At 43.0% G+C, this 72,089-nt stretch overlaps 2 protein-coding genes across 2 annotated transcripts; both read left to right on the forward strand.

Moving 5' to 3' along the window:
- Positions 1-24,262: 24,262 nt before the first annotated feature.
- On the forward strand, positions 24,263-24,841 carry LOC306711348 (gamma-crystallin M2-like; the record flags this gene model as incomplete). The annotated part of the gene is made up of 1 exon (XM_079180234.1): positions 24,263-24,841. One exon carries the CDS (start codon positions 24,263-24,265, stop codon positions 24,839-24,841), a length of 579 nt encoding a protein of 192 aa, XP_079036360.1.
- A 16,421-nt stretch (positions 24,842-41,262) lies between these two features.
- marcksa (myristoylated alanine-rich protein kinase C substrate a) lies at positions 41,263-43,917 on the forward strand. The gene is made up of 2 exons (XM_079180917.1): positions 41,263-41,704; positions 42,774-43,917. Exons 1-2 carry the CDS (start codon positions 41,600-41,602, stop codon positions 43,476-43,478), a joined length of 810 nt encoding a protein of 269 aa, XP_079037043.1. The 5' UTR covers positions 41,263-41,599; the 3' UTR covers positions 43,479-43,917.
- Positions 43,918-72,089: the final 28,172 nt, after the last annotated feature.

Consider the following 72,089-nt stretch of genomic DNA (forward strand, 5'->3'; position numbering starts at 1 on the left):
CTGGAGGTGTTGAGTTAGAAAGACCTCAGTTGCCCACTGCTCATCTCTGCAGTGCAGGCCACTAGCATATGGAGCCATTCGCATGTAGCGTCTAAAAAACGTGTGGAAAACGCGGGTCGTGCCGCTTTCATCCTTTCTTTCATGGTGCTTTGGGAGATTACCCTCCCTCCGTTAGTAAGCAATCAATGGATTTGGGAACACAAAATATACGGCATGTGTCGGGGCCCTAACGCAAACCTCTGACTAAACTGTTTGCGGTTGAGTTGCAATATGGGTAATGTAGGCGCCAGCTTTTGACAAGGAAGAAGAATGCATGGATTAACAAAGACAATATCTCTGGCTCTGCAATATTTCACCGAGTTATGGAAGCGCAGAACTAAACATGTCTGAGGGCAAAAGGTGAAAAACCTTCTGAAACGGAGAGGGCCGAAGAGAGAAGCGAGACACGTCAGTTGAAGCACTCTGATGCCTTTTTATCAAATGCTCCAATCACCTTTTGGCTTTGTGGTAGCCAAGGCCTAAATCCATGGGCTCCAGGCAGCCTCATCCCTAAGAAGCAACACTAAACCTCCGTTGTGTGGACTCACCACTTGAGAAGGAGCAGAGGTCGGTTGTTCTGGCAATCAGGCAGCAGGTGACGGAGCCGGCCTTTGCATTCGGAACCCTGGCTGCAGAAACAAGTTCTAGGGACGTGAAGTCGAATTCTACAGGGTGTTTTTAACACTTGAGTTTGAAAGATTTACGTTCAGGATAATGATTCTACTTTTTCCAAAGCAGTGGAGCACAGGAAAACACAAGCTGGGGAGAAAAAGAAAAGATGAGATGAGAGCGGCAGTGGTGGCGGCCAGGAAACCGCATGATCCGTTTACCGGTTGTGGAATTTCCATTGCAAAGTTTGAAAGGGCACTGCAGCTTTTTGTCAGCCTCAGGTCCTCGTCAAAGGGAGCAAATCTCTCCAAATATTGCAAAGACTGGGAAAGTAAGAATTAAGGGAAAACAATTCATGAGAGATATGCTTCTTTATGAAAAGCTGGACTGGGATGCTTTGTGGTTTGATGCTGACTTGATGTGACTTTTATACGTAGGAACCATGTGATCAGATACTCATTCTTACTACTTTGTCATGCAACATTCAGAAGTCTGGTGTTTTTGGAGCCCTTCAAAAGCTGCCACTGAGAAGACTGTATTTAAAGATACAGTGCATTACACAACTTTTTACCTGGGGGCAGGAAGTGTTGGGAGGTGGCGTTCCCTCCCCTCTCTTGGTCAGGTTTCCACCCCGACATGTGTCATTCATGTTGACGAGCTGTCACCTCGGAGGTAACCAGTGTTCACAGGGTTTGCAGAAGCAGACTAGAGCTACAAACTAAACTGTCGCGTTTGTCACTTGTGCTTTTGAAATGGTCCCATCCATCACGCAGCTTTGATGTTTTTCCTTTTGTTCGTGCTTCCTGTATCTCACCAACACCTGCTGGCTATAATTGAATGCACTGCTGACCACAACTGCAGCAAATGGCACAGCACATGCTCTGCAAGGTACCAGAGCAGAGCAGAGAGTGGCATAGCTAAACTCAGCTGTGTGTGTCCTCCTGAAGTAGGTGATGGTGACATAGCGGCCACTTGTGCAGTCAATTGGAAAGCTGGTAACACGTTAGCACTTGACAGCCACAATGGCTCAACGAGCTGGCTGACATTGGGTGCTTTTCAATATGTCCTCGATTCCTTTCCTCGCCGAGGAGAGAGGACTCGAGGCATCAAGGCATTGCACAAAATGAGACATCCTTGCCCCGGAGCAGTCCTATTAAGAGACATCATTTGATTCTATTCTTAGAGCGCTTTTTAACATTTGGTTATGGACAACCAACTACAATTTGCCTTCTTGGCTACTCTGGCTACTTTTGCAGGTTTTTCTTTTGTTGATCAATGTGAATTTTCCTCGTCAAATAAAATAATAAAATAAATAAAAATGAAATTGTGCACCATCTACTTACTGTCTCACTACTGTAGCAAACAATAGCCTGTTTCCATTCATTTATTTTTTTTACATTACAAAAGCTGTATGGAAACGATACAATTTCATAAAAAGGTGGTTTTCGCCTTTGTCGGAAAAGAGTTGTCCCGCCAAATGGGATATGGGAAAACGCCTTTGCAGGATACGAACATTTAACTCAAGTGATCGGATGTTTCCACTCTTTCCGTATTCCCGGGTATGTATTAGTCTTTGTCTAGGCAAGAAACGTGGCCAATACTAGCCGACATGAAAGAACAATTCAAGTTCTTCTTCTTCTACTGTTTACTGGCGGCTTACAGCCACGCATAGCCTATACGGCCAACTTTCGACAAAAACAATACTGTAGCCTGGTTTATTCGCATTTCAAAAACATACATTTCAAAAGTTCACTTCAAATTAGCTTGACAGTTTATTGAAAACATGACTAAAGTCTTCATCGTGGAGCAGCTGGGGCTCCGGCAGGGCGGGATTATATTACATTGAATGGTGCGATTCAGCCAATGTGATATTTTCTCCAATTCACCAACTTGGCAAGATTTGTACCAGCGTTGGAAAGCGTTCATGATTTCCATTGCCTCCACCTGCCAATCCGTTGATCGTGAGATTCTATTGATCTGGGATGAATTAAATTACAAATATCACTGTAATGAATTCTAATTTTACAAGTATATTCCTACAGTATAAGTCAAACGCTTACTTCTGTCAGAAACAATCGGAACGAGAACAATGGTTACTGTAGAGATGGAGGCTGAGGTGGATAGAGAGAGAGAGAGAGAGAGAGAGAGAGAGAGAGAGAGAGGATCTCAGGGCTGAGAGAGAACATGCGGCGCGTGATGATTTATTCTCTCTAAGCTTTCTCATGTGGGTGTAACCACACATGTTTATAGTGACCAAGCATGAAATAATGTCAAACCCTGCTTTGCTTATGGACACAATTAAGTCAACTCCCCGAGAGCATTTCATCTCATAAAACTGTTTCTGACGTGATTAAGACCTAAACCACGTAAATATCGCTGGAGTAGCTCTTAGGCAATAAATACTGGATCATGTGTGCTTTTTTGGCATCTTGATGTGATCATAGAAAAGAAAACATTTAGAGTTACTGCTGCGAAAAAATGCAGAAAACAGCTTTCTCTTGTTATGCACGCAAACTATGAAGTTGTTGATGTCTCACTTGATTCCACGATAAAAACTAAATCCTCTATCTCCATCCTCCCATTAGTTCTGCAAATGATGATATCGTGATAGAATGTGTGCATCCACGACACGCGCAATGGGATTAAATGCCTTTAATGAAAAGCAATGCAGCACTTAGCTGTTGTCATGACAGTTTGTATGATCAGTATCTATTTCAAAGTCATAATATATGAATGTATTTTCCTTTTGCTCCACCGTGACTGTTGGATCAAACATGATACTGAGTTAACCCGATCGCAGCACTGCGAAAGCATCTACATGAATGGATTTGCTGTTTTAGGTGAAGACAGTTGAGCATTTGCTATGAAATAGGGAATTGCATATTTTATATACTGTATGTGGCAACAGCAGGAGTTTGTCTCCAACGACCAACTCTAAAGGGTGATTTCACCCCAAAACTTCAAAATGCCTCAAACAAACAGGACCAGGAGACCACTGTTGGTGTCCGGGGTTCAATTGAAAGTCAAGTCCCACTTATTGTCATTTAGGTTTGTAGCTTAATAATGGAACAAAACCTAAACCCAACCAAGTAGCTGTGTTGGCTAAACTTAACAAAATAGTTGTCTTGCATAAACCCAACCAAGTAGCTTTGATGCCTACATTTAACTCAGTACTTTTGTTGTTTAAACCTAACAAAGTAACTTTTTGTATTTACAAATAGTACAAACAAATAGAAATAACTGACTAAACCGCATGACAAAATAATGTGCATTAATCACTGTGGCGCTGTAGCACTCACTCATATTTTATTTCGGAATGTGAACAATGTCATAATAATCCCCCTGCGTGTCTATTGTATGTACTCTATGACATGCATGGGCTCTGTATGTGCAGTGGGAGGAAACAAAGTATAGCTGAGGATTCTCCTCCACATTCCGGAGGCATAAATGAGCCCATACAGTCCAGCTGGCGTCAACAACATGAATTATACACAAGCGCACAGTGCAGCCCCTCATTTCGGGACGAAGGCATGGCAACGTACAGTAGCGTGCACTGTACATGCAGAAGACAAAGAGCGTATCTGTTCGACACCTGTCACTTCTTTTGACTCGCATGTTCTTGTCTCCACTGACAGCGGGCTGATTAACATGTTTTGCTGGAAGCCGACCATCAAACAAGGACCGTTTTTTCCACATCTCATTCTGTACGAAGGGGTTAGGCAATATACAACAATACAAACATGAGACGATGTACTTTTCTACCATTTCGTGTTTAAGTGAGACAAAGCAGCTGTGCGTGTATACCTGCTCGGCAGGGAGGAGCTCTGCAGCTGTGGGGGATTGGGTTTCTATTGCACCGTTTGCTGTGGAAGTCCTCTTATTTCCCCTCGGAGCCACAGAGGGAAAGTGAAGAAGGCACCACCCCTGTGCTAATACAGTCAATGTGAGCTGATGAAAAACAAAACCCGCCCTGCTAAACTGTTTGCATGCACGTCTGAGCATATAGAGTGTCACTCCCTCCCACAGGGTCTTTTACAAACCAGCTCATTAATCACCCTGTGCGTGTTTGACAGTGAATTTTAGAGTCTCTTCAGAGTCCCTTTCTTAACATCCTTCATACAGGAGCTGTGGGCATTTTTAGAAATGGCAGCTCACCTGCACAGTTTGTGTCTTGTTTCGTTTTCGACCAGAAACAATCACTTCCACATTCCAATGATATCCCTGATCACATCTTAATAGGCAACACACTCAGGGCCCGGACACATGACGCGTCTTTTTGCGCCCTCAAATTCATTGTTGCCAACGTAGACGTGCAACTCAAAAGCGTGAGCGACGCCGTCGCGGCGCACAAGTGATCCCGATCCCAAATTTTCAGGGCCTGAGAAAAATAGTTCCACTTTTGGAACAACTCATCCCAGTCGGCTTTCTTACGTAAATATCAGTCTATGGTAAACATTATTATGAGGATTAGGAAGTTGATCATTTTAGTGCAGGAGTTCAATCTATCCCGCGGACATTAAAAGCTAAGTGAAGCTGCTAGATGGAGATGTTAGATGCTAATAATGGTGTTAGCTGACGCAACTGACCTCCGCACCCTTGAAAGGCTATTTTTAAAGCCTTTCCTGTACATCTAAAGTGGCCAAGATGGTCCTGAAGGTAGCACCTGAGGACAGCTTATGAAGAGTCACAATAGAGAGGCTTCATCCACAGGGGGAGCATGAAAGCACTGAGCAAGTTTCGTGCCAATCTGACAATCAAGATGTGTCCTCTGGATGAATATCCACAGCAAACGTCAGTTAAACTAGCCCTTACTTTCATCGATCAAAGTGTCGTTGAAGGGTGACATTTTTACATGTTGGTGGTATCTGTGCTACAAAGTGACACGTGTTGTTGTTGTTGTTCCTGTCTAGCGTAAATGAGCCGATCAATTATATGATAACGTGATATCTGATCAGTGCATAGACTCGCGTACTCACTGATACCTGATCCAGCATTTTAGGCCGTCGGTAGATACAACTACCAGACCCTATGCCCTGTGTGGATACCCTGGCCTAGATATTTAGATGATTAGAGGGAAACGGTAGCCTTTAAACCCTCCAAGTGTGGCTAATAGGAGTACAATCAACTACTGAAAGAACCTGAGACTACTTGCGACACACCACTGCACCCACTGACGGCAGAAGTCGGTTGTGTTAGAAGAACATCTTAACCTGCACAGCAACGCTCTGTCCTCGGCTTCAACCTCAACTCCTCCAGCTCCTCTGCCTCTTTATCTCAAGGCCACCACTGGAAGTCAGACAGCTTACAGTAAAACAATGTGTACTGTATTCACTATGAGCATTAGCCCTAATCTGAAATCTGAACAGGACAATGCTGCACACAGAGCAGCCAGATGTCTGTTAAAGCGCAGAGTTCCCCACGTCTGTCCTGGATTAGTCTGGTAGGAAAACAAACCCTGGCCCCTGTGGGAGCTGGAGCCCCCAGGTGCACGCACACACACACACACACACTTCCAGCCCAGCTTCCTATTCCCCTGACCACACTCCCCTCAGGACACACAGCGCCACGGCCACACAAGATTTAGGGAGCGTGGATGTGGGAAAAAACGGGAGATTTGGAAAGTGGTGGTGGAGAGCTTAACGACAAAGGACTGTGAGCTGGATTGGGGTCATTTTATGGGACTGAACCTGCTTGACGGTTTTAACTGGTCATCAGGAAATGTCAAGTAGTTTTAAGCTACCATTTCCATTCAGCTGCCACTTCACCAAATGGTCTTTTTACATTCTACGAAATATCCACCGACATTGTTTCTGACATCTTCTGATCTGCAGTCAAGTAACAAGTCGAACCATTTTCATGCATAGTATTCATTTTTTGAGCCAAGACAGTCTCATGCTCTATCCAAGGAAGACCACAATGGACCTTGTTTACGAGACAACAGGCAACAGGTTCATCTGTAGACTGGCTAACGTTTCCCCACATGTTTCTGTTGCTTTCTTGGATAGTAAGGAAAGGGAGCTGCGAGAGGAAACGACGTGCAGCAAAGGGCCACGGGTCGGATTCGGATCACCCAGAACTCACGCAATTAGCGTTAATTGACTGAAGCGGATACAATCTAGCAATGAGAAGCTCGCTAACAGCTTTCACAGTGCACTTGGTTTTATGGGGGACAACTGAGAGCTGGGAGGTCAGAGCGACATTTTACTGGCAACATAAAAAGAAGGCGTGAACATTACCGGTGTGACTTTTGGCAAGAAAAAACGTCGGTCTACGTGCGTATGAAGATGGATATCAACACCACAGCGTAAGGGGTGCCTTTGTTTATTTCTAATTGTCTCTCCATTGCTACAATAGTGTGTGATGAAGGCTGGCCAGCAGCCTGTTTGCTTCCTCATGTCCCACAAACCCCCTGCTGGTCTCCCAGGGATACGGATGGCATATTAGGAATGATGAGGCCGTGGCAGATGGGCACGCTCCCTCTCCATGCCCACTTGCCTTATTTGTGTCACGGGCTGGTGGGGCAGAGCGTCATTATCTGCTAAGTGGCTTCTTCTCCCGCCGTGTGCAGCCGGGTCTCTGCTCTGAGAGGGGGGGGGGGGGAGGAAAATACGGGCAGATCGAGAGATGGGAGGAGGGGGAGAACCTGTGGTTCAGGTAATCAGTTGGAGTGCAGCCCCGCGCCCTGCTGTCTGCACACTGTTGTCTTTTAGGCAGTCAAAGTGGCGCTGAATTAAAGGCCCGTGATTTATTTGAAGGGGTTCACCTCACGGCTCGACACTGGGAGCCTAAAAGGTAGCCGTTAATATCAAGGAGTCAATTACCCGAAATGGCTAATTAATAAACGTCTAAATTAATCAGAGGGAGGATGTGTTGCCGGAGTCGCATGTGAGCGCCATAATGGGCCTTCGTTCATCATCAACTCCAACTGTGACTAGTGCGGGGAAACGGCCGCCGTTGGCGCCGATGACGGCCCGGCCCGGCGCTAACGGCCGTGTCGCTTATCGCGGCTGCAGGTGTGCGATTGTCCAGATGGGATTCGGCTAACAAACGGCGATGGGCAGAACACATTCTGGGATAAAAAAAACAAAACCCTGCTGCAGGACAAATAAAATGAGACAATGTGCTGCAGCGTGCGTGCTATCATGAATTGGCCGGGATGTAATGTGGGAGCATAAAAACACACAGTGACCAGGGAGAGGACGCAGAATACACAAGACACTGTGATAAAAATATGCCACGTTCTGAGGAAGGCTGTAGCCAGGCAACAACACAGAGAGACGGCAGGGGACCGGAAAAACAAGCACAAATAAACCTAGCTATTTATCAATGCCCACTTCGACATCAACATCGGGACAGTCACACCCTTAACTGGCCTCAAGACTCCATTTATTTTTTATAATGTGGTGAGTCATTTCACATTTTGCACCTTCGGTTGTTATCAGCAGGTCAGAGTAAAGCAGGCAATACTGGCTGTTTGTAGACAAACCGGATCATCTGGACGACTCATCAGTGGAATGTGGCCAGAGGGAGACGAGCCTGTCATACATAAACAGCATAAGATTGCACGTGTCTTAGGTTAGATAAAGACACGGCATAAACACTATATGGAAATGGTAATGAAATTCCGCAGATGCTCAAACAATTGGTCCTCTCAAACTCAAATATGGCGTCTGTCAAAACTAAACTTGTTGATCAACTTTCTCTGCGATAGTAAGATGAGAACATCGATATCAACCCCATACCTGTGCGTTGAGTACAGAGCCGGGGCGGGGACATGGTTAGCCTAGCTTAGCATTGAGACTAGAAGCTGAAGGAAACGGCTAGCCAAAAGGTAAAAGAAAAAAACGAAAGATCACAGAGCAACGCGACTAAAGCTCACTAACTAACCAGCATTCTTACTCTCGATTAAAAACAACAATCGTTGCAACTATTTATTCCAATCTAATCTAAACACGTCCCAAACCTGAAGAAATAGTTCCAACATGATTGGATCAATATCAATCCGTTAGCTTATCTTACCGTACAGACCGGAGGCTGGGATAAGCAGCTGGCCTGGCTCTGGACAACGGAGCTTCAGAGATGTTGATATGAATATGTTTTCACATTAAATGAGCCATCTGTTTCCACCTGCTAACAGTCTTTGTGCTAAGCTATGCTAAACATGCCAGGAAAGGCAGCAAATATAACAGCATAACAGTTTAATACACAAAAAAAAAAATGTCTTAACATGTACATTCCTGAAGAACCTCCCAATAGAGTCAACTACTACGTTAGAGAATAAACGAGCGGTTTACGTTTAAATGTATTAAAATAATTGGAAACAGTAGCTATCAATTCAAGTTTGTTCAGATTTTTTGGCAAAAAAAACAAACTCTTTATTTGCGATACTTTGAAGGCTTCTGCAAACCTATTGTTCAAACTATAGTTAGTGAAGCCAGCTGTATCTGTTAGCTAGATACAAGCCACCGAGATGAGATTAAATATCCTACTAGTCTATTAGGAGCATGATATGATGTAATGACATCCACAATACAGTGGAAATATGCCCCATGATCAGTTTTACAGTCAGAACAAGTCTGGCTCACTAGAAGCAAATACTGATGTATGCAAATTTAAACCATCACAAATAGTATTTCAGGATTAAAACTGGTAGAAAATGAAGCGAGAGAAATAGAAAAATAGCGAAATGTACTGCCACAGCAACAATTGCCAACTGAAACTTCATGTTTTTAAGTCCAGTCAATCTTTGTTAGACATGTGAGAACAGCTATGTTCATAATAACTGCAAAGAATATTTTGCTTTTACTTGAATAAAACTTTTATTCACTGTATCTCCCTTCACATTGCCTTTAGGTTGAAGTCGTCCAAGTTGTTGAATTCACTTAGAATAAAGAGAACGTGTGCACGTCATTCGTCTTTGACGCATAATGTGATAAGTGATGTCCTTGCAAGCTTCCAAACCAAAAACCTTGAGCCTATGTTCAAATCTGGCCACGAGGACAGTGAAACTTAAGAGTTTCACTGGACCCAATACCGCAAAATGACCTGAGGGATGGAAGGAATTTTGGCATTTTTTTTCTCACTCTCATACAATGAACTTCAGCCCCTCTCTTTGCTCCTCTTGTATGTCATTACACTGTTTCTCTCCTTCCCCCTTCTTTCTGCCTGCTTGGCTGCCTGTGGAGATTTACTCTCACCAATGCGGTTCTATCACGAAAAAAGTTCACTTAAGGAGGCGACGATATCGGCCTGAGAGTTATTTCATCTGGATTTTTAGTCTTGAAATCTTAGGGAGGGGAGGAAAGCTGCTGACCTGGACTGGGGAGAATGATGAGTGGTGGAAAACTCCTGAACCCGACCAACACCTCCTCCATGTAGGACCCAGAGGTGGCTGAGGTAGCCAAAAAGCTCATCCAGGGGTGGATGGGATTTATACAATGTACGATGCGTAAAGCAAAGCCTATAGCGCCAACTTCCTTACAAAAGTATACGTAGACTAGTTCAATCACTCCTAACCAGATGATGGAACGCGGATAATCTGCACTTTTGACACATTTCAAAAGTTTGCTTAAAAATTGGTTTGACAGGTAAGTCATAGGAAACTATTGAAATATTGAATGACACAAACGGTTGGGCTGTTTGTCAACTATCCCTTAAAACTCAAATTGTGATTTTTCACATTTCTGTTCATGTGTTGGTGAATTTATTTTTGCAAGCCGTTTCCCCTGCTTCCAGTCTTTATGCTAAGCTAGGCTAAACACCAGATGACGCACAGACACAAAGATGCTATTGCTCTTTTCATCTCACTCTCAGAAAGTTTCCCAAAAGATGAACTTTTCAGGTGTGTTTAAAGTGCATTTCTATATCCAACCATTGCACAGAGAGTGTCTGTGTTTGTGCAGCTTACTGACTGGTCCCTAAACCAGAAAGTCAGGAAGTGTTGTTATTTCCCCCCCTCTGTGTATTGGTGAACTTGTAGAGATCCAGGATTAGCATCAACTCTTGGCTAAAGCGGAAACTTCTCAACTTCTTTTCCTCACTTTGTGCCATCCAGAGAGAAGTTGTGTCTTTCCACTTTTATGCAATTGGGCAACACACATTCACTCTGACAACACTGCTAAGCTATTTAAAAAAAAAAAAATACTTCATCAAAAACAAGTTCAGGGTTTAAAATGGAAAACATATTTCAGTATTTTACACTGTAGATATTGTTTTTCGTACAGAGCTGATGTACTTCTTCTAACCATACACATACTGCTCTTACATAATACCGATGGAAGTCTCTCACCAGCAGAGGTATAAGTGGCTTAACCTCCGGATCGGCCAAGTTTAATTTCAGTTGAGAGGTTAAGTGGCTGAAATTGGAGCTCAGCAGATAATCTGTTGAAAACGTATTCCTGTGAAGGGAAATGTAAGGCAGTGTTCTCCTCAGCCTGATCTCTGACCATCAAGGATCTGAAGACCGACACTCTCTCTGCTGGGACGCCACCGCCAGGCGTTTCAAATCTGATAAGAGGGGACTGAAAAAAGAAAGGAAGAAATTCTGGTGAGTTCATGTTGCCTGGATCATATAATGTAGCTGGAGGCAGAGCCTGATTTAGGGATATTGCTGCCATTCCATCATTTGTAACGATGTCTTTATGTCCTTGGAAAAAAGACACCAGTGACGGCGGAAAAAAAGATAAAAACGAAGCACTTCAATTATGAGAAAATGAAAAAGATGGAGGATAATTTCGCAAAGTGAGACTCCTCCACACCAGTGTCTGCGAACAATAACACCAGGGAATTCCTACCCATCTAAAATTCCTCCTTAAACGCCTCCATTAGGCCCCGAGGTATCGGAGCTGTGATCTAGGCTTTACTGCTATTCCTTTATGGCGATAGGTCGACCATCAGAGGTCAACGGTCCCGCTGCGAGTGTCACTTTCAAAGGCGGCGGGCCGAGACGACAGGGTGACAGCAGTGGCACGCCCCGAGGCAGTCACCCGCCTCGTTCATTAGCTTAATATCCGCGGACATCTGTTTAACAGGCGGGCTGATACTACATCTTACCTAATCAGAGTGCTCCTCTGGGAAATCATCCTGAGGAGTTAGAGACGCCATCAAACAGCAGCATCCCTGCCATTCACGGGCCGCTCCATCATCGCCGTAACTAGGATCTTGGTGAAATGGAGCATCGTACTGACAGCTTTCTTTATTGTTTGATTTTACGAGTGGGAGGGCGAAACACAGCTAATGTGATGCTCCTATATTTGTTTCATTTGAGGCTTTTAGTTGGTGCTCTTGTATCAAAATAAAAAAGGGCAAAGAAAGTCGGACAGTATCCCCAGAGGATGAACCCTTCTGACTTTGGTGAACCTCTGACTTTTCATTTAAAAGCAGGTCAGAATTTTCACCTAAAGTAAAATATCTCCACATCTCTCGAATGAACTGGCCCATAATTCATTTTTACAGATCCCTGGTGAATGATAATCCAAATGATATTGGTGATCCCCTGACTTTTTCTCAGGCATTTATTGGTTTTGAGTCAAATATCTCTGATGGATTGCCAACTACATTTTGGTGCGGATATCCAGCCCGGTCTCGCTCACAGGGCGTCAAATACCGACGCTGACGTGATGTCACATGCCGCTGCACACGTTAGGTCCTTAGCTTAAGTTAAAAGTGTATTTATTTTACGCTCACCAAGTAGTTTTGTTGCCTAACCCTATCTGCCACTCTTTCACAATGTTAACCATGTGTTACAACGTTAAACGTGACCGTTTCACAACGTTGACCACCAGCAAACCGTCTGCGTCAAGATACTATGCAAAAGGCCGCCCAAGCACGTTGGGACATCCATGTTCACCACCTAATGAATCGTTTTACCTTTGGGCAAATCTTGCCATTGTGAATTCTTGAAGGAACAGACTAGTCCTCACACACCCGAGCTCTTCAGAGTAATCACTAGCGATTGAATTGGACCAGCTTTCATACACAAGGGATGCTTTTGCTTGGGGTATTTTGCAAACTTAGGTGCGAATTATCAAAAATGATTGCGCTGCTTTTGCGGCCTCTAAATCTGCACAAAAAAGATAAAAAGAAACCAGGTTATTCTCAAAGCACTCAGTCGGTGCTCTTGTGTCAAAACAGTGAGACGAACCCCGAACTGTGCTGCCAAACAGAGAGTATCTTGTACTCACGTGCTACTTGCATGTATAGTAAATTAGGTAATATGTTCATGTTTAAGGTATGGCCCAGTCCCGGCCTTATCGATTCAGCTTTCTGGCTCCGGCTGACTCCTGCCCACCGACACACTGGCTTCAAGCGCATTAGTACTTTGAATGAATGAGAAAAAAAAATGTCAAATTGAACTCAGCTGCAAAACTCGATGGCCGTGTTTGCGCTGTAATATTATTAATCTTTAGTGAATCTCACCTTGAGACTGAGCCAATAGAGGTTACAATTAATGCCTGATTCATGGTCATATCAGCTGCCCCTTAGTGTGCACGTTCTTCAAATGAAGCAAAATGATTTATGTCCCTGCGAAGTTCAACACTATGAGCAGCATATTCATCCGACTGTGACGGTTTACTGCCGTCAAACTAGAGACCAAAGACTCGGATAAAATACAGTCAAAGGAAAGAAGCCGAGGCAGTCTGAGACTCTTTAGTGGACTGTAAAATGGAACGGGCTGGAATCATAATGGAAATCCACTTCATGACAATTCCAGGTGCCTGTAAATCTCCATAGACAGACTGCAAGTGGTAAATCCATTACCAGTCCATGTAGAGCTGGACAAAAAAAAAAAAGATATGTTTTGCATCCAGGTTTGTTTGGGCTGTTGGCAGTGAGACAGTTCAGTCCAGATGAATTTGGAATGTGTGTGAAGCAAAAAATGTGTGGTGAAACACATGCTGCACTGCAAAAGCAATGCAAAGAAGTGAGTTTTTCCAACATAAGGAACCCGGAGGTTATTAAAATCGAATGTAAAGTGGCTCCAACTCTCTTCCCTAACATGTGCTGGGATGGTTTTCATACATGTTATCCCACAGTATACTCCAGCCCCAGAGAGGCTTTAACAAGCCTCACATGGATTATACATTCTACAGAGCAGGTCAGGGCCGCCATCCAAGTAAAACGCTCCCAGCACACATGACGTGACAACTGATCTCCCTCCGGTTCGTGTGAAGATCACATGGTGAGATACACTAAAGGCGCTGAATCTAAGAGGCAAATCATGAGCTGTAAGCATGTTAAAGAAAATGATTCTTAAATGAAATCCACCCTTACCTGTCCCTTAATATCTAAAATGAGAACTTCTTTTTACAGTGTACCCATCCTGCGACGAGCAGACCCCGTCAGTCTCCAGCCCTGTTTAAATCGACAACTGCTGTCATGTTGGATCGAAGAGTCCAAACAAGACTGAAGCAGTTGTCTTTCACTTGCGTCCCCTTTAAAGAGTGGCGAGTTAATGACGGTATAAAATAGCCAATAAAATATTTTTTGAAAAGGTGGGAATCAATGAATCAAATGAGGTCCTTGAGAATATAGTCAGAAATGGGCACAAAAAAAGAATTTGCGTTGTAGAATATTGGCGAGATTAGCCGAGGACAGACAGACGATGCAAACATACAAGCGCACACAAACACAACAGAAAACATAATCTCCTGGCGGAGACAATGAGTTCAACAAGGTAAAAACAACGAAACATATGATTTAAATGAGGCGCCAAAGTTTAAAATTAATGTATCAGAATCAGTCTCCTGACCAAGAACGCTTTCCACAGTGAGACATCCAGTTTTGGGGGAGATCCAAAGCAATCCCCAGAGGAAATGAGTGTTTCTGCAGGCTTTTTATTAAAAGTAAGTGGATGATGGGAGTGAAACTGGAAAGTGCCATTTAACAGCTGTCCAATTAAAGCTGGCTGATCCACTTATCATTCCTCATTTTCACAAGGGGCATATCTTCCACTGGTGCAGCTGAGGAGGCAAAGGGTTTGAGAGATTTGTGTTGGGAGTCTGTGCTTCTTGGGGCTCGCCACAGTGACAGAGGAACGGTCCACCGCAATACAGGAAGTGAGTGTTTTCTGTGGGGATACGTGGAATGCCAGAAAGAAAAGAACAAACCTCTCACACCAAGACAACCCGCGGAAGAATTCAGAGCATCGGCCGAGCTCTCCAAGAGGAGGGTAAGAAGAGGACTAGTCTTTTGGGGCAACAGCCCCCCCCGTCCCCCCCGTCCCCCCTGCTCAACTGGAAAGGAATGTGCCCTTTCACAAGCTGAATCGAGGGCATGCCTGGCATGGAAATAATAGGGGAAGAAGTCACAACTTTCCAGATTCTGGGGATGGGGGTGGGGGTACTCCTCTCCAATGCGAGGAGAAGACATCTGTGCGCTACATATCTTCCACGTCATGTGAGAAAATGTTGGTTGCTCAGGCGTTTGGCTCTTCGGAGATGCATAAATCAGGACTTTTAGTGTTTTCGTACCGTTAAAGGATTCTGGTCATGTCACCAAACCACGCACGTCCGTGTGTTGCTTTGCACACGGGGGGGTTTATGCTCTTGTCAGGGCCGTGCGCATGCATTTTAAAAAGATGTTATTAAATCAATCTGTTCAAACTAGGGATGTACCATATATTTTTTTTCCGTTGATTACCTGCTTCTCATGGCTGATTCGATGACCAGTGATTTCACATTTTTGTAATTTAGCCACTTACCATTCAGCCTCTTTTCTTTATTAGAGGTGTAGGGCTGAGGGGGGGGGGTGTTCAGAGGTAGATAAAAGGTCACTAGTATACACCACACAGTGACACTGTGTAAGTTCTTATAGTCATAAATCATAATTCATAATTAACTAGAAAGGTGCACAGAGTAGAGTGCAGATGAATGAATACAGCCGGTGCTGTAAAGCGTCACCAAACAGACTTCATTCAAACTCAAAAACAAGCAGCGACGTAACGTTATACAAGCAATGGACTCGAAATCGTCGTAGAATACACTTTAACACAACGGTGAACTCGCCAAGCTGTCTGCCCGCTGGCTGCCCCTCCGTGTATGAAGGCCTTCACAATACTGATTTTTCACCAATATCAATATGAGCAAGGTAGCATTATTTATTGTGTGATGCGTCACATCGATCACATTGTGTTTTGGCATTCAAAGTCCGTTAATATTGAATTTCTATGTAGTATCTACGATTTTACAGATTCAAATTATTGTTTCATTATTATTATTTGAATAACTGATAAACGGTCTCAAGACTTGATAGTTACGAGCCACTAAAAACAAAGTGGTTTCTGCACAGAGCAAGGTCTGTGGACTTTGTCCCCCACTGGAATTCACTTAGCAATGGATCCCTTCAGGGCCAGTGAAGAGAGGAGGGAAACTCAAAGTGACCACTAACTCTGTCAAAACACACATATGGGCATGCGAGTATTGTTTTAAGACAAACTTCAGATAATACGACACTTTGCTTGAAACTTTTAGACACGTCCTGCTAAGTTCAATGTATTCCGTCTTTGCCAGAGTGATTGTGGAGCCTGGGAAGATTAAACCCACGTCTGCATTGCTGTGGTTTTATCTGACTGTGCCACACATGGCCCTGTAAGTCCCCTTCTGGAAACACTGGAGGTGCTCGGCATTCTTTGTGGCCGATTCCACACTAAATTGGCTGGTTTTCCAACACACAGAAAACGTGTCGACCACATACAGTGATAACAGAGCCAGATATTCTCTGTCTAAAAAAAACCCCTCTGTTTTCAGTGACGTTGAGCTTCACCAATGAGGTCTTGTTGCCGATTCAAGTTATGAGCTCATCCAGTTCTATTCTTTATTCAATCATAAGGCAACACGTGGGAGGAAACTTGAATATTACCTCTGCAATTACCGAGGAAGTTGTCCTCTACAAATAGACAAAAAGTACGCTTAATCATAGTATTATATCCTCTTTTCCAACCACCGTTTGGCTACTTTTTGTGCCACATAGACAGCATTTGCCATTTGCAAGTCAGCAAACAATTAGTTTTAAATAGCTGAAAAGCTATTCCAGGTTTGGAAAGGCTGTGATGTAAGTAGAGATGTTCTGATGCCATCTTTTCCTTCCCGATACCGATTCTGTTACCCGAACTTGTGTCTAGGCCAATGCCGAGTACTGATCCGATACCAGTGCGTTAAAAACTAAAAAAAACTAAATAAATCAAGCAGAGTAGAGTAGTTGCATCTTCTCTCACAAACTCCAGAATCTAAAGTAAGTCCAGACAAAGTCCAACATTTTTTACTTGCTCCAGTTGACCTGTCACTTTGTTCTGGTTGTAGAGAAAGTGTCACACGGGAGAGGCATCTCGGTCCTAAAGGTTGGCAGCATGAGGTGCACCAGGAGCTGTGGCGGACACTTCCTGCACACTCAGCATCTTGGGTGAATGGCTGTTCCTCCTGCTCTCTGCACAGCCTATTAATAAAAGCTCTTGGTGCATATCTGCTTCACATCAGGATGTGGGGATGTAATTACAGTTACCAAGTGAAGGATGGCGAACAGCGGAGGAACACCACAGTTTTCTTTCCACTGCCACCCCCTCTGTGCCAGCATGGAACCGCTGTGTTGCCAGATTTTGCCATCGGAAAATTCGGCAAGTTCTATGCTGTACTTACTCCAAAGAGCTCCAGCTCATGTCCCTCCAGCGCTCAACAGTGTTTTTTAGGAAAGACAGGGCTGCCCGCCCTTAGCGGACTTCGTAGCTCTTTATAGTGCGTCCAATGCTCTGAGTGTCTTTTGTGCACTGTACATTTTGAATTGAAACATCTCATTACAGTTAAAAAACGAATTAAAAATGTTCCCACGTTCGAACAAAAGTTTGAATTTCAACCTAAAAGTGGCATCCCCATTCCAGAATGTGCACCATCCTTACACTAAAAATGTAATGGACAGGGCATCCGGTTGGACGGTAGGACCTACAAATAGCAGTTGTTTGACACCGGAGACCAGTTGTTGTGTCCATGTTTGCTTTAGGTTACTAAAACACTAAGATCTGTTGTATTGCAAAGTGAACTCTACTCTACTTCAAACTCTGGCCCGGAATCCTTGCACTCGACATAAATCTTGAGCTGCAGAACTGTCCAACACGACTGTAATTCCAAGGGATACAGGGATGAATATGTTTCTACTTCTTTCTGGAGCTTCCTATTCCCTTTGAACATACTCAAAAAGGATGCATCCTCTGGGGAGCATGAATAGCTACAGCTTATAGATACTTTTTGAGATACGTTACCTCCGTGCCAAGTACTAGGCATCATCCTGTCACCATAATATACATAAAGAATTGTCATGGCGTTCCGGCTCTTGACCAAGTGTCAGACAGTCCAAGTTACCGACTGACTGATGTCACCATCCAGCCTTCTTCACAAGGGGAAAACAGTGTCGTGAACCACAACACAGCAAGCCCACACTGGTGGACATGCGATCCATTGTACATACTATATATGTGCTTGTGTGCATAGGCATACCCATGCAAACAATACCTCTAGTGTAATGAGCTGTGCCAGTTGAAGGGGGGTGGTGGTCACACAAGCACAGTAGATGCTTATCTTATCTTATGAGCTGAAGCTGTGTCAGGAACATGACACATAGATAGCTGAATCCACTGAAAGTTCCCTGTGTTCAAGGCTCTGCTATTCCCATTTAGTTTTACTGGATGATTGAAAAACACTAAGATTAAGATAATGTAACTTCTTGAATGAAAAATGACAAAAACTCAGTGACGAAACATCACGTGACTTAACATTGTCAATAAAAATAACTCAACTTTTGGTTTCACACGGGACACAAAACACCACTGGGCCTCTAAAGTCTGTATTGTATCATTTATTATCCCCCAGAGATGATGTCAAGCCTTTGTGCAACATTTGCTTATATTTAAAATATGAATTATATCATTTTCATATTTGATTTCATGTATTCGTCTGTGGGAGCGAGTCTCCATGCTGTGTAGCGAGGCGAGCCTCTTGAATTTGCATCCAAAATGGCGTCAAAACTTTCCTTTCTAATTCCAAACGCAGCCTCCATAATAAGAAAGCAAAAAAAAGTGCAAAACAAATAAACGCAAATCACTTATATTATCACATCACATCTGTGTTTGGTGAAATATGTAAGTAGTTTGCAGTCTACTTGACGAATTATGGACATATGGACAGATTTGCATGGGATTAAGATCACAGACGACCTCCGCAATTATTACAAATTGCTTGAGGTCCCAAGGAAATACTAGACCTGTGTGAACTGGGCAAATTAAGCACAATCACTATTCTGATTGCATAAGGCTGGGTGGAAAAAAAATCACCAACAGCTCCTTTATTTTAGCCACATATACTTAAACTATTCATCCCCAAAAAACACAAGAGTGATAAAAGCTTCATGATGTTCAGCCAGTGTGTACAGATGCAATGAGCCTCAGAATCAAAGTCAAACATTTTAATTTGTATTCTTTTCACTGAAAAAGCGATGAAAACTTTCTCTTTCAGTGAAGTACTTCCGGACAGGCCTTCCCTCACACTTTAGAGGCAACACGTGCTGACCTGTGACATCATAGTGCAACTCTTCCCCTGACCCCCGAGGGGTCAACCTGCATTTGCGACACAATGCGACTGTCAACACTCATTCCCCCGGGACTGACGAGAGGAGTGCCGCATAATCAGTGCAGACGTCACCAAGCGCCCTCGTTAGGAACGGCTGGCTGAGCTTCTATGGACGAGCCAACACTGAGCACATGAGCGCCCCGGCTGCCGCTGATGCTCTGAGACCTCTGCGAACGCCGCGCCCCGGGAGTTCTAAACCTGCTATAGGGCTCGACTGTGCGCTGCCCCGCTGGCTGGACCTTTTTGTTCTGTAGCGGCGAGCCATCTCACTGCACCTTTGTATCAAAGACTCAAGATATATGAGATGTGACGAGCTGAACTCAACTTTTCTTTAGATTACATTCAGGGTTGTAATTTCTCTCTATGCCAGACTAAACGTATAAATGTGCAATCTCATAGAACCTTTTTGTGCCGACGTCATGGTTCCATCCCAGCGTTAGTTGGAGGAAAAAAACACTTACACTCCTTTCAGTTTTTTTACACTTGAACGTTTTTTTAGGCCATCCACTCCAACTGATCGTTAAATGTCCTTTTAACACACTGACATTTCGACTACTGACAGCTGTTTCACATGAACTGATTCAGAAATGACGTGAAACTTCAAACCCTTGTAGGACTTCCACTCTAACGGTCATTTTAGGATAATTAAACTAAATGTTTTTAGCAGCAAACACATACTTTTTCTTCTGATAATGCAGACTAGGCCAGGTACAGCATGGTTGAGCCAAAGATGCCTAATGCAATCACATGTAGTAGTATCTGAGTGGGTCTAGTCAACAAAAACACTTCCACTTTTTACTCACAAATCAAATCCAAATTTTGAAACAGCCCAAAAACAAAAGGAATGGCGACAGGACTTAGTTTTTGAATGATGCCAATCAAAGTGAAAAGAGACATCTCCTTTTAGTGTTTATGTCCTTTCAGTACTTCCTACCTCAACTCTACTGTTTTCAGCGCTTACACTTCAGCCGACACTTCAACTGGTTCCGCTTGTTCTGCAGTGCAGCATAACAAAATTGCCAAAGGGGGGAAAAAAAGTATATATATACAGTATGTACATCATAATTTAAAAACTTTTGTACCTCAAAGTGAAGGGCGTGTCAACCACTTTCAGTACTTGTACTTGTTGTAATACTTAACTTCTTTAACAAAATACAGATACTTGAACTGCTTTCAATGCTCACACTTCAAACGACGTCTTTAAGTTTTTACACTTTTCACCTTCACTACTTTCAGGACGTCCACTTCAACCGACACTTCCAGCTCCTTTTGTCGCTTCCACTTCTACCGACATTTCAACCTTCTTTTCTGTGATGCTTCAACTCATTTTGGCCCTTTCATTTCAATCGATACTTCAACTTCATTCGGCATTAACACTTAACCTGAGACTGAACTTCTATTTTAATAAAACAGTCTTAACTCGAGGGCCAGTTGCTTGATTTGTTTTGTTTTTAGCTTTTATCTGCAGACTGAGGTGAAGTTGCAGTTGAAGAAAAATATATTTTTGATCAACACCTAAGAGAGGCTAATTATTGTTGAAATATTAAATTAGCCCTGGAGCATCTTGTTAAAGAAAAGAAACCTTTAGCTACACAATACTTCATAAAAGGATGACATGTACAATGAAACTTTTCACTTTCATGTTTGGCTAAATTGATTCTGAAACGAAACAAATGAGCATTTAGAGGAAGTGCTTTCACTGCATCCAAGTTCCTTTCTGATTGTACAACATGATGAGAAGTCAAGAAATTTGAAGACAACTCTCAGTAACATAACTACTCAGCTCTCAACCTCCCCCCTTCCTTTTAAGCTCTATACAACCACAAATACACATGCAAAACAAACATGAACACAAGCACTCATTTTTGCTTTCCGTACGTCACTCAAATGTAGGATTTGAAGTTTCAACAATAAAACAGCTGTTCCCTGAACTGTTGGAGATGGAGTTCCTGGTTTTGCTGCTTAAAGAGCAGCAGCTAGATTGTAGGGGCAGGCCGGGCTGGTCTCCAGCTGTGTGCAGCGTAATAAGCAGCAATTACTCTGTATGACAAGTTAACATTAAGTCCCCCTGCTGCTGCTGCTGCTGCACTGTGTCGGTTGGCCCTGAGAAGGCAGCATGAGAGTCGGGGCTCTCGACACACTGAGCCGGACACTTGTTATCAGAGCTCAGTTAATCAGTGAACCGATCCTGTATCAACAGCTGTGCCGCTCAACCTTGTTGGCTCCCGGCCCTTTAAACACACACACTGGGATTTTAGTTTCAACATGCGAGCTTGTTCACTTGGTCGATTCCCAAGATTGCAAGTATGTGTCCTTTTCAAGTGGTATTGTGTCTTTCCAGAAATATTTGGCGGGGAAACAGTCTTGTCACTATTATGACAATGATCCTACTTAGAATGTCCTGAGAATGTTTCAGCTGGAAGATGAGTTTCGAAGGATTTTTTTCAGGAAGAAGATATTTTGTCCTCTCGACCTCTCCTGTCACATCTGTTTCCCCGACGTCAGATGCTGTTTGTAAAATTAGGAAAACGCAACAGGCCGACCTGAAGGCGTCGATGAACTGAAGGATGACGCATTCCAATATGGGTCAACTTTCGAGGGCCCATCTCCTGAATGGTTTGTCATTCTGTTTAATCAAACCAAGTGTTCAAACACTCTCTTGGAGGTTAACAGAGCCCATAGTACAGACCTTATACAGGGACGTGAGGAGTCGAGGCACATTCCCCAAAGCACAGGAATTCCTCCTCTGCTCAGTCTCTTCCACACCCTGTACTTTCTGTGGACAAACACCACAGGAGAATATTTTGTGCTGACTTTTGCGGTTTGCTCAACTTGGAACAGCAGCCAGAGACGCCATTACTCAGTTTAACTACCGTGTTGAGTTTAATGGGGTGGCCACACAGCAAAAATGTTTTTTGGCAGTATGATAACATCCACTTGTTATGGTTCAGTCAGCTGATTGCAACACAACCCCCGTCCCCCGACATAAAGCCGAGCCGCGTTATGGGCTTCGGGGAGTCTTCATCTTTAGTGAAACTTTTTTTTTGTTATTTATTATTATTCTTTTCAAACACGATCTGCCTCATTTGCTCCAAGTCCTGCGTGGACGAGGGGTGTAAATGCTTTCATCCTCACTGTCGTGGCCGAGGGTGGAAAACATCTGAGCCGCAAAGCTCGGGAGAAACGGAGCGGTATGCTGAGCGAAGCAATACTGCAACCAACAAGAAGTGAAAGTGATCCGGTCACAGTTTGCATGAAACTGGAGTCTGTTATTGTCACCCACTTCTGTGGTAATGGCAGCCTTTCTGCATTTGGAGTTATGCCTAGTATGTTAAGTTGGCTTCTCTACACTGGCTGCCCCAATGATTTTCAATATTTGTGTGTGTTGTTATCCGAGCTTCTCCTTGCTTTGTTGAGAGCAATGAGAGGGGTTGCCAGCGCTGAACCCAGCTGACATTGGGCCAGTTGCGGGGTACAACCTGGACAACCTGGACACCAGTCAATCACAGGGCTGACACATCGAGACAGGGCTTAAGGTGGTTTATGGCTCCAGCCTTGAACTTCACACATCCCCCTCGCCGGGACCTTGCTGCTTCCCGTGGCCTTGGACTAAGTGCTCCCTGTGCCCTCTCTCCCTGCAGGGAGGGACGTGGGCCCCGGCTCTCCGTGCGACCGTCAACCGGACGGACTGTCCTTAGTGTGGGCAGACCCGTCTTGAAACACGGACCCTGTCTCGTTTACCATGCTTTGTGCGTGTGACTCCTTGCTGTGCCATCTGCATTCATATCAATAGCCTAAAACCACCTGTGGAAAACACTGGTGTTCGCGTGATTATTTACAAGCACGCCTGCCCTGCTAGAATATAAATATATAATGTAATGCTCACTGACTGACACAAAAAACAACGGCTCAGCTTGAAATTCTTAATCGACTCTCCGGGGGCCGCCTTATTATTTTCCTCCATTCAATATTATAATTTTCTGTAACTTAACTTATCATTGATAACCTTGTTTTAGAACTCCAATGTGATAAGTGTTAGAGACAAAGCACAGAGAGAGTAAAAAGAGGAAGTGTGAGACAGTAAGTGGACAGAGAGCGTTTTGGGCTTTATCATTTTGGCCTATGTAACAGTCCAGTTAAGTCACTGTCAAATAGTCAGTGCACAACAATCCCTGGTATACTGGTTTTCCACCTACTTCCTTTTGTTCCCGTGAAGCTACCACATGCCTCCTCTGCCTCGTTAATGAAAACCAAGCAAACGGTTCAACAAAGGGGGCTTAATCAGGCATGCAGACCTCCATCCTCAATCTAAGAATCAACTAGTAGCGACACTTGTAGTTACCAAGACACCAGACTCAAACACCAGCCGATGTAACTGAATGTTTTATCATCTAGGACACACTGTTAACCTCATTTTACTTTCAAAGACTAAGACATATCTTGACACTTACATACTATTACTTTAATTAACAATGTGAGAAATTATTTTCAATCATTGTAATGAAATGATATGTCATGCTGTCAGCATGTAATCAAAACACATGTTGAAACAGTCACTTGATTAATAGAAAGCCTCAACACACGAATGTTCTTTGCAGCAGTTATTTTAGTGACTACACTGAAACATTCAATTAATGATCATATACAATGTGAGTTTGTGGGAATATTAACAGATGATGTGGCAAACACCTTTAGCTGCTAACTCCTACACAAAGCAAAATTCCAAAGCTAAGGATGGGTTTTGTGCAGTGCGGTGTTACAAAAGGTGTTATTGTTTTGCGCGTTAACCCTTTTGTCCGACAGGTCTTTTGGGGGAACCGCTGCAAATTTGGACAACCCTCAGTGCTCCATGGGCTTCTATGGCATGTTGCTGGGTCAGGCTGATTTCACAAAGGGGACCTCTGCTTGTCAGGTATAAAAAGGAAGGTTTTCCAACAGTTAGACTAGCAGTTCAGCTCCAAGTGCAGCAGCAACATCGCCTCTACTGACAACATCTGGCAAAGATGACCTCCGGCAACATGATGAACAAGATCGTCTTCTACGAGGACAGGAACTTCCAGGGCCGCTCCTACGAGTGCAGCAACGACTGCAACGACATGTCCTCCTACATGAGCCGCTGCCACTCCTGCAGGGTGGAGCGCGGCTGCTTCATGGTTTACGACCGCACCAACTTCATGGGGAACCAGTACTTCATGAGGAGGGGCGAGTACTCCGACTACATGAGCATGATGGGCATGAGCGACAGCATCAGGTCCTGCCGCATGATCCCCATGCACAGGGGCTCCTACAGGATGAGGATGTACGAGAGGGACAACTTCCAGGGTCAGATGCACGAGCTGATGGAGGACTGCGATAACGTCATGGACCGCCACAGCATGTCCAACTTCATGTCCTGCAACGTGATGGACGGCAACTGGCTGATGTACGAGCAGCCCCACTACAGAGGAAGGATGATGTACATGAGGCCCGGAGAGTACAGAAACTTCATGAACATGGGCGGCATGGGTGGCATGGGCGGCATGGGCGGCATGGGCAGCATGAGGTACATGAGCGTGAAGCGCATCATGGATTCCTGCTACTAGACGGTGGCGCATCACGGTGCAGCAAATTGTTTCCAAAGAAATTCTAGAAAATGAGTGACAAGGCAACTTCTTCGGAGCAATACACACTGGTTGTTGACTGCAGCAAATGAATGAGAACGATTGCTCACCAGTGAACTGCACACACAGATGTCTGTGACTGAGGGGTGGGTGATAAAGAAACCTAATAAAGTCTGCTTTGTTAAGAAAATCATGCTGGAAATATTTCATTTCTTTCCTCTTCCTAGTTTGTCAACCTTCCTACATACTCTCCAATACCCTCGGCCTATTGACGTAGGGAAATTATGTTTTTCATAAACAAATTGCTTACCTGGGGCTGTTGGTAATAAAATCAGGCACTTTAAAGATAACAAGTCATATGCTTCAGTTTAATGAAGTACTGAAAAATGGATTTTCCCTCGATGTCCCACGCATCGATTAGGACTCGGTGATATGACGACATTTATTGTCAGAATATCGGTTTCAAATGTTCATTATTTTTAAAACCGGCGGCCCAACGGGTGTTACAGCAATAGTTACGTCACTTGGACGCCGCTTTGCGTTCCTTGTACATGAGAGCAAAGCTGGAGTGAAGGGTGAGAGCAGGAGGAGCTCATACCTCAGTGGGGGCTACTTCTGTCGTATGGACGCGGTTTGGCTACAAAAAGATGCGGACCAGAAAACCTAATCTTCTGCAAGGTTTGCCACACGGCTTGCTTTACCATGTGGTTTAAATTATATGGACTATTTATTTGTTAAATTACCAGCCAATGTGATATATATATTGTATCAAGATACGAAAGAACCAAAGTCAGGATAGAAGACTTTGGCCATATCCACCAGCCCTATCGATACTTAAGCAGATAGTCTCGTCAGTGCCTCTCTAAAACTGCTTCTAATGATGTCATTACATCGATAAAAACCTTTATTTGAATTTCCGTTCCAGTTACACCAGGCATGGCTTTGGTTTTTGGTGAAACTAGCAGTCTTGCCTATTCTTTTCTCTGCTATACGAGTGCTTTAGGCCAGGGCTGGGATCAAATAGCAAACTATGAATAGACTAAAAATAAAGGCTTTTTGTAACAGTTTAGTCTGGTGGTTAGACTGACTTACTGTCAAAGAAATATAAAAGTCAATAAAGAAGTGAAAATATACATTTACAATATAGGTTTTTCTATCAAAAAGTACCAGTATTGGTACCAGTATTGTGGGACCAAAATGTACATATAAGCAGAGTCAAGATAAGTAAGTGTTTTGTTGATACATACCAAGAAGTGAATAGCTCTCTAACTGGCTGATAGTGCCAAACCATCAGCATCACCAATGATAGCCCATGATAGCACCATTGCATTAAATGACTCAGATGGACAACAAATACATTTTTAAGATGATTACATCTTCCCACCAATAGAAAGGGTATCATCCCCAATTAGGGCTTATATTCAGTTCAACAGATCACGCTGGAAAGCTCGCTGGCCACGCAGCTCTCTGCTTTAATCCTAGTAAAGTCCCTGTGTGTATGGGAAACAGGCTCCCATGTTGCAGGTCAAGGTGCGTCTGCTTTCATTGACCTTGTCTGCTCTTTTTCTCCCGTTAGCAGGTGGAAAAGCTCTCATCCCTCCCTGTCAGTCCTAATTAGAGTAACTCTGAACAAATAGTCAATAGTTTAGGCCGCCTCATACAGGCAGCTGGGATACAATAGAGCCAATGGCTCCTCGGGGGTACTGCCCAGTGTTTCATGGCAGTACCTTAACAGCATTAGCTAGATATTAGTAGACCACGTCCCAGTAACCGACTGGCTGATTTAACGTTCAATCAAAAATAGCCCTGCTAGCAGTGGTGTTATATGAGAGAAAAAGGTTACCAATATCATTGGGAGGCTTCTTGCATCTGGCAGACACCAGCCATCATCATCGTCATCATCATCGTCTGGGCCCTGATACAACACAGCAGACAGTCTGTCAGACATTGCACACTGTTGGGCCTTGTCTGTCCAACTGTCACTTGCAAGTTTTACAGTTTTGGCATTGTGCTCGTCAGCTAGTATCAGTGGTTGAGTCAGTATGTTGACCAGCATAACAGGCAGACATACACAATGAGCTGTCTGATTGGCTGTTTCTTCTTCTTTTGGTATATTTGTATATTCCCTTGTCTTCAACAACACCAATTAAAAGAAATGCAAAACTTAAAGATGCACAAATGAAATCAATCAAACATTGTTGTACTAACCCCAGATCAAGTTACCATGTGTAATGTGATGGGGTAACCCTGAGTGATGAACCCACAGAAAATGATCAGTCTGCCGTTGCCCTCAGCTCTACCGAGCTTTTTAGCCTCTAAACTCATTAGCTGCTATATACGACCAAGCAGAACGCTGGCAAACTTGTGCGTGCTGAGGACAGTTCTGTTTCTGTTTCAAGCCATAGCAGGAAGTTATTTTCAGCAAAAGAAATTGACAAACTCACTGTACTCCACCTGCTCAGCCGAAGACAAGACACAGCTAGACACTAGCTGGTGGAAATAGTGGAGCATTTAGCAGCTAAAGAGGGAGATATCTTTCTCAGGAGTAGGTGGAGACCAAAACAGAGCTAAAAAGAGAGACTATTGAACTTGCATACGTCTGATGGCCAAAAGCACACACATATATAGAGAGATATAGAGATATATATATAGATAGATATACAGTATATGACATGATAGATGTATAGAGATAGATATAGATATATAGATATAGATAGATATTGTTAGATCATTTCTTTTTTTAACTAGAATTCTGGCCAGATCTTACATAAAAAGCTGTGTGACAGCTCAGGTCAGAGATCATCCGTCTTCTCTTCCATTATGCTGCTCAATATTGACCTTGTCAAAGCTGAGACACCTTCAGTGGCTAAAGACAGCACAGTCCTGTTCACAGCCCACAGCAGGGGTTGAGGGACAAATAGGAGTTTCAGCACCAAAACACAAGTTTAGAGGACTTTCTAATGGGTCTTTTTGTGTCCCTTGCTTCCTTCTGTGCCTCTGGTGCCTTGTGGAGAGATCACAAGAAGGCAAAATATCCCCATTCACATCCTTTCATGAAGAGAAGGCAGCCATCTGCCAAATGCCTCTTCACATTAACTTTGCACCATTGAAGGCAGCGATGGTGCTAAACAATGCTGGAGCCATTACGGCTGCTCTCCAATCGATTGACTTCCCCCCTCTCACTTTTTCACGTGTCTCTCGAGAGAAGCTGTCCAGGAAAAGATTGTGTTTAGGGGAAAGCTACAAGCAGACAACAGCAAATGTTTTGTCTGAGATGAAAAAAAAAAGAGGAAGAAGTCGGACAGCTGCAGAAATAATTCATGGATTGTGCTGAAAATAACTCTGTTCAATGTTTTAATACTGCCTTCTGTGATCTTGGGCGGTGATCCAATGTGACAAGTTCCGGTTTGGTCAAAACCATCCATTTGGAAAAAGATGTGAGCAGGCTAATCTCAAACCAAACAATGAGCTCATCTTTAGGGATCCACTGTCCATCCAAGCAGTGACAGGTTCAACAGGTATACGAGTCTTCCTCTAAAAAGGGCACAACTTAGCAAAACAGAGAAGGCTGAGAGTTACCGAGCAGGCTTAACAAGACTGCGGGCCGCATTCTAGATTGTTTGGACGTCAAAAACCTGTTAAAATGAGAACAGTCCGGCCCAGGAGAGGAGCGCTATCCAAGCTGAGTCACATCAAGACAAGGCTCTGCCCGTTTTCACAAAGAGCACAGGAGAAGGAGGCCAAACAGCACTACCAGGGAAACCAAACCAGAGTAATGAACACGACTCCCAATTCCAGCATTAGCAACGAAAACTGCAATTGTATGAATGACGGTTTTCATTAGTGGTCATAGGAATATGTGGACAATGGTGGGAAAGGATTAGACACTTCAGGGGCTTCTGGGTGGTTCATTGTGCGAGGAAGCAGTGTGTTCGGCCCCCAGCCTGTGCTCACATCAACTCACACATCAGTCTGTGACCGTGGCACAGCTCGTACCCAACAGCTGGACTAGAATTGGCAAGTCTGGATTTATTGTAAGGCTTCGACGTTCTGGGAACTGGGGGCTGGAGGGGGGTGGGGTGGGGTTGGGAGATCAGTCTACCACCGAAAGTCCTCTCAAATATGCAGAGGAATGAATTAGAGGAGAAAAGGCTGGGGAAAGGGAAGGATGCTTCAAAGTAAGAGCTAGTCGGACCGCGGGGAGATCTCTGAAGCCTCCTCCAGTAGATAATGGTTTTGTTAATCATGTCTATTGGTTAGAATACTCACCAAGTTATTCGCTGTGATCAGATTTAGACAGTCTGGCCTGTGTACAAACTGTGTTTCCTTGTTGGCCTTTGTTGTAGAAATGTTGCCGTATTCCCAGATTTCATGCAAATACTTAAGTGAGCACATTGTTATCATGATCAAAGGCGCATGTAGGTGCAGCGACAGGTAGCTCTCGTGAACTTTTTTGTGTGAATGTTTTTGTCTTTTCTTATATATTCCAGGAGCACGTATGGCGTATGAAATAGAGATGCACTCATCTACATCGGGGAAGGAAGTGGAGGATTGGATAAAGTGCTTCTCGGATCAGGCTGTACTTGACGGGGCGCAGGAATCCGTGGCACGAGAGGAGGCAAATTAAAAATATGTACTACTGTTTTCATTTTTCTCATTTTTTGTGTGTGACATAAATGCGAGGACACAACTGCATTTTATGATCCTTGAATCTAGACAGGTCTAGTTTCAGCCATCATTCCTAAGTTGTAACAAACTGGAATTAACTGGTGAAAGATGTGTATCAGATGACCAAACTCTTACAGGACTTTGTTTGGGGCCTCGGGCTAAAATGTAGTCTTGAGGTTCAATTTCAGATATTGCACTCAAAATGGAGTAGGTACAACCTCCCTATTGGGTTTCTGACACAACTAAAGGCATTTAGTTGCATTCACTGGAGGGACATTTGTACTCCTCGCATTATATTTGGTGAAGTCTTTGTTTTGCAGACCTGTATTTCTCTGGTTGCCATGGAATAAGGCTGACAGACTGGAAAAGCTTGTTTAGGGCAGAGAAAGGTGGCTCAGATGGGATATCAGACCCATGACCCTAAAGGCCAAGCACAGGGTATGTGTGTGGGAGAGAAGGCGTGTGTGGTGGTGGTGGGGGTCTTTCATATTGACCAATTGTGATTTCCCGAGTAAATGTAAATGGGAAAAGAACAGGTGTGAACCGTTACAGGGATGAAAGAATTCAGTATTACAAGAGTGAGAAGAATCTTGTTTCACACGTTGACTGAAGCAAACAGCTGCACTTGTGTTCACAGCCGGTGCAAGCAGACTGCATCACATTAACAGCTCATTATTGCTGCAATATGTGGGTAAATATTTGAATCCATTCTGCCTTGAGCCACTGCATTTCTACCAAGGACACAATCTGGAGTTCATTTGAACTATAAAATTGAGGTTCGAACAAAAATTAGTTTCTGGACAAAAAACTATATTTCTTTGACACACGCAGGAATTTTACATAATAAACATACCTATTTTAACCTAAACAACGATCCTTTCCCAAGCCTAACAAACACCTAACCGCATAGTTTTGTTGCATAAATAAACCTAAAAACTAAGCTCTAAGACTAACCTCTATGGAAGGTGGGGTACCGAGAGTGTCCTAGTTTGAAGCGCAGGGCCCCTGATCAAGCTTCAGTATTTGACGACACCAAAACACTATTTTAGTGAATACAAAAACTTCCCCAGAATGTATTCTGGGAAAGAAGGAAATGAATAATCCACAACACACTAAGCTTGTGTTTGAAGTGGGCCAACAAACACATGTTTTACCCACAATTGACCCATTTAAAAAATAACTATGTCATTGTTCACACAAGACTTGGGTAGTTACACATACTTTAGGCGTGTAACGACCATTTATTGCTAAGTTTACAATGGAAATTCAACATAGTGTAGGCTGTGGATGATGTGGTAACTGTATTGTATTTGTTATCCTTGGTTCGTGTCTTTATGAAGTTATTGTAACAACTCGCATACATTCACATTAAATGCTCGTTCCTGCATGTATCTTGGTCAGACCATAGAGCTACCTGATCAGTGTATCAATATCGATGTATCAATATCTTGCAATTGCACCCAAGAATTAGTAGAGATGACCGACAAACCGCTTGTAAGTTGCCTCAAACCCTCATCTGTTATCCTGCTTCAGTTTGCAATGAACGTGACTGATGAAACCAGTTAAAGGAAAGCGGGATCCAACAATCACATAACCACAGTTTTCCACCTTGGATGTCTGCACATGTAGCATGTAGACTTGATTGTCAAAGCTATTTTTGTCCAGTAAACAACCGTTTCAATGGTTTACTGAATATTAGGGTGAACATCGAGACAGGGTGGGATCTGCCTGTCCTGGGAGTCTGCCTGGCAGTCACCGTGTGGCTATTAGCCATGTAACAAACTGCCCCAGCAGGTACCCACAGACGCACAGACAGAGCGTCGATTGTCACTGGTGTTATCTGAGCAGAGTGGTGGCAGTTGGCGGGGTAGGTTTCACCCAGCGTAAATGTGAAGTGACAGTGTGTTATTGTGATAAAATCGAGCGGGGCCAGTCGTATTCCAGGCGGTTCTGTTGGCAAGAGACAAGGACACTGATACGGGCCAACTTTGTAACGCGAGCCGAACCCAAACTGCCCGCTTGCCTTTGTGTGAGCGGTGGAAAACTGCTGTAGTGAGCGGCAAAACCTGTTACCGTCAATGTTCATTTCCAAATCCCTACCTCTGAATAAAGACCTGAATCAATTCCAGCGGAATATCAAACTAAACACTACGACCTGTTGTAATTTGTCATACTTCTGAGTGTGGTTTGGTGTGAATGTCAAAAGAATGATCAAGATGGAGAAAGGGAAAAGACCACTGACAGAGCAACTCAACACGTGGGGTGTGGCAGTGAATTATGGGAGCATATGGCACAGGATGGGAGGAGCAACGGGAGTCACCAGTGTGGCATAAAGGAGACGAGACAAATCCATCACTGGGAACTAAGAGTCTACCTCAAGACCAACACCAGGGAGACGTTACATCTTCATATGTGTGTTTGGTAATCCACTCATCAACATGCAGGGCAGTGCACGGGCAGTGAGAGTGAAGGGGGTTGAGGGGAAGTAAAACCAATATGGAAGGGGGAAGAGCCCCCCCTCCCCATTCGCGCCTCTGCAGGTCAGGGATCCCTACACTTCTCTCCCCATCGCCAGCCGCCACTGCATCGTCTGGGCATTGTGGAGCTGTTGCCATGGAGATATGGGTCAGAGCGCTGATGTGCAAGCGCAGCGTGGATTTGGCACTGGCAGCGGACTGCAAACAGCCCAGTGCTGGAGCCGGCAGGGAACTCAGGCTGAATCTAGGTCACGGGGATTCTCCAGAGCAGGAGCAGGCTGAGGCACAAGTTACTGAGGGGGGTACGGGGTGGTGGTGGTTGTGGGGGGGGGGGGGGGATCCTAGGGGATCCTTTGAGATTTTGAAATGTGATCTTACAGTTAGACATTTTAGACTTCTCTTGGGACTCATGTCACTTATAGTGTGCATGTCAGTTGAAAATGTTCCCGGCCACGTCTTCACCTCAAGACAAGTCATGTGGCGTTTTCAAATAAATAATTGAATGAATACAGATAAACAAATAAATACATTTAATTAATTAATTAATACAATTTGAAATATGATGAAACATATAATTACAAATTAAGTTAAACAATTATATTTTACTACACCTTTTAACCCCTGGGCCTATTTTTAGTCCTCTGCTCGAAAATTGTAACCCATACTAAAAAGACTATAATTTTGTAACTACAAGGTCTATTTTTAAAATGTTGATGGTTGAATAACACTAGGAATCGTGAGTTTATTTGTTGAGATGAGTAAATATTGTGTATATGTTACTGGTTAATAATAGCTAAAGACAGAACACAGCAAACAGGGAAAATTCCCAGGTTCGCCTGAAGAAAAAGCACTTTAATTATTTTTAATGAGGCCCTGGCTAGCCTAAAAACATTCCCAATTCATAGCAAAAACGGTGCAGGTGCCTCAGAAAAAGATTTGGTGTAAATAGAGTGAAGCGAACCCAAGTTATAGAAGTTTGTGTACAAAAAAACACGCCTTGTTTATCACTCATATTGTACAATATATCATAACAGAGCTGTTTGGCATCATTTTGAGCCATTTTGACCTCTCTGGGGGTCATCATATCTCTCCTCCATGCAATTTCCTCGTCTCTGTCTGTGTCTATGGAGCGCTTGCTAAGCCTATGGTGGGTGGATTTGAGCATGTGACATCTTGTTCGAACCGGGTGGTTATTTCGAACACACCAGTATGTTCCATGAATTTTCAGCCACTAAAAATCCCAAACTGTGCCGCACGCCCCCCCCCCCCAAGCCCCAAGCCCCTGTATGATTCGCTGGCCGGCAAAATCTCCCCCATTTCGTCTCAGATGAACGGAGAATCGCCATTTTAGATTTCAGACGCTCACAGTGAGCTAACGAACACATTTCTCATATGGAATAATTTCAGATTTCTCCGTTTTTGCCCTGAAAACCACCTAAAGGTATGGTGCTGTTCTAATGTGTTGGCAGTGTTGGCGTTGTGCTTTCTGTGGCTTGTTGGATGTAACTTCTGAACGCTTTCACGGAGAGAAATTTGGAAGATATGGTTGGATTCAGTGTGGAGTCCTCGTGCTCTTTGATATGCGGTGTGTCTGTGAGAGTTCCGTAGGTCGCGCATGGGATTGGTAACGGAGAACATAGCTCGCCTTCTCCTGGCGAAAAATAGGTGAAATTGTGGTAGTACTTGTAGTTTCTTGTAGTACTTTGTGTATGTTTTGAGTGATTAAAATGTACATGGTTACATGGTCCATTTTATCAGAATTTCTTCGTCATGTAGGTTTTTGAAATATCATAAAATATCATTTAATTTGTTCTCAGAAGTACGTTGTACTACATGTGTACACTCTGTCGCCCCCCCCTCTAAGACCAAATTGGGTCCCGTTCGGGACCCAAAGGTTAAATGTCTTATTGTCAGCCCACCACTGAAATGTCTCAACAAATATTTTGCCATGAAAATGATTTGTGGTCCCCAGAGGATGAATTCGGTGGGATGGATGAGCATAGAATTCCCATCAGGATGAATTGTACCAACTTTGGAGATCCTGACTTTTAATCTGGAGTCATCCTCAGGTGATGCTAGATTTTGGTTTATGACGAATACCTGCAGGACCAATGACTTTCTCATCAGCGTCAGCTGTGTTTAGAATGAATTAGTAATTGAAGTAAATGCATACTAACTAACATTTGAAAAAACAAAAAACAACGGGCAGTGTACTTAGTCAATTGCTTGTATAACAGTCCAATCATCTGGACCTAATATGTTTCTGTGGATGATTTTCTTCTTGGTTTTGAATTGAAACCAAGAAGACAAGCATTTCAAAGAGTTAATCCAAGACCAATTAAAATATATCCTCCGTGAAATGCAAAGACTGAGAAATCAGTTTCTTCCCTGGCAGCTGAATCAAAGTGAGCACCATGTTGTAATATTAACGCCCTATGTTCTGTAGAGTAAGGACTGTGGTCATAATTCACATTCTGTCTGAAGATGCAGACAGTGAAGTCCTCCCAACCACTCTGAGACACAACACAGATCTCCTGCAGGAGCACAAAAACAAAAACCCTGGTGAATCTCTGACAATGCAGGAAACAATCACTCTCATTCTTTCTCCAGCACAACAGATGGACAAAAGCCCCCGAGGAGAGATGGATCGCTATCCCTTCCTTTTTAACACCACCCGGTCAAAGGAAGATGCTAATGAGGTGCGGGAAGCAGTAGAACTGGCATTGTGGAGCAATTGTCGTTCTGATTCACTACCTTGACAGAGGAAATAACTGACTAACTTCTTTACTGGTAAGCAGGAGTACAATGGACTTTAACAGAGGTGCAACAATGCCGCCACTCTGGACTACAAAAGCCTTAAAGATACAGTGAGCACCAATTAGGGTGGGTGACTTTTAGTCACCCAAGCTGCTTTTTGGTGTTATGTTTTTAATGTTTAAGTAATGGAGCACCAGAGTAAAAAAGTGCGTCTTGTACGTCACAAACATTTTAATAATAAATTACAGGTTAATGGTTGTCGGTTATCAAACGCCCCACTCCTATCCATCATCAACAGTCTTAATGTGTGTCCCCGGCCTTTACCAGACTGGAACTCATGAATTCTGTTGGATTACTTGGTTCTGAATGTGAGAAAGAATTTGAGCTGACTGACTTTCTACAGTGTACAGATGTGGTTGCTTTCACTGCCAGATGTGGTGGCGGAGAGCTGGCTTGTTGACTTTGTTGTTGGTGAACCGCCCCAGCAGAGACGTATCTTGGCAAAACAGCCAAGTTTTTTTGTTCTCACATGTGGTGTATATGCCCGCCAAGCGGAGCATGAAGTCACTCACAGTGAAGTCACCGCTATAGCGTTGGCCCCAGCGTGGCGTTTGACATGCGGGGTGCCCGAGTGGCCATCTGCGCGTGGTACAGAGGCACACCCAAAACAGAAGGAGATATTCCCTGAACGCTTCCAGCCAGGGCGGGGGACCTGAGCAGGGGGAAGAAACAAAGCGACGGGAGCAGGAACCGGGGGCCAGATCCACAGTGGGGAGTGGAGACCTGCAATTATGCGAGCCAGCGGAAGTGCCTACCTCTCCCTCTCACACAGAACTAGGCTCTTGTGGAAAAAAAAAGACGATCACGTTTCCGTGCTCTTTTGTGTGGGCCCGAGTGTTTGGTTCCTATAGCTTTTGTATAGGCAGCACATAGACAAATCTCCAGTCTTAGCTGCAGGGTTGAGTCGGGCTATTCCCACAGGGCACAATGGGCCCAACTATTCCAGTAATGGCAGCAGAAAAGCTGTGGACAAACATATACGGTTGGCCAGATTGAGTTTTAAAGAGCCTCTTTTCTCCCCCCGTCCTTGTTCCATTCAGACTGGTCGGTGGGCTCCTCCCTGGTGTTTTGTGCGACGCCATTCACGGCGCTCCGTCACTCAGTGCCTCCGACTCTCTCCCCTGTCCTCTGCTCGCTCAGACAACACTGACCCTGAGCAAATGAACTCCGGCATTCCTCAGCAAGGAGAAGTGTTTAGGAGCTGGGCTTTCAGGGCAGTAAAAAAAAAAAATGGAGTAAACACTTCAAGGTACAAAGGGAAAGTTAAACTTTTTTTTTAAACTTTTTACGTCAACATTGTTGTGACCTCTTATTCAGAACTTTTCGCCGAAATGTTATGTTCACGTCTAACTAATTTGCAACTGTGTTTTGTAGGATACAATGTGGCCCAGATTATGTCTCTAATCCCCCAAAAATACGGGAGCATTTCTATCGATCAGCAATGGAAAATGTTTTTGTTTTCCTACAGCAGGGGTCGCAAAACCTTTTTGATTTTGGGCCATATTTAGAAAAATATAAGGAGAAATATAAATGTAAAGAATAGTGAAAGCGTAGTTTTCAACTTGTGACGCTGCAAGACAATACGTAGACCACAAAAACTCCAATGTAGCACACATGATGACAATTATGCATTGGTTTGCCCACACACAACAAAAAATATTTTTGTATCTGCTGCTGTTAGATTTAGATTTAGGTTCCTTTTATTTGTACCCGTAGGTAGACTTGGTTTGCAATAGAAGGCGATCATTTAATTTAATACTTTTAAACTCCGATACTCTAATACAGTGCAAGACCTACGTGCCCACTTAAAATATTACGATGCAAAAGTAAATGTAGGATGTAAATGTAAAAGTCAAATTTCCCTCAGATGTCACATAATTAGTTAAATAAAGTCCACCAAACAAATAAAGTTGTAATGCAAAAAAATGGGGAAAAAAACGCCAAGGGTGGTGAATACTTGCACCGTAGATAAGCACCAGGGAGGATTTGCCTATAGGGAAATTAATGCTGAAAGAAAGGTTTGGGGATTGGTTCTTGGGATCTTTATAGTACAGAGTCAGCACCAGTGTTGTTTTGTGTCATCAAAGCACACAGGGGTTGGGTCACCTCCTATTTCCTTCAATTTGAGGAGATAAGTTAGATCAGATTTCACAGGAGAACACACCCTGGGGCATGTGTCTCATCAAACAAGCTGACTTTTGTCAACATATCATGTGTTAGTGGTTACTTAGTATTTACTGTGTTCTGAACACACAGGACTTTTAAAATGAAGAGTTGTGTCAACTCCTGTGTCTCCTAGCCGACTCGTGATTTCCTTGAGAGACCTTTTCTAGAGACGACAACCCCCAACGAAGGCATGTTCACCAGATTGCTTCTATCTTGCGATTAACACGACCTAACTGCTGGGCATTTTGGTACATTGAAGCAACGACTCATTGAGGAATGTGTCCTCTTCTACAATGTATTACTCCCTGTTTGACGGTTGAATTCTAATGCAAAACGGAAAAGACACACTTGCTCTGTTATTCTGAGGTGCTTGACTTTTACCAATTATGTTTGAGAGACTTCTACATCCCACAATTTCCACAGTATACGTGTAAAATTGCCAAACCCATTGACTTTGAAATGAGGGAACCAGAAATGCAAATATTCTGACTCATTTCCCGGTTTTTGGATTCATTCCTGCAGCACTGTAATATATCAAGTCTTCTTTAAGGCAGAGTAATTTCTGTTATTCACCCAAAAGATAATATATCATACCTACTGCATCACTCGGGGTACCACTCGTGTTTTTAGGTTTAAAGTCATCTCAATACCCGATCATATAGAGTACGTTAATGGCCTTCATACATGTTTATAATGACAAAAATTGTGCTGAGAGCTGGTTATTGAATATCATTACAGTTTTGGTACAAACCAAAACTGCCAAGTATAAAACGATTGAATGTAATGCGTGGTCAAATCATATTCTGTATATAAGAAGTGGACGTAGTCACCGAGACATTAACCAACGGTTGGGATGCCTCTAGTTCTGCATTTTGTCTGTCGCCATCTTGGTTTTTGTCCGTCGCTGCCTTGGTTTTTTGACCTCTTGAGGTGGACGTTGTAAAAAAAAAGACTGTCATCATGTTAGTCAAGTTACAAGTTTGTAACCAATAGCCAGAGAAACACCTAAATAAACACTAAGGTCGGCTCTCTGCCCTCTTGGGTCATTTCTACCAGCTGGAGTTACTCTAGATAGGGCCATTCGTTTTTTTGGGGAGGCCACCGTAGTTCTCCTGCATGCCTGGTTTTCCGTTTCAGTTGGTCACTGAAAATAAATGCCAAGTATTTGCTGGTCTAATTGTGAAGATTTGCTTATTTTCTTCTGTCTTATGTGATGAATAATTGACCATCTTAAGGTTTTGCAATAGAAATGTTAAGATTATTGTTTACCAAAATGTGTATGATTAATTTTTCATACCTTCAATGATATTACGAGTTGGTGTAAGACGGGTGTAGTGTTATATCTATGGAATTGCACATGAAAGTCCATTCTTGACCTAGGAAACAGTAGTTTGACCAAAACGTAAAGCGAGTAGTTTGTTTTTGGTCAACCTGACGTAAACATGTTGGAATCACAGTTTGTTTCAAGCAAAAGGAAATTATGTAAAACCAGGGCTGATCAATTACGGCCGGAATAATAATCACGATAACTTTAATCAACACTGAGTTCACGTTTATTTATCCCGATGATCCACTGAGTTCAGGGACAAAACACTTTCACATTTGAATGAAGAGAGAATGGCTTCCACTTCCGTATACGTTCCCGCTAACGTACAAATCTTTGCATCAAAATAAGACTTAAAATAAAGTTCTACCTACTCTGAACTCAGTGCATTAAGTAATATACACTACATTACTCTTCTACTCTGAACGTGTTCGCGTTTTTAACCGGCTACCGCTGCAATCGTCCCCATGTGGCTGTTTGTTAGTTTAGGAGGCGCTCGATTTGATATGCGGCGGAGCGCACGTTGGAAACGTCAATATTGCATGTCGATCATGTTCATTCAATTGTGGGAAGCCAAGATCGTGATTTGCGATAAATATTCGATTAAAACAGGATGTTTTTTTTTTTTATTTCTTCAAGCATTCCGCTGAACTTCCCTTGTAGTCGTGTTTGTTGATATCGTCGGCACATATGTTCACATACATGCTGCAAATGTTCCTATTGTTACCTATCCCCATGGTTTTCCATCAACCCGTGTCTTGCCTGCTAGATATCTGGAATGTTCCTCGAGCGTTCGATCTGCGAGCCGACTTGCGTCTGATCTGTGGCTTTTTGTCGGGGAGCTCCAAAAAACTGTTGCCGAGTTGGAAAGTCAGGGCTAAAAAGTTGTGTAGCGCGAACTAGGCACGACAGCAACTGAAACGAGTGCCGTAGTTTGCATCCCGGGTGAGGGTGGCCTCCACGGGGCTGTTTTGCATTTAAAAAGCAGAAGACAGCCCACCTCAGTTTCTTCTGTGGAGGACAGTTGACTCCGCCTGTGTTTGTGTGACCGATTTGCATTGCAAATGTAGGCCGAGGGACCTGTTTGAACGCTCTGCAACCTTCCCCTCTGGGCACATCACATGGTCGTCAACACAGCCACACAGGGTACACGCCCACTCCCCCAGCCCCTCTGCTACCTCCACACACAGGTGGTGTTTTTTCGACAAGAGACAAGAAAGTGGCTGTGATGATTCCGATGTTTTATCTTTCCTCTCTCCGTGTTTCCGTCCCTGCTGTAAAGTTCTAATGATCCCATGTTGATGTATACTTTGGCCAACATCCCCAGGTGAATGCTTAGAGCAGCGCCATCACAAGTTAAGGTGACGTCATCAATTAGTCCAGGAAAACTATGGAAATATGACATTTGTTCAATTCAATCCAGAGAACGCGTTCAAATATATTTATCCTAAAGTTAGGGTTTGTGAAGCAGAACAACTGTGGCCAAAACAAGTTGACTCTCCAATCTTTGGTGCTGCATTCAAGGTACACTAAAGAAAATTGTACATACAAGTTCCGACTGGGAAGGATCATGGCAATTTTTCAGATGCAGACTGACTTCAAAATTATTCAGGATATGGCAACTTTATAGTGTCAAACCACAAAATTGGGATTTCATCACCCAGGCCATTTGGGTTTGTGATAATATGAACGACAGTATTCTTGTATACGTTACTTACCTGTAAAATATAGACTGTAGTCTAGAGCAGTGGTTCCCAAACCTTTTCACATCAAGGACCCCCATACTGACGCAAACTAGACCATGGACCTCTATTTAATACGATTTTGTCCCAGGGTCCCCCATCTGATAGGATTTTTGCTTTCAATGTTTTACTACAAAAGGTGTATGAAACCCATGGTAGTCATGGTGTCACTTGTGGATGGATTTACAGCGTGAATAAATGATTCCTCTTTTTTGCTAGGGACCCCCCTTCATGGGTTAATTTTCCTAAGAAACATCTCCAACCCAAGACCCGAGTCAGGTTAGGTCCAAATTACTGTGTATTCCGTCGAATTAGGATTGGGCAGGGTCCCAGTCTTTTGGCTTGGGTTGAAGCTCGCCATCAGCTATGATGATGCGATACGTGGTAGGATCTGATCGGGTCCACTGCATTACAAATCTGGTCTAATCATCCGAATATCTGATCTGACTGCCCTCAGGTCCCTTTTGGATCGGTTATGTTAGGGTTCTGGTAAGATTTTCGCCAGTCAGTTTTACAATTGGGTGCAAAAACGTAGAACCTGATCCAGAACCGACCTCTAGCTTATTTCTTAGACCACATATATTAAGTGTTCGCATTGTCCGCAGAACATTTCCATAGGGATGTGTCTGGAAATTAAGTTTGCATAACAATACTACCAAAAACAATCAACTTTTCCAAAGCTTTACAAATTATATACGTAGTATGAATGAAAAAAATAATAATTTCAGTTGATGAATTTCCATTTCACAGCCCCTGAAGCCCTGAAAAAGTATTGGTTAAATATAACTTATGTTTCATTAAAAAGTAATGATCTTTCACATATAGCTCCAGAAAACTATTAAGTGGACCTCCAGTTACCTATCATAGCATGACTTAATAGTGCAGAAAGAAGGTAGAATGTGCAAATGTTTAAAACTTCTATATTTTAACACTATGGTTGAGTAACTGCCATTCAAAAGCAAAACAAATCATCACGTGGTTTGGTATGGTGTCAGCCAGTTATTTAAAAAATGACCGATTCTGTTTTGTTTTTGTGAGTCATGATAACAAAGTACCGTGAACGCAGCGCTACAATCTATTGTTCACTCCCTTTCTCCCAAACCCCGCCCACGCTCCTTCGGCGGAGGCCGTGATTGGCTGAATCGGAGTGCGGTGCCGTCATCGCTCGGAGCGCCCATTCATCTCTTCACTTGGGCGTTGGACTCCGCATCTTAATAGCAACAAGGGAAATTTCTCCATTTTGCAGCCCGTCTGCAGCGGCACGGCCAACCGATCTGGGATTGTATTGCTCGTCCCCAACCTGTCGGCTTTTTCCTGCTGTTCTGAAAAACCCTCAGTCGCTCTCAACTGGACTTTGCTTTCGCGTTTCCCCCAGTGAACTTTTTCCCTCTTTGCGCAGAGAGAGAGAGAGAGTGAGAGAGGGGAGACAGCAGCGAAGAGCTTTGCGTTTCAACAAAGAGGCTTGTGGGGTCTTTGTTCGCTTCTTCTTTTTGTGTGTGTGTGCGTGTGTGGGGATCGGTTCAGTTTCTTTGTTGGAGCTAAAAGCATGGGAGCGCAATTGTCCAGGACAGCTGGAAAGGCTGAAACCGCGGTTGAAAAGCCCGGAGAGGCTGTTGCTGCTGCTGCTTCACCCACCAAGACCAACGGACAGGTAAATTATATTTTATCATCCAGCTTCCATCGCATCCATCCGGGCGGGGGGTGTGGGGGGGAGAGAATCTGGTCGGGCTGCGCTCTCGGGGCGCAAATCCGTGCGTAATCGTGGATAGATTGAATGGAGATCAGCGGTTGGAGTTTAAACTAAATGTTAAGGCTTGTTTTTAAAATCTGGAATAGATTGTAGTTCACGAGCAACAGATGAGCATTTGATACGTCTATTGTTTCATGGGAAACGGTGTATTGAACGGATATTTGGGGGAAACTACTTGATAAAACAAGAGTTTATTCATGAAGAAGCCAATTGTGGTTGGATCTAATGTTGATAAAACAAATAGAATTGTTGCATTTGAATGGAATCATGTGTATGGATGGTTTGTTGGCAGATGTGCTCCAAAAATAAATACATTTCAGCATGAGAAGGAACAGCTTCGCCACAATTCGCTGAATATTAGACGAGATGCGCGACGGCAACAATAGGGCTGTGTGCGCTCGGAGCGCCGCTCCTTTTGTTGCAGATGCTCGACTAGAAAGTGGAGATGGCAGCCTGCTGTCGCGCAGGAGGGGAGACTGGGAGACAGTGGTGCGCCCCGGAGAGGGGGAGAGGAGCTTGTGCTGATTTTAGTCGCTCCTTTTTTTCTTTTTTAAGAGTTTGGAAAATAAACAATTCAGAACTCCATTTGTATTTTAAACATTTTTAGGAAATGTTACCTGAACTCTACTCTCCCTGACCTGCTGACTAATGAGCATCTGCTGTTTTAATGAGCAGCTGCTTTGCTTTGGCACCAGACACCGACCCCTCGCTCAGGATGTCAGTGAAATCCTGGGGCAAAAAAAAAGAAAAGAGGAATTGCGTTGTGTTTACGGCATGACTGTTATTTTGATTATTCCCAAATAAAGTGTCTTGAAAGTAGAACCCGAGTCCAGGATGCAGTGCTTTAGTCAGAGCTGATTCGATGGTGTCTGCTGCCCCTAGTGTCCACCAGTGGTACTGCCCGGCTCTGCTGTTGAAACCCATGCCAGCTCTTTGCATTCCAATAACAGCCACTGTTTCCTCTCTTTAGGAAAATGGACACGTTAAAGTGAACGGGGACGCCTCTCCCGCCGCAGCCGAGAACGGCAAGGAGGAGGTGCAGGCCAATGGCAGTGCCGCGGCCGAAGAGAGCCCCAAGGAGGAGGCCGACAAGGCGGAGGATGCCCCCGCCGAGAAGGAGGCTGCGGATGGGGAGAAGGTAGAAGCGGCGTCCCCTGCCGCCGCCGAGGGAGAGGCGGCGAAGGCGGAAGACGGCGCCGCCACCCCGTCCGCCAGCAGCGAGACCCCCAAGAAGAAGAAGAAGCGCTTCTCCTTCAAGAAGTCGTTCAAGCTCAGCGGCTTCTCCTTCAAGAAGACCAAAAAGGAGACGGGGGATGGAGCGGAGGGCGAAGAGGCGGCAGCTGCTGGTGGTGCTGATGCTGCAGCATCCACAGAGGAGGCCAAGGCCGAGGGCACGGAGGAGGCGGCGGCTGCCAGCGAGGAGGCCGCACCCGCAGAGGGGGAGGCCGCACCTGCCGCGGTGCCCGCCAAGGAGGAGGTAGAGGCCAAGCCGGAGGCGGCAGAGAAGCCCGCCGAGGAGGCCGCCGCACCCGCAGAGGAGCCAAAGGCAGAGGAGCCGAAGGCTGAGGAGAAGCCGGCCGAGGAGGCGCCCAAGACGGAGGAGGCCGCCCCGGCCTCGCAGGAGGCAGCGTCAGTGGCGGAGGCCCCGGCCGCAGCCGCCCAGGCCGCCGAATAAGTTTCGAAGGGGAAAGAGGGTAGAAATTTGAAAGAAAAAAAATGAAAAAAAGAAAGATAATCAAAGAACATTTCCCTGTTTGTATGTTGGAGTGACGCCAGGTCCTGGCTTTGAAGAACTTGTCAACAACAAGGGATATTTTAAAGCTTTTCTTTATTTTTTGGTTTTTTTTTTTGGTTTCCACCCCCCCCCCCCCCCTTTACACAAAACCCATCTCGGCCCCTTGTTACTTCCATTCCAACGGGCTGTAGGGAGGTGGGTGGCTTCAATATGTACAACAGATTAAATACATCCACACTCTGCCATATATTTTTTCATCAGTATTACATTTTCTTTTCCTTTTTTTTTGGAATTTTTATACAAAATGTAAACAAATTGGTATGGACATGCCCATGGTATGAAGGAGACAGGGGGGCGGGGGGGTGAGCTGTAAATGACAGGGAGGCAAGTTCGTTGGGGTGGGGGGTGGGGGGTGGGGGGGGGGGGAGTGGTAGGGTAGTAGACTATTATGAAAAGAGTAGTCTAAAAGAAACAAAAACTATGAGACCAACATCGATACACGCCCGTACGCTTTTTGCAACACTAAGTCATTTTCTACAATAAAACAATAAAATCCCAGAGTTAGTTTTTTTCTTTTTTTTTTAGGAAGTCATATAAACGCATAGGAGCTTCTCATTAGCTGTACCAGTCAGTGATTCAGTAGAAATACAAGTTGTATAGACTTTATTGTTTACTGTTGGTTTTATGACTTTAATAAAAAAATGTAAGTATGTATAGGCGGGGTGTTTTTAACTGTGATTATTGTACAAAATGAAAAAAATCTTGATCAAGAAGCACATGAAGTTTGCAGCTCTTTTTTTTCCACCCGCTCATTTTTGTAAGATAACAACGCAACACACACACACACAGACAGACAAAGAGTCATCCCGGGTGACCTTCTTAAGCAATTTTGAAGTCCAAACCAAGCTGTGATAAGTGGAATGGTTAACTGTTTATATACTGTGGTATGTTTTTTGATTACAGCAGGCGATGCTTTTTCAGTGGTCTTTGACAAAAACTTAAGGAATCTATCAGATGCAAATGTTTGTGTAGCATCTTCTCTCTCTCGCTCTCTCTCTCTCTCTCTCTCTCTCTCTCTCTCTCTCTCTCTCTCTCTCTCTCTCTCTCTTTTCCTTGTGTAAATACTGGAGAAGCTTTGACCAGTTTGACTTAGAGATGGAATGTAACTTTGCTTACAAAAAAAAAAATTGCTATTAAACTCCTCTGCTTAAGGTGTTCTAATTTTCTGTGAGCACACTAAAAGCGAAAAATAAATGTGAATAAAAATTTGAGATGCATCTGTCGTTATTTGGTCAATGCAAATCTCTTTTGGTTGGCATTGTTTTATTGTATTATTGTAAATTGCATCATTAACATTTCCCTGGATTACATCTAAGGGGCCCAGACCGGTTAGAATAAACGCAGAAAAAAAGAGTACACAAAAGTAGGGGTGTCCACATACTTTTGGCCATAGAGTAAAGATAAACTGGCTTCATTGCACGTTTGTTTATGTTGCATAATGGCCTCATGGATGGAGACACAGCTCTAGGAATTGCATACAGTGGGGTTGTGTGAATTACCGATCCATAGCCAGTGTAATACCTACAGATGGAGGTCTGCAAGGTAAAATTACTTATTTTTTTCCCAATTGAGTCTGGTGGCTTTAGCGAGAACAGAAAACAGCATCAGTCCCTGATTTATTATAGGTGTCTTAAATACGTTTTGCTGCTGCACCCGTCCACAGCAGTACATCGCTTTGCTCGCCGTGCTTGTCCAAACTGGGGGCGTGCCGACCGTCACCTACTGTAGGTACTGCACTGACTCAACCTCATACAACCCCGACCCAAGTTGGTTTAGTCACAATTGTCTCACAGAAATTGCCCCAGAAAAAGGATGCGATGTGATGGTTCTGACGCAGGTTCTGCAGAAACCGTGAACAGAGCAGTCGCCCACTGTAAACAGTGTGTGTGAGAGTGATGCTGCAGTTTGTAGCCTGGTAGTATAATGACTTTCCTAAACGCAGTGCATCAGCGTTTCCATCGGCCCGACGTGCACTCCTGCACACTCACCTGTTGAGTCCTCCGGGGTCAGATGGACTACACTTCAAAAGCAGGAAATGCACACTCACATTCAGGGCTCTTAAGCTTAATAACTCATCGGGCAGTGGTGGGATGTGACTTCATTTTAACACTTTTAAATTCCAAAGCTCTCTGCAACCAGTATGTGGTAATCTCATCTCAAGTGCAACCATGACTCAGCAGTAATGACAAAAGAGGAAGTTTAACAAGACTTGACTACAATTGGTTTTTTTTAACCTTAATTATGGATATTTACAAATGTTCCGCCTATGCAGACACAACATGGAACTGTCAAATGCAAAGGATAAGTCACAGTAGCTGCACAGGGATCAGATTATACACTCAAGACTCCCTGCACACAAACTCAGAGATTTTAATTAGAGTACACTTGATTACTGTTAAGTGATGGAATCCACATCAATAGGTTTTGGCCATGGACCTTGGTTTAATGGAATGTTTTCTTCTTAGAACAGTGTTAATAGACGTTAGAGCTAATGTATCCCAGTCCCTTAAGTCTCCTTGCATCATTTTATGGCAGACAATTATATTCCAGTTACAAAAATAATAATAATCCTCCTACCTCCGTCATGGCTGATGTTGGTCCTCTGTGGCTTCCAGGCTGGTTTAGCAAGAACTTCTGAATGTGGAAACAGTACAGACTTTAAGCTAGTGGCTAAATTGAAAGGTTGCTAGCTTTTTCCACTAATTAGCTTACCTCTTGGTTAGTGCGCGTGTCAGTCTGTGCCTCTCATGCCGCTCTCCCTTACACAGGACGAATTCCATCAAAACCTCGGGACAGTTAAAACGTTATTTTTTAGCTACGAAGGCTATATTCCAGATAGGGCCTAAAGTACGGATATTAGCAAACAATTAGGAGACACTTTTTAATTCGGCATGCCTGAAACTTCACTCAGAGTCGCTTGTTACTCACAAAAGGTCTGCCTCCATTAAACCAGCCAGACCGGAGCGAGGAGCATTCTAACAGATAAAACGCCATTTTATTACATTTGAGTCGTCCTCGTTGGGTTTTCCGCATGCCGAATACAACAGAATGAAGTGTTCATGTTGTAAGTATCTTAAATTGTGCTTTACAATATCTTAACACTGGTTAAAAAACGCTCCACCTGTGCCTAGCTTGAGATGCTATCTTATGGGTTAGAACGCCCCCACGTGGCTGCACGTGATCATTACACAGACCTCTCGAGCCCAGACCCTCGCTTTTAGCAGGAAACATGGCCGAAATATAACTTCATGCCTGTTACTGACAACTATAACGTATCCTTGTGTAATCTTTATTTATTTTTCCATGAGTTTTTTATTTTAAACATTCTTTACAATATTTGTTTCTAGTATTATTACTGGCATTACAATTGTATTTAAATACATAATAATAATGTGGTGGGTGGGATGCAGATGTTGGCATACTGTATAATGTAGCCTACTATCCATAAACGTTTGAAAGGCCAATCATTTTAATGATAATCACGACACTGACCTTAACAGAGCAACATATTTCAAGTGACACACATTTCAAGGAAATAGTAGAAACGTTTTATTGAGCAATACAAAATATTGAAACATGAAATCGTCATAGATCCGTCTCCAGGTTTACCCACATGGGTAAACCTGCAAATGGTATTGTTATTTTTCATACATTTCAGAGCTCCTTTGACAAAATAAAAAGTGTCTGAGAGCTACTCACAGCACCAAGTTGCACATCAGGCAATAGCAGACCTAATTTCTGTCTTAGTTTTATGGTCCTTTAACAATATTTCAGCCACCACAGTCATCGCCTCAAAGGGCTTTTTTGTGTTTTTTTTAGGATGTGCGCCACTAGCCGAAAAGTCCCCTGATGAGTTGCTGAGGACTTTGGTGAAGTTTCCCCTCGATGTTACATCTTTTAGCGGCTGACAAGCTCACGACGCAAACTGAGCGAAACACATTCGTCATTCATATTATTGAAAAAAAGAAAGAAAAGTAAACAGCATCACTGACACCAAACTTCAACGTAACGTAACTCGTTTAATTGAATGCCGATTGGCAAATAATCATCTTGCGTCCGAAGGGGAGGGGATATCTGTGAATTTAACATTTTAAAATAGGTTTACAATGAAACTTTGCGTTCTGAAGTTCATGTGCATGTCCTTTGAACCTTTACGGAGAACACTGCTTTAGAGACCAACTTAAGGGAACCGTATGTCTATCACACTTGAGATTTTAATCATACACATGGAAACAGACTTTGTGTGAGTTTTAATCAGACTTTGAAATAAATAAATTAGCATACAAGGAAGCATGCTATTTGTTATGATCCTTCCTTTCATCCCGCTGCACTGCAGCCACAGTGATACAGTCTTTCTCTGTCTGTGCCCTGAAAAGCGGATTAGAAACGTATAAATGGCAGAAAAATAGGCTTTCTCAATCAAAAATCTAGTTTCAGTAAATAGCTTTCTCTAATCCACTTTCCTGATTACAGAAACCCGGTTTACAGAAACCCGTTACTACTGCAGAGAGCCCCACAGTAACTGGGTTACATCAGTAGAGTGCACAGCCAGTCAGGTGTGAAACAGCACTCGGTCTCCGTGTTCTTGTCCACGGTGTCCTCCGGGACGCCGTCCTCCGGGATGGCCTGCATCTGAGCTCCAGGGGCGTGAGGCGGCATCCGCATGGTTCTCAAACAGCCGCTGCCTGAACAACAATTTAGAACCATCATCGATTCAACTGTTACATGGACACAGGGATCATTTATTTTCACCTTTCACTGAAAGTGAAATGTGAATGTGCCCGAAGGCCCAAAGTACTCAAAGTACTCATTGTACGGCACTTCTGCAATAGAACCGTGAGCGAGCCGAGCCACAACGTAAAAACGCGGGAGATTTACACGCCGCAGATAAAACAAGGTGTCAAATCATCTGTCGTTTAGGGAATGAAGAAAGCAAGCCTGTTAACGTGATTCACTGAGGCTTCATGACCTACGCGGATCCTCGCTGAGCGAAGTATATGGATCGGAGCGAGCGGGGAGTTCCGTTTAATGTCCTAAAAATTCCATTAAGAGAACCGCTGGCCCATTCGACATCTCTCTCCTGTTACACACACTCAGTGGAGGAGAGACAGTCGGCCGAGTCAGCTCCCTGCAGGGAAAGGTAGCAATCAGAGGTGAAGTCATAAAACATTCACTCACCACTGACCCCAAGACACCCCCCCCCCCCCATACCATACCACAGCCTAGGTGCTGCAGACATTTGAACTTTTTTAATTTCCAGTTCCAGTACCTCTCTTCAATGCCTCCCTTTCGTGAAGGGAGAACTAATTTCACTCCACAAAAGAGTCAATTATATCTGTCATCACATCTACAAATGCCCCGCGTGCTTCTCTTAATAGAAGGAGCTTGTGGTTGATCGAATATGAACACATTAATAATCTTTTTTCTTTAGAACTTTTCAATGATTTCATTATAGTTTTATGCCGCAAAGAACAAAAAAAAAATCTTTGGTGTCAGTGGCGCTTTACGCCGGCAGTTCACTATTGCTCGCCCATACATAGGGGGACTACAGATCCTGGCCGATGTCATGGAGAAAAGAGAACTAGTCATTTCTGTGGCAAAATTAATCATTTCAGCACACGAACTGACAGAGAATAGCTTTAAGCATACTGTAGTTATTTTATTTATAACCACAGTATGACATAATAAGGGATGTTAAAGACAACAGATGTCCAAACTAAACTACATTAAATCCAACCAGCTCCTTTAGCCTACATCGTTTGGCAGGCTGCTGCTGACACTGAAGCTCTTTACATAACGGGGGCGTGACGAAATGAACAACAACAACAAAAAAGAGAAAATACTTTGCATTTCAGGCTTTTATTGTGAGAGATGAGAGTGGAACGAGTGGCTCTGGCCTGCGCTGTAAACGGGTAATGAAGTTGCCCTTGTTGCAGCTTCTTTTGCTGTGTAATATTTGCGTTCTGTGTGAAGTCCTCGAGACAAAAACTGTAGTTCGAAAAAATATATCAACGTGCAATTTAATCAGAAGTAAAAAATGCCCTTGATGTGTGAATTCCTTTAATATGAACAATCTGTCTTGAAATCGGCAGGAGGAAAGCTAGTTAATGTTAGCTAACGGAGGTTGCATTGAGTTACGTTATGATGTAGTCAACCTATATATTAGTTGTTTAATTATCATAGATAAATCATCTAACAAGTTGTACCATATTACACATTTCTAGATTTAGTGCAACTCTCAGTGACACCGTCTATCACTTTGACAGAGTAAGCTTAAGACAATGCTGTTTAGTAATGTGTGGCTTCAAGCACTTGATTTCTAAATGCTACTTTATCCTATAAACATGGTGTTAATAAAGAGTTACTGGTCTTTACTGCCTCAACTCAAGCTCTTCCCCCGGTGTCGTTTAGTGACAGTGGGGAGCAGCGCTGTATGTACTGTGGAAGCATCATCAGGCTAAATTTAAACCCCTGTCTTGGTATGCAGAAGGCTTCCAAAACAACATAAACTCCAAATAAGCCCAGAGGAGCTACTGGTGGACTGCAAGCCTCAATTACCTGGTTTTAAAAAAGGTGTAATAGTGACAGCTCACCTGGACAGCAGAGTTTAAATTAAACCTAATATCTATATATATATATAAAAAGTGCAGAAAAAAAGAGAGTCTAGACTGGCCTTTAGTTTCACCCCACTTAGTGACTGTGGCTACACCTGCCTAGCTTTCTATTCTCATGCATGTGCAGTTTACAATGAGAACAGCTGGAAATTTACCACATTTAAGTCTCAGTAATTTGATAAACAATGGGTTTTTGATTTCAGACAGATGTCAACAAAGGCAGACTTCTAATTTCTAGCCAATTAAACATTTTAAACATAAAATCTATACGAAGGACTTTTCTCCAAATCAGCAATAACAATGTACCCTTTTTCACAGCAACTGTCGAACATTATTTTCGATGTGACGAGTCTGCAGAAATCCTGATTGATCTTGATAATTCCTGTCTGCACGCTCTTCAGTCTATGAGCCACACATTTAGCAAGTATGTTAGCATCATGACATTGAAGTGGATTCTTAAATTGGCCACTGGGTTCCTGCTTAAGTATCGAGGAGATACATTTCTGGGAACCAGACAATTATACAAAAGGAGAAATAAAAAAACTTTTGGTTTTAATGGCTATAGCACTGATTCCTGGTGCTTTTCCTGATTCAAACACATTACAGCAGGAAAAATGTTGTGTTTTTAATTTTTAAATCAACCTCTTAACTCCTTATTCGCTGAATATCGCTCTCACTGATACCTCATGCAAACCTCTTCATCATGTGGAGAAAAGCTTTGCATGCCTAGATACTGTTGCTAAGCTATGAATCACTATCTGGGGGAGAGCGGTTAGTTTAAGCTCGAAAACATAGAAATACTTATATTTCCAATATAGCATGACAATCACCTGGTCAAACAGTATTCAGCCGACGATGACACGTTGATATTTCTTCTTTGTATTAAATCATTATTTCGCAACACAACCAATAAGTAGCAATACAACAAATAACACATGTGAACACTGAACACACATTACTATCTGATAGTCACATGAAGTGTTCTTCTAACACTGCACTAAGAAAATGACTTGCACATTTTCTGATTCCTGCATAAATTAAAGCCCAAAACGTTGTTTGGAGCACAAGCCAAAGCTGAACGCAGATCATTTCCTAAAGATAACCACCGAACCACCAAACATTTCCATGTGTGTACTGAAGTCTGACATTTGTTCCCCCCCCCCCCCCCCCCCCTTCAACATCAAATCTCTGGGGAGTTAAAGAACTGCAGAAAGTAAATCGCTAAGCAAAGAATTTCAATGCTGCCACAAATTTAAACTTTTGTATCTCCATTATCAGCTTCAGTGTTGGTCTATAAAGTCACAGCAAGGCCTGCGGTCTTCATCTTGCAGTAGAGGTGGACCATTCTCCTCAGTTTCCTTTGACAGAGCTCCGCTTATCGCTGCCAGCTTTCCCAATGTTACACATCAACAGCAAGGTGAGACCGCCACTGTGCTGAAATTGAATCACAATGTCAGGACTTCTGTCAACACCCGACAGCCGTCTCCAATAACAGGAGACTTTGACATTTTATTTCTTATAAACATCTGACTTGGAACAAAACAGATCAGAAAGGGACAATGGGGGGGGGGGGGCGAGAATGGGCACGTGTTACGAAATGGCAAGAGAGTGTGAAGTCATTTCTGCCCTTGCACCAGCAGACGGGTTGTCTCATTGAGATCACCCACATCAAGAGTCCTGTCGACAGGTGCGCGGTGGCCGCGAGGTGCATGCGTGCAACCTGCGGCTATACTTCCACCATCAAATCATCATTCATGCATAAGCAAACTCAAAATTAACCACTGACGGTGCATTTTCTTCACAAAACTTCCACAATAATCCAACTTGGATCGGGGCTTTACTTAATTGACGTGCAGTCTGCCACCTCTGGGTGTTAATTGGCGAAAGGAAAAAGGCGCGCACGCTATGAAACGGGTCCGCAGCACGCACCCTGGAAACTGTCTTTACTTACAGTTCTCGAGAACTGGATCTCGTCTTCCCCTTCTCCGCCCTCAGCCATGGCTGTGAAGGAGCCTGCTCAGACTCTGGTAGCCACCACTGACTGCCCGGCAGAAACGCGATGCTGTGCCTCTCAAGCCGATATTAGCATATAGCTCATCCACAGCCATATAGGGCAGCCCGGCCAAGCCTCCCCCCCTCCTCCTCCTACTACTCTTTTCTCCCACCTGCCTGCCTACCCCCTCTTCCTCCTCCTCTTCTCCCCCCTCCTCCCTGCGCTCCGACGCTGCTCAGCAGCAGCAGTGCGGACGGACGGAGCCGGGGTATCAGAGGACGAACCCCCGGTGGTGGTGATGCTGCTCTACCGGTGATGATGCTTAGGAGCTCAAATATTACCGATGTACTTTTTCAAAATGTTTTGTGGCGAAAACCCCCTTTGCAAAAAAATCGAGTCAGCAGTTTCGACGGCTCGCTGTCTGACAATGACGCACGGTGGTCAGATGATTGGCAGCAGTGGGGTTGAATATAAAGTTATGAATGCTCTGTTTGTACTCACCTCACCCATTCATACACCTGAAAACTTGCAATACAATTTTAGTTTACGGTCATATATTTTCATTGTTTGTTTTTGATCCTGGGAGGAAGAGCAACTCTCACAAAACGTGGTTGTTTTTTTGCTTACCAAGCATTGGCTACTTACTGTCATGCTTAATTGCATATTTCCCTACTTACATTTGTGCTCATGAACCTCACTTGCTTATTTACTTACTTTACATGCTTCCTTTGCTTATTCATTTAGGAGAAGGTAAAGTGATAAACAGATCATTTTTATGGTTACCACTGCATTGAACTGAGTAATGTAAGTGTCATCTAAAGATACCAAAGCCAGTCTCATATATTTTGGTTTGTTTGTTGTTCAATTCAGTGTCCATTTGACTCCCCTGAGTTGTGTTTCTGTATGTAATTGGAGGGTTAGGGACATGACAGATGTGTCCACTTATTGGTCCATTATAATGATCTTTTTTAACCACTGCTGGTGAATGGGAGACTCTATTAATTTTACAGGCTCTGGGATGCAGGATTTAAATTACATTTGCAGTCTTTTTTTTTTGGAGTAACCCTAAACTACCTGTAAAGATGACGTTGTTGCGGTTTCAGTGAAGTGAACAGCTGTTTGCTTTCTTTAAACTTCTGTAATCCTTCAGAGGCAGCTGGCCAGTAGGTGAGATCATTCCGGTGAACGCACTGACCAGTGTGCAGCTCAGCGTGGTGCACAGCTGACCTATATAAAGTCCATGGTCAGTATTGGGGAGGAGGTACATTATAACTTTATCACGATGTTGTCAAAGTAATCTTGGAAAACTCAAAATTTTGAATACATAGTTTGAAGGAGATGTTTTCACAGTTCTAAGTTCTTATAATACGTAATTAAAACTATTTTTTAGTCAAAGCAAATATATAAATGAAATACAATCATTTATTTCCTTGTCAAGGTCAAAAACTTTTGCAGTGGAAATAATAAATAGACGTTTGTCATACTCATGGCTTGAAGACTTGCATCAATGCCGTCAGGCAGGGGCAAGCCTACAGCGTAATATTTGCCTTTTCCAGCCCCAGTATCCTAAATACAGAGAAGGGCAAAAGAGTAAAAAACGGGCTACACTTTTTCAACACTATTAAACTTTTTCAAGTATAAAACGTATTAAAATGTGTTGCTTTCATGACCACAGCACATACAGGACACAGTCATGACCCTGTCTGTGGTGTAGAAGGCCTCCTCCACGCCGTCTCTATGGTGGACGTCCATGTTCGATGTACAGCACCCTCTGGTGGTACCTGGGAGAGAGGGACGGCACGGCTCACTGTATTTCCAACCCACAAATCAGACTGCACTTCTGCTCTGATGGAGAACGTCCTTGTGCATGCGGTTACATGCACACGTGCGGACGGACATTATGGGACATGTGACTTTTGTCGAGCTGTTAATAAAAAAAAACTCACTTGAGCACCAACTTCAGCTTTTGATTTGTTTATCTATATTTAACGTTAGAAGGAAATACTTATATATGAATATATATAACACAAATATGCATTCACTAAATGTATCTGCATTGAATCTAACCACTCAAATAAAGAACACACCGAGCGGGTAGAGGAGTTTAGGCGTTTGTCTCTTCCACAGTGTCTCGTCATCCTTGGAGATGATATCATTGGGCTTATGTTTGTAAACTTGCGTGTAGAAGGACATCTTATCCAAAAAGTTGTAAACCTGTAAAGAAAAAAAACGACATTGTTAAACCATTTACATAAAGAATCTTTCAGTGTGTAAATGTCCGAGTATAATATGTGAAATCTACCTTTGTAACAGTCGACTTGTTTGAGAGAAGTGCAGTTAGAAGCTGCAGCAGCGGTCCGATCTTATGGGGGAACATCCCGACCGCACTGTCCAGGATCATTCCCAATCCCATGTTTGGTTTCTGGATTCAGAATTTGACAAACGGGACAGATTGTCAACAATTTGGGGATTTCATCCAATTTCATCCCTAAAGAGCTCTTCTTTCTTTCTTTCTTTCTTTCTTTCTTTCTTTTTTCTCACCATTTCCCAAAAGACTTCAGCCAGACTGGGAGCAGAGAGGACCTCACAGGCAGCATCGATCAGGTGGGAGCACTGTGTCGCCACACCATCAGTCTGTCACATGCATTACATGAAGACGAGATACAAATAAGAACGTGAGCGAGAACTTTTAACATATAGAACTGTCAAATCTGGATCTGTACCTGCAGGCTTTCCTCTTCAAATGAAGTGATCACAAAAGAGAGAAGACCATAGATACACATCTTTGCTGTGCTGGCCGTGCACTGGAGAGAAAAAAAAAGAGGTGACAGACAAAATGTACTTTAGTATAACGTAGACGTTGGTACATACTGGTACAGCAAAGTATATTTTCTTTAATTCAATGTCCGGCTACACTGTAAATATACACCACAGCCTGAGGGGTATGATTATAAAACCTGAAGTCTGATTTAGCTCAGACTCTGACTATAAATCTAATCAAAGTCAAAAGACAGTAATCATTAAAGAGAGACCGTTTCCCACCTTCTAAAAAACTAGTTCTGACCAAGTGTGTCTCTATGTTCTCTTACATTATTCCCTGAGACTCCGAGGCCTTTCAGCATGGTTGAAATGTACTTGAAAGCCCAGAGCTGCAGGGCGGTGTTGCCTATCCTCCACTTTGCAGTAACAGCTTCTTAATTTCCTTCCGTAAGTTAACGTCAATGCTGTCAACACATCCAGGACCATACTTCTGACCTAAACTGTCCTGATTTCAATCACTAGCAAAACACCAGCTGGTGCATGACAATTAACAATTTTGCATACATACTGTATGTATAAAACAATTACTATTATTAGAGCAGAGTTAGATTTAAAGTAGCCTGTAACTATTTTATGAAATGGTATTGTTTTTAAACAAAGATAAATGACTAGAGCAAATGATGGAAGAGATGATTTATTCAGTGTTTCCTAAAATAAAGACTAGACAAAGAATCCACAAATATATTCATAAACAAAATGACCGTTTGCGTTAGTGACGGGGCTGGCTGACTAGAAATGCTGAAGTGAGCATTTAAAGCACTTCTCATCATGGATGTTTTTAAAACTGCGTCCTGTCTGCAGATGTGTCTCAGAGAACTGAATTTGAGAACTGCTATTGTGCAGTTAAATTCTGCATTTTATAATAATACTACCTACACACGGAGGGAGCAAGCTATTATTGGAGCAATTTGCGAGCCAAGCGTCCAGCGGCCCTATCAGCCCTACGAGCGGACGTTTCAAGTCATGGTTAGCAGCTTTGAGGAGGGCGATGGACACAAAAAGGAGGACATTCCTTTTCTTATCAATGCTTATTTTGTTCTGCACAACTATTGTGAAGTTCACAATTCTCTCCAGTATGACAGGGACTTCCTGTCACCAGGCAGTGCTACAAGTGAGAGACGTGTGATAACCAAATTTATTGACCCAGTAAACTTTGATTTGTAAGTGTTAATTTTTAAGAAAATTTGATGTGTGTGTGTGTGTGTGAGTGAGAGAGAGAGAGAGAGAGAGAGAAAGATGGCCTGCAGTGTTGTAATTAAGTTTGAAAAGTAAAACTTTGTCTGTTTGAATATATAGAGGAAGATTATAGAGGAAGACAAACCTTTTATTAATACAATATATTTTCTGTCACTAAGCAACCCATTTTGTTTTTCTATTTTGCTATTGTTAGTCTGGAGAAGTCATGTGACCAAATGAAGTCATGTGACCACCATTCGGAACAGTCATTGACATTCCAGCGCCTTTGATGATGTAATAGAATGGTTTGTTAGAATTAATCGCCTTGGTGATGTCACGGAATGTTTGTTTGCCTTTGATGAGGGTTATATAGGTAGCTGGAATCCACTGAGAACCTCATTCATCATCTGACATCCAACAGAGCGACAACTTCTCAAACCACAGCAACACAACTTCTCAAACCACAGTAAAAATGCAGAACCTCAGAACAGCCCAAATGGACTTACACAAACTCACCGAGCAGGCATCAGAAATTGTTGCCTTGAAGGAACAGATGGCCGCCAAGGAGTTCAGATGGGACCAGGAGAAGCAGAAGATATTGAAGGCTCTCAAGTCAGAGAGAGAGCTTAAAAAAGAACTAAGGGAAGAACTAAAGGCAAACAAGGACGTCTTAGGGAAAGTAAAGCAACATGAGAGTTCCAAGAGAGAGAACTATGAGAAGAAGGACTTTGAAGCAAAACTGAAAACTCAGCAAAAGGACCTTGAGAAGGTGAGGCAGACCGTCCTGGACCTGGAGAGTTACGCTGCACAGAAAGATAGCGAGTTCATCCGGAGCGAGGCGGAGTGGAAAATAAAACTCAAAGCTCTAGAATATCAGATGAGAAGCGAGATTGCTACAAAGGAGGAGAGCTTCCAGAGAGAGAAGGTACTACAGAGACAGAGCAGAGTGATGGCGGTGGAGTGGCGCAAGCTAAAGGAGGAAATCAAGCTCCTGACAAAGCAAAACGCTGACCTCCAGGTCCATAAACTCAGCCTTCAAGAGCTCGCCCAACGAAATGAAGAGGACTTAAAGTGTGCAGCTATATACATACTGCATTTAGAAAGTGTGGAACAGGAGGAGAAAAAGGTGAGGCAGACCGTCCTGGACCTGGAGAGTTACGACGCTCAGAAAGACATCGAGCTCATCCACAGCGAGGCGGAGTGGAAAATAAAACTCACATCTCAAGAAGATCAGATGAGAAGTGAGCTTCCTGCAAAAGAAGAGAGCTTCCAGAACGAGCTGCAGAGACAGAGCAGAGAGATGGAGGAGTGGCGTTGCAACCAAAAGGAGGAACTCAAACTCCTGACACAGCAAAACACTGACCTCCAAGTCCATAACCTCCACCTTCAAGAGCTCGCCCAACAAACAGACAAGGAGAAGGCGCAGTTTAAGAAGGAGGAGAAGAAGGCCAGGAAGGAGGCTGAAAAGACACTGAAGAAGGACATGAAGGAGGCTGAAAAGACGCTGAAGAAAGACAGGAAGGAGGAGCAGAAGAGGGAGAAGAAAGAGAAGAAAGAGAATGAGAAGAGAGAAAAAGAAGAATTGGAAACACAGAAGAAGGAGAGGAAAGAAAATGAGAAAAGACAAAAGAAAGAAGAGTTGGAGAAGAAAAAGAAGGAGGCTGAAAAGACACTGAAGAAGGACATGAAGGAGGCTGAAAAGACGCTGAAGAAAGACAGGAAGGAGGAGCAGAAGAGGGAGAAGAAAGAGAAGAAAGAGAACGAGAAGAGAGAAAAAGAAGAATTGGAAACACAGAAGAAGGAGAGGAAAGAAAATGAGAAAAGACAAAAGAAAGAAGAGTTGGAGAAGAAAAAGAAGGGGAGGAAGTAGAAAAGATCTACCTACCCTATCCCCACTTCTATCTAACCTATCCCCACTTCTACCCTATCCCCACTTCTACCCTATCCCCACTTCTACCCAATCCACCACCACTCAGACTCAGACTCAGACTCAGACCTATCTACCCTATCCCCACTTCTACCCTATCCCCACTTCTATCTAACCTATCCTCACTTCTACCCTATCCCCACTTCTACCCTATCCCCACTTCTATCTAACCTATCCCCACTTCTATCTAACCTATCCCCACTTCTACCCTATCCCCACTTCTACCATATCCCCACTTCTATCTAACCTATCCCCACTTCTATCTAACCTATCCCCACTTTTACCCTATCCCCACTTCTACCCTATCCCCACTTCTACCCTATCCCCACTTCTATCTATCCTATCCCCACTTTTACCATATCCACCACCACTCAGACTCAGACACAGACACAGACACAGACTCAGACTCAGACTCAGACTCAGACACAGACTCAGACTCAGACTCAGACACAGACTCAGACTCAGACACAGACTCAGACTCAGACTCAGACTCAGACACAGACTCAGACTCAGACAGACTCAGACTCAGACTCAGACTCAGACACAGACACAGACTCAGACTCAGACTCAGACACAGACACACACACAGACACACACACACACACACACACACACACACACACACACACACACACACACACACACCCTCTTCCGTGAATCGCCACCTTAACGTGGTGGAGGAGTTTGAGTGGCTCAGTGACCCTGGGAGCTATGTTGTCCGGGACCCTGGTAGGGTCTCCCCAGGCAAACAGGTCTCAGGGGAGAGCCCAGACTAAGAGCGGTTAAAAAATGATGGCATAATAATAATAATAGCAGCACACAGACTTCAGCCACCTCGCCCGGACCAGAGAAACCGGGGACACCCTCCCGGAGCCAGACCCAGGAGGGGAGCTCGTCAGCGAGTGTCTGGTGGCCTTCGCCCATGGGGCCCGGTCGGCTCAGCCCGAAGAATAACTGAATAATCACTGAATAAACACTAAAAAGTCCTCAGAATACTCTTCTCATTTTAACAGTAGTTAAAACATTTATAAGTGAATGCATCACCTGTCTCTAATAGCTAAAGGTGGGGTGAGACCAAGTCTCTAATGTATTTTGTTTTTCTCTAAACCAGGGCTGTCCAAACTTGTTTCAAAGAGGGCCAGATTTGATCATGTGAAAATGCCCAAGGACCAACAGTTCCTGGTGACATTATTTTAAACAATAAGTTTCCATTAAATACAATGTCATTTAATAATTGTATTTTCAATGACACAGCAAATAGCAATGTTACCAAATGTAAGCATTCAGGTGTGAACAAATCTCAAGAACTATTCTGCCTTTCTTTCACATCCTGAAAGTCAGATAACATAAAGAACAAGTTATCTAAAAGCTAATTACCTAGAAACGGATCAATATTTTCACCTCAAGACAATCTTAAATATGACTTAGAAGTTCAACACACATGAAACTTACCCTGGTCTTTAATCAAAGATCATTCAGGAAAGTGATCTTTTGTGTTATATCTACAATAACTCAAACCATTATCTTATTCAAAAGTTTACGTACGTGCCTCAAGTCCAAGTGTAGATTTTAAATGGGGGGGGGGGGGGGGGGGGGGGGGGGGGGGGGCAGGCTATACAAAACTACAGCCTTTGTATAGTTCCCAACCTTTTTAGGATAGTTGCTTATGTGTGACACCTCATCACAGGAAATAGCTTTAGTGTGGAAATGAACTTGAGCAGTTAAATAATAAGAATAAATCCCTCGCAGATTGTTTAATTACTTTATTTTTAAAGTTACTTTTTATGATAAAAGGTCCAAGTATAGCACGTCGAAAAAAGATCACGAATACACTTCCTAGTACATGTAGGAAATTGTCACAGTAACCAACATTTTCTACTTGTTCTCAGTTCTTGTGTTAAACCATCTTTCTCTTGGCTTTATATTAAACAGTCCGATATGAGAGTTTTTATTTTAGGTTCTGAAATGATAAAAGTTTATTTTCAAAGAAAACACTAGTAAAAACTAATTCCTTCATTTTAAATATCTGTTTTGTTTATTGGCTGGTTCAGGACTATTTAGTGTTCAGTGAATTATGTGCAAATGAGGGCAAAGAAAAATGGTAACGATGAAACCCAATTGCGTTACAAAAGTCCTTTATTAGCATATACATTTGTCTTCAAGTACAAATCTTGGTTGCCGCTTCAAAAAGTATACATAGATAGAAAGTTCAGAAAACGATTTAGTCAAAATGAAGAGAATTAGAAAAAGTATCATGAGCTTTCCAGAACAAGCCTTTCTACTACATGTTGTCATTATACATGAGACGGTTATATATGAAGGTCTAATTCTTTTTAAGTAGCACTTGAAACATGTCTGGTCATTACGTATCATCAAAGTGACCTATAAAACTAGGCCTTGGAAAGACAAAACCAGTCAATGACTGATGTTTAGTAGCACCAAGATCTCTACAAACTCAGACCTCTCCATAATACACGGTTGTTGTTTTTTTTACAATCTTCTCATTGGCCTTTTAAAGTAAACACTTTGGTTGTGGTCATGTCAAATTTAGTTACAACAGCAGTTTTGACAAGATGAAATGTTCTGCAAATTTTATGGTTCCAATCATTTAATAAACGTCACATTAGAATAAACACGCTCACTCTCAGTCACACATTTGTGCTAATTCAACTACTGCAATAACTGTTCATAAAAATGTTTTCTGATGGCACATCAGCAATGTTAGGGGGTTTCCTCGTTTGTGAGATTTGTGCCTTCTAGTGGAAATCTATGTCTACCTCTGCACGAGTCTTACGAAGGCCTTAGGTTGTTAACCTAACAGATGCACAAACGACGAGACAAATTAAGTACAAAATAACCATCACTCTCTAAGAGCTTGATAAGCGTCTCTGTAAAGGGAGTATACCTCTGCAGCAACATGTAGATGCGTGAAGTGAGAGGCAACAGACAATCCGACACAGTCCAGTCTGTGCTTATGGTCTTATGGACAAGATCCAGGATGGGCTTCACACGCGCACAGTGAGCTACAACATCTGGCACAAGAAAAGGCCAGAGAAACAAAGATAAAGGAGAGGTTTATTTGTTGGCAACAACAAAAACATAGCATTGATCTACGCTTGTGAGGATATATGAACAAACGGTTGTGTACCTGCAGTTGATACAACATGGAGCAGCATCTCCACCTCACAGGTGAAGAGCGTCCAGGAGCTGTATATATATATATATATATATATATATATATATTTGAAACAGAGGTTTCAGGAGCCAAAGATGAGTCCTCTCGATACTACTTCTGCTCCTCGGAACAGGGGCGGTCTGAGCACAGTGAATGATGACCCTGTTAAAATGATGTGACACTTACTTGTATAGCTAATGACTCATTGTAAAATGTGACACATTTGATTGGAAAATGATCGATATGACGATAAATGACAGGAGTATCGTAGTAAAAGTCTGTAGTAAACTATCAGAATTTGCAGTGAGCGTGCCGTCTTTGCCAAAAAGGCCAGTATGTCTCATGTCATGGGTTTGACATCTCTGTGCAGAGGATGTATTGTATATATATCTAGTGTCTTTCTGTATGTTTTAGCCCAGTAATGGTCTGGTGACCCCCACCATACAGAGGGTGATGTGTCTGTAGTCAACGTTTAGTTACGTCATTTCCAGGCGATGACGTCCATCTGTGTTTTCCATGCATCAGTTTTCTTGGAACTTACCAGCCGAGCCACCGGGCGGAGAGTTGGCAGAACGCGAACAAGCCGTCGAACACAGGACGGTCCTCTCCAACGTTGACTGCCAGATGGAAACAATAAAAAAAAACGTATGAATAACTGAAGTGAGCATCAACGGAAGAAGAACGGCAGCTAGTTGTGAGCGAATATAGACAGTGAAAATAACCTTTTCACAGTATATTGACATCATACCAGCAACATTACTACAGTTTCATATCTGTAGAACATGTCACAGACATTGAAAATGACTATTACTCGCAGCCCTCGTGAGAACCCCATACAAGCAGCCCGCACAGCGCTGCATCTGCTTGCTGAACTTTGACCTGTTTGGCCGTATGGACCGGAGGAGCTTGACGTAGTGGTCGCTGTGGTATTTGGTCATCTCCTCTGCTGGGGCTCTGTGCCGCCTCTGAAACACAAATCAAAGCAGCTGGTTTGACAACTAGAGGATAGAAGACCACAGCTGTGTTCATGTTTTATTCACACCTCACGTTCCTTTAGAACAGTGCGGCGTACAGTGTGTTAATCATTTAACGGTGAGAAACATACATAGGCACTCTTAATAATAAGCTATATAAGTGCATATTCCCAGGGTAAGGAGGATCCTAAAGTGTGTTTCATGTCATGAATGGATAGGTACGTGGCTGGATTATTTGGCAGGGAGAACATCAAATGGGAATATGAGTTAAAGCAACAGTTGAATGATTTATTTCTCTCCCTGGCTGCCTGTCTTGTATTGTGGACTGGATTCCAGCTCTTAAAGAGTGAAGATGTATATGCAGTATCTGATGTAATCTACATTCAAAAACGTCATTTAAAGTCTGTCACGCATCTATGGCCGGAGCGCGCTGAGTGACTTTCCCTCCCCGTCTGTGGCTCTCAGCCCTTCCCCCACTGGTTCCTACTGAAGACAGTCACTTATATGTGGTTCTCTTTTTTAAATAGGCTGTGTAATGCACATTACTGAGACTTCTTAAAATGTTAAGCGGATCATAAATACCATTTCATCCATGATTTCCCCACGTCCCTAATTCTTTTTTTAATCATTTCATAATTTGTTTTACTTCTTATTTGTTGCATGTGATGACTCAAATGCATGGATCACACAAGAATAGAGTGAAGTGCAAAAATCCAAAAAGGTCACTGAACTTAGGTGCTTCAGTGAACTTAGGCCACAAACAAAAAGATCCAAAAAACCCAGGTAAGTCACGGGGAATAATCAAAATGCTGGCGCACTAGTCTTGTGAAAGAACTGAGACGAATGGGTAGTGAACAGCTGGGTATAAGTACTGGGAAATCTGATGAGCGAATGAAACACAGATGAGGAACAAAACAGGTGTGAAACCAAACAAAGACAGGAAGTAAAGCAACCTAGGAAGCATTGGTAAGTGAATACAAAAATAAAACAGGAAGAGAAATTAACTAGAGTTTATGCGAGTACTCACACTTACTCTACTCTACTCCACTTACTTAGAAATGCTGAAGTGAGCATTTAAAGCACTTCTCATCATGGATGTTTTTAAAACTGCGTCCTGTCTGCAGATGTGTCTCAGAGAACTGAATTTGAGAACTGCTATTGTGCAGTTAAATTCTGCATTTTATAATAATACTACCTACACACGGAGGGAGCAAGCTATTATTGGAGCAATTTGCGAGCCAAGTGTCCAGCGGCCCTATCAGCCCTACGAGCGGACGTTTCAAGTCACGGTTAGCAGCTTTGAGGAGGGCGATGGACACAAAAAGGAGGACATTCCTTTTCTTATCAATGCTTATTTTGTTCTGCACAACTATTGTGAAGTTCACAATTCTCTTCAGTATGACAGGGACTTCCTGTCACCAGGCAGTGCTACAAGTGAGAGACGTGTGATAACCAAATTTATTGACCCAGTAAACTTTGATTTGTAAGTGTTAATTTTGAAAAAAATTTGATGTGTGTGTGTGTGTGTGTGTGTGTGTGTGTGTGTGTGTGTGTGTGAGAGAGAGAGAGAGAGAGAAAGATGGCCTGCAGTGTTGTAATTAAGTTTGAAAAGTAAAACTTTGTCTGTTTGAATATATAGAGGAAGATTATAGAGGAAGACAAACCTTTTATTAATACAATATATTTTCTGTCACTAAGCAACCCATTTTGTTTTTCTATTTTGCTATTGTTAGTCTGGAGAAGTCATGTGACCAAATGAAGTCATGTGACCACCATTCGGAACAGTCATTGACATTCCAGCGCCTTTGATGATGTAATAGAATGGTTTGTTAGAATTAATCGCCTTGGTGATGTCACGGAATGTTTGTTTGCCTTTGATGAGGGTTATATAGGTAGCTGGAATCCACTGAGAACCTCATTCATCATCTGACATCCAACAGAGCGACAACTTCTCAAACCACAGTAACACAACTTCTCAAACCACAGTAAAAATGCAGAACCTCAGAACAGCCCAAATGGACTTACACAAACTCACCGAGCAGGCATCAGAAATTGTTGCCTTGAAGGAACAGATGGCCGCCAAGGAGTTCAGATGGGACCAGGAGAAGCAGAAGATATTGAAGGCTCTCAAGTCAGAGAGAGAGCTTAAAAAAGAACTAAGGGAAGAACTAAAGGCGAACAAGGACGTCTTAGGGAAAGTAAAGCAACATGAGAGTTCCAAGAGAGAGAACTATGAGAAGAAGGACTTTGAAGCAAAACTGAAAACTCAGCAAAAGGACCTTGAGAAGGTGAGGCAGACCGTCCTGGACCTGGAGAGTTACGCTGCACAGAAAGATAGCGAGCTCATCCGGAGCGAGGTGGAGTGGAAAATAAAACTCAAAGCTCTAGAAGATCAGATGAGAAGCGAGATTGCTACAAAGGAGGAGAGCTTCCAGAGAGAGAAGGTACTACAGAGACAGAGCAGAGTGATGGCGGTGGAGTGGCGCAAGCTAAAGGAGGAAATCAAGCTCCTGACAAAGCAAAACGCTGACCTCCAGGTCCAAAAACTCAGCCTTCAAGAGCTCGCCCAACGAAATGAAGAGGACTTAAAGTGTGCAGCTATATACATACTGCATTTAGAAAGTGTGGAACAGGAGGAGAAAAAGGTGAGGCAGACCGTCCTGGACCTGGAGAGTTACGACGCTCAGAAAGACATCGAGCTCATCCACAGCGAGGCGGAGTGGAAAATAAAACTCACATCTCAAGAAGATCAGATGAGAAGTGAGCTTGCTGCAAAAGAAGAGAGCTTCCAGAACGAGCTGCAGAGACCGAGCAGAGAGATGGAAGAGTGGCGTTGCAACCAAAAGGAGGAACTCAAACTCCTGACACAGCAAAACACTGACCTCCAAGTCCATAACCTCCACCTTCAAGAGCTCGCCCAACAAACAGACAAGGAGAAGGCGCAGTTTAAGAAGGAGGAGAAGAAGGCCAGGAAGGAGGCTGAAAAGACACTGAAGAAGGACATGAAGGAGGCTGAAAAGACGCTGAAGAAAGACAGGAAGGAGGAGCAGAAGAGGGAGAAGAAAGAGAAGAAAGAGAATGAGAAGAGAGAAAAAGAAGAATTGGAAACACAGAAGAAGGAGAGGAAAGAAAATGAGAAAAGACAAAAGAAAGAAGAGTTGGAGAAGAAAAAGAAGGAGGCTGAAAAGACACTGAAGAAGGACGTGAAGGAGGCTGAAAAGACGCTGAAGAAAGACAGGAAGGAGGAGCAGAAGAGGGAGAAGAAAGAGAAGAAAGAGAACGAGAAGAGAGAAAAAGAAGAATTGGAAACACAGAAGAAGGAGAGGAAAGAAAATGAGAAAAGACAAAAGAAAGAAGAGTTGGAGAAGAAAAAGAAGGGGAGGAAGTAGAAAAGATCGACCTACCCTATCCCCACTTCTATCTAACCTATCCCCACTCCTACCCTATCCCCACTTCTACCCTATCCCCACTTCTACCCTATCCACCACCACTCAGACTCAGACTCAGACACAGACTCAGACTCAGACCTATCTACCCTATCCCCACTTCTACCCTATCCCCACTTCTATCTAACCTATCCCCACTTCTACCCTATCCCCACTTCTATCTAACCTATCCCCACTTCTATCTAACCTATCCCCACTTCTACCCTATCCCCACTTCTACCATATCCCCACTTCTATCTAACCTATCCCCACTTCTATCTAACCTATCCCCACTTTTACCCTATCCCCACTTCTACCCTATCCCCACTTCTATCTAACCTATCCCCACTTCTATCTAACCTATCCCCACTTTTACCCTATCCCCACTTCTACCCTATCCCCACTTCTACCCTATCCCCACTTCTATCTAACCTATCCCCACTTTTACCATATCCACCACCACTCAGACTCAGACACAGACACAGACACAGACTCAGACTCAGACTCAGACTCAGACACAGACACACACACAGACACACACACACACACACACACACACACACACACACACACACACCCTCTTCCGTGAATCGCCACCTTAACGTGGTGGAGGAGTTTGAGTGGCTCAGTGACCCTGGGAGCTATGTTGTCCGGGACCCTGGTAGGGTCTCCCCAGGCAAACAGGTCTCAGGGGAGAGCCCAGACTAAGAGCGGTTAAAAAATGATGGCATAATAATAATAATAGCAGCACACAGACTTCAGCCACCTCGCCCGGACCAGAGAAACCGGGGACACCCTCCCGGAGCCAGACCCAGGAGGGGAGCTCGTCAGCGAGTGTCTGGTGGCCTTCGCCCATGGGGCCCGGTCGGCTCAGCCCGAAGAATAACTGAATAATCACTGAATAAACACTAAAAAGTCCTCAGAATACTCTTCTCATTTTAACAGTAGTTAAAACATTTATAAGTGAATGCATCACCTGTCTCTAATAGCTAAAGGTGGGGTGAGACCAAGTCTCTAATGTATTTTGTTTTTCTCTAAACCAGGGCTGTCCAAACTTGTTTCAAAGAGGGCCAGATTTGATCATGTGAAAATGCCCAAGGACCAACAGTTCCTGGTGACATTATTTTAAACAATAAGTTTCCATTAAATACAATGTCATTTAATAATTGTATTTTCAATGACACAGCAAATAGCAATGTTACCAAATGTAAGCATTCAGGTGTGAACAAATCTCAAGAACTATTCTGCCTTTCTTTCACATCCTGAAAGTCAGATAACATAAAGAACAAGTTATCTAAAAGCTAATTACCTAGAAACGGATCAATATTTTCACCTCAAGACAATCTTAAATATGACTTAGAAGTTCAACACACATGAAACTTACCCTGGTCTTTAATCAAAGATCATTCAGAAAGTGATCTTTTGTGTTATATCTACAATAACTCAAACCATTATCTTATTCAAAAGTTTAACGTACGTGCCTCAAGTCCAAGTGTAGATTTTAAATGGGGGGGGGGGGGGGGGGGGGGGGGGGGGGGGCAGGCTATACAAAACTACAGCCTTTGTATAGTTCCCAACCTTTTTAGGATAGTTGCTTATGTGTGACACCTCATCACAGGGAATAGCTTTAGTGTGGAAATGAACTTGAGCAGTTAAATAATAAGAATAAATCCCTCGCAGATTGTTTAATTACTTTATTTTTAAAGTTACTTTTTATGATAAAAGTCCAAGTATAGCACGTCGAAAAAAGATCACGAATACACTTCCTAGTACATGTAGGAAATTGTCACAGTAACCAACATTTCTACTTGTTCTCAGTTCTTGTGTTAAACCATCTTTCTCTTGGCTTTATATTAAACAGTCCGATATGAGAGTTTTTATTTTAGGTTCTGAAATGATAAAAGTTTATTTTCAAAGAAAACACTAGTAAAAACTAATTCCTTCATTTTAAATATCTGTTTTGTTTATTGGCTGGTTCAGGACTATTTAGTGTTCAGTGAATTATGTGCAAATGAGGCAAAGAAAAATGGTAACGATGAAACCCAATTGCGTTACAAAAGTCCCTTTATTAGCATATACATTTGTCTTCAAGTACAAATCTTGGTTGCCGCTTCAAAAAGTATACATAGATAAGAAAGTTCAGAAAACGATTTAGTCAAAATGAAGAGAATTAGAAAAAGTATCATGGAGCTTTCCAGAACAAGCCTTTCTACTACATGTCGTCATTATACATGAGACGGTTATATATGAAGGTCTAATTCTTTTTAAGTAGCACTTGAAACATGTCTGGTCATTACGTATCATCAAAGTGACCTATAAAACTAGGCCTTGGAAAGACAAAACCAGTCAATGACTGATGTTTAGTAGCACCAAGATCTCTACAAACTCAGACCTCTCCATAATACACGGTTGTTGTTTTTTTTACAATCTTCTCATTGGCCTTTTAAAGTAAACACTTTGGTTGTGGTCATGTCAAATTTAGTTACAACAGCAGTTTTGACAAGATGAAATGTTCTGCAAATTTTATGGTTCCAATCATTTAATAAACGTCACATTAGAATAAACACGCTCACTCTCAGTCACACATTTGTGCTAATTCAACTACTGCAATAACTGTTCATAAAAATGTTTTCTGATGGCACATCAGCAATGTTAGGGGGTTTCCTCGTTTGTGAGATTTGTGCCTTCTAGTGGAAATCTATGTCTACCTCTGCACGAGTCTTACGAAGGCCTTAGGTTGTTAACCTAACAGATGCACAAACGACGAGACAAATTAAGTACAAAATAACCATCACTCTCTAAGAGCTTGATAAGCGTCTCTGTAAAGGGAGTATACCTCTGCAGCAACATGTAGATGCGTGAAGTGAGAGGCAACAGACAATCCGACACAGTCCAGTCTGTGCTAATGGTCTTATGGACAAGATCCAGGATGGGCTTCACACGCGCACAGTGAGCTACAACATCTGGCACAAGAAAAGGCCAGAGAAACAAAGATAAATGAGAGGTTTATTTGTTGGCAACAACAAAAACATAGCATTGATCTACGCTTGTGAGGATATATGAACAAACGGTTGTGTACCTGCAGTTGATACAACATGGAGCAGCATCTCCACCTCACAGGTGAAGAGCGTCCAGGAGCTGTATATATATATATTTGAAACAGAGGTTTCAGGAGCCAGAGATGAGTCCTCTCGATACTACTTCTGCTCCTCGGAACAGGGGCGGTCTGAGCACAGTGAATGATGACCCTGTTAAAATGATGTGACACTTACTTGTATAGCTAATGACTCATTGTAAAATGTGACACATTTGATTGGAAAATGATCGATATGACGATAAATGACAGGAGTATCGTAGTAAAAGTCTGTAGTAAACTATCCGAATTTGCAGTGAGCGTGCCGTCTTTGCCAAAAAGGCCAGTATGTCTCATGTCATGGGTTTGACATCTCTGTGCAGAGGATGTATTGTATATATATCTAGTGTCTTTCTGTATGTTTTAGCCCAGTAATGGTCTGGTGACCCCCACCATACAGAGGGTGATGTGTCTGTAGTCAACGTTTAGTTACGTCATTTCCAGGCGATGACGTCCATCTGTGTTTTCCATGCATCAGTTTTCTTGGAACTTACCAGCCGAGCCACCGGGCGGAGAGTTGGCAGAACGCGAACAAGCCGTCGAACACAGGACGGTCCTCTCCAACGTTGACTGCCAGATGGAAACAATAAAAAAAAACGTATGAATAACTGAAGTGAGCATCAACGGAAGAAGAACGGCAGCTAGTTGTGAGCGAATATAGACAGTGAAAATAACCTTTTCACAGTATATTGACATCATACCAGTAACATTACTACAGTTTCATATCTGTAGAACATGTCACAGACATTGAAAATGACTATTACCCGCTGTCATGCTTAATTGCATATTTCCCTACTTACATTTGTGCTCATAAACCTCACTTGCTTATTTACTTACTTTACATGCTTCCTTTGCTTATTCATTTAGGAGAAGGTAAAGTGATAAACAGATCATTTTTATGGTTACCACTGCATTAAACTGAGTAATGTAAGTGTCATCTAAAGATCCAAAGCCAGTCTCATATATTTTATATTATTTATCATTTTAATTATCAGTTGTGTGACATCTGCACAATTTCGCAGGTTTGTTGTTCAATTCAGTGTCCATTTGACTCCCCTGAGTTGTGTTTCTGTATGTAATTGGAGGGTTAGGGACATGACAGATGTGTCCACTTATTGGTCCATTATAATGATCCTTTTTAACCACTGCTGGTGAATGGGAGACTCTATTAATTTTACAGGCTCTGGGATGCAGGATTTAAATTACATTTGCAGTCTTTTTTTTTTGGAGTAACCCTAAACTACCTGTAAAGATGACGTTGTTGCGGTTTCAGTGAAGTGAACAGCTGTTTGCTTTCTTTAAACTTCTGTAATCCTTCAGAGGCAGCTGGCCAGTAGGTGAGATCATTCCGGTGAACGCACTGACCAGTGTGCAGCTCAGCGTGGTGCACAGCTGACCTATATAAAGTCCATGGTCAGTATTGGGGAGGAGGTACATTATAACTTTATCACGATGTTGTCAAAGTAATCTTGGAAAACTCAAAATTTTGAATACATAGTTTGAAGGAGATGTTTTCACAGTTCTAAGTTCTTATAATACGTAATTAAAACTATTTTTTAGTCAAAGCAAATATATAAATGAAATACAATCATTTATTTCCTTGTCAAGGTCAAAAACTTTTGCAGTGGAAATAATAAATAGACGTTTGTCATACTCATGGCTTGAAGACTTGCATCAATGCCGTCAGGCAGGGGCAAGCCTACAGCGTAATATTTGCCTTTTCCAGCCCCAGTATCCTAAATACAGAGAAGGGCAAAAGAGTAAAAAACGGGCTACACTTTTTCAACACTATTAAACTTTTTCAAGTATAAAACGTATTAAAATGTGTTGCTTTCATGACCACAGCACATACAGGACACAGTCATGACCCTGTCTGTGGTGTAGAAGGCCTCCTCCACGCCGTCTCTATGGTGGACGTCCATGTTCGATGTACAGCACCCTCTGGTGGTACCTGGGAGAGAGGGACGGCACGGCTCACTGTATTTCCAACCCACAAATCAGACTGCACTTCTGCTCTGATGGAGAACGTCCTTGTGCATGCGGTTACATGCACACGTGCGGACGGACATTATGGGACATGTGACTTTTGTCGAGCTGTTAATAAAAAAAAACTCACTTGAGCACCAACTTCAGCTTTTGATTTGTTTATCTATATTTAACGTTAGAAGGAAATACTTATATATGAATATATATAACACAAATATGCATTCACTAAATGTATCTGCATTGAATCTAACCACTCAAATAAAGAACACACCGAGCGGGTAGAGGAGTTTAGGCGTTTGTCTCTTCCACAGTGTCTCGTCATCCTTGGAGATGATATCATTGGGCTTATGTTTGTAAACTTGCGTGTAGAAGGACATCTTATCCAAAAAGTTGTAAACCTGTAAAGAAAAAAAACGACATTGTTAAACCATTTACATAAAGAATCTTTCAGTGTGTAAATGTCCGAGTATAATATGTGAAATCTACCTTTGTAACAGTCGACTTGTTTGAGAGAAGTGCAGTTAGAAGCTGCAGCAGCGGTCCGATCTTATGGGGGAACATCCCGACCGCACTGTCCAGGATCATTCCCAATCCCATGTTTGGTTTCTGGATTCAGAATTTGACAAACGGGACAGATTGTCAACAATTTGGGGATTTCATCCAATTTCATCCCTAAAGAGCTCTTCTTTCTTTCTTTCTTTCTTTCTTTCTTTTTTCTCACCATTTCCCAAAAGACTTCAGCCAGACTGGGAGCAGAGAGGACCTCACAGGCAGCATCGATCAGGTGGGAGCACTGTGTCGCCACACCATCAGTCTGTCACATGCATTACATGAAGACGAGTTACAAATAAGAACGTGAGCGAGAACTTTTAACATATAGAACTGTCAAATCTGGATCTGTACCTGCAGGCTTTCCTCTTCAAATGAAGTGATCACAAAAGAGAGAAGACCATAGATACACATCTTTGCTGTGCTGGCCATGCACTGGAGAGAAAAAAAAAGAGGTGACAGACAAAATGTACTTTAGTATAACGTAGACGTTGGTACATACTGGTACAGCAAAGTATATTTTCTTTAATTCAATGTCCGGCTACACTGTAAATATACACCACAGCCTGAGGGGTATGATTATAAAACCTGAAGTCTGATTTAGCTCAGACTCTGACTATAAATCTAATCAAAGTCAAAAGACAGTAATCATTAAAGAGAGACCGTTTCCCACCTTCTAAAGAACTAGTTCTGACCAAGTGTGTCTCTATGTTCTCTTA

Source organism: Pholis gunnellus, assembly GCF_910591455.1.
Source record: "Pholis gunnellus genome assembly, chromosome: 19".
In the NCBI taxonomy this organism is placed as follows: Eukaryota; Metazoa; Chordata; class Actinopteri; order Perciformes; family Pholidae; genus Pholis; species Pholis gunnellus.

What these genes read in the sequence shown, in the direction of transcription:
- marcksa (XM_079180917.1), top strand. Translation starts at nt 41,600, where the DNA reads ATGGGAGCGCAATTGTCCAGGACAGCTGGAAAGGCTGAAACCGCGGTT. An exon ending in CCACCAAGACCAACGGACAG is followed by an intron (nt 41,705 to 42,773) that starts GTAAATTATATT and finishes TCCTCTCTTTAG; the next exon opens with GAAAATGGACACGTTAAAGT.